We start from the raw sequence: 58313 nt of genomic DNA on the forward strand, positions 1-58313 counted from the left end.
GTAGCTATTTCTTCATGCATACCCAGATGTCAGTGTCTCTCTACCTCTGGTCTGCCTGCACCTGTTTCTCTGTGTTTGCTTGGCACTCACCTCGACGTCCACTCGGCACTCCCTCGAGTTCCCTGGGAGAATCTGGTCACGCACATCAATCCAGCCCGAGGAGGCTTTGCCTGAAGAACTCTCTGGGGCATAGGGGAGGGATTATGTCACACAACCCACCACAAACTACTTGAACAGGCCCCCGCCCCCAGCGTCTGGCAGCTCTTGCCTGGCCGCTCCCTACCTCTCACTTGCTTGGGGAGGGGGAGGGGAGGTCCTTCAAATTCCTCTCTCCTTTTTCACTACACAGAGCAACTCGTCAGATCCCAAACCAGCAGGAGTCCTGAAATACAGACGCCCTTTGCCAAGACGAGCCACCTTGGAAATCTGGGCAAGTGTATCTCTGTAAGCCTCATGTAAGTTTTATGATCTCTAAAACAGAGCTACTGAAATCTACCTCTAGGGTTGGTGTGAATATGGAATAAGAGAAATCGCTCGATAAATATCACTGTTACGGTATTATGTTATATGATATTTTTATTTTTAAAATAAGAGTTGTGAGATTTCTAAAACTTCACCAGAAAAGTATCTGGAAGAATTTACTGGCAACGTGTTCACAGTAGTTATCAGTAGTTCTATTTCCGTTTCTTCCTTGTATCTTTCCAGATTTATTCATTCATTTCACACGTATATATTAAGCACTCACTATGTGCCAGGCCGTGTGCTAAGAGTTAGGAATACAGCAATGTACTAGACAGGTAAGGAACGTTTAGAGGGGATATTAATCAAATAATTACACAAATAATTGCCATAGTCATAAAGTGCCTAATTTTTGCAGGGTAGAAATCGGGGGTTAGAAAAGTAATTTCTGATCAAAGTACTTAAAGTTTGTGCCTAGAGACGCACAAACAACGAGATCGGATCACTACTGATTTTGGAAAGGACTCGAATACCGGAACTAGGCAGTTAGCAGACTGAGAATGGGAAGGTGCGGTGGGCTAGGGGCGGGTTGGCTGCCTCTTCTCAAATTACTCGTTGCGAGGGCGCCCCTTCGCGGGTTGGGGTCAAACCCGCCGGACGCCTTATATTCAACAGGCTGGGGAGCCGCGGACACAGCAAAGCCGGGAGGTCCACGCGGCAGCTGCACGCGCCTTGACGGCCACGGCGGGGCGACCACGTGAGCGTGGCGCCGAGCGCCCTCCGGGCCTCGGCTCCTCCCCTGCCCGCCGGCTCCTGCCCCAGCCCCAGCCCCAGCCCCAGCCCCAGCTCGGCTCGTGTCCGGATCCGCCGCCCGCGCGCCCAGTGCTACAGCTGCCCCAGTCCCGCTGACGGTCGCCTGCGCTCGGGTCCCTGGAACGCGTCCCTCGCGCCTGGGATCGTCCCAGCCGCCCCTTGCGCCCCTTGCGCCCCGGGATCGTTCCGGCGGCCCCCGCTGCCTCCTCCGAGCGCCGGCCCGCGCGCCCCGCTCGCCGCTCCCCGGCACTCTCGGGGGGCCCCCGCCCTGCAACCTGGAGCACCGGTCGGCGAGCCTCTGCCAGCTCCTGTGGATCCTCGCGGCCGTGGGCAGCGGCCGCCCCGCCTGTCCGCCCGAGGCAGGTAGGTGGGCGGCGGTTGGCCAGGGGGGCCCGGGTCCGGCGCCGCAAGCCTGCGCGCCCGGGTGCAGTCTAAGCGTCTGGGGCTTTAAAGTGGGGCTCCCGGCAGAAGGAGAGTGTACTGGTTAAGCTCTTCGGAACTCAGTGTTTGCTTCTGTAAAATGGGGGAGTCGTGCAGACTAACGGCCGTGTTTATTGGGAAAATCCTTGGCACCTGATGGTCTGGGAGAGGCAGCGTGGCAGCCTCCGCCTGGAGCGCCTCGAGGCCCTTAGAGGGTGGGGGCAGCACTGCCATCCTTACTCTGCAGGGCCCAGAGCCACATTCCCCCACCCTGGCCCCTGAACTAGAGGCCCGAATTCCCGGAACCTCGAGGACAGTGTAGACGCGCCCTTGCTGCATTGTTGACCGCGGGAGTTCGGGCGTTGGCAGTCTTCTTGGACGTGTGCGCCAAGGGGCCGGGCATTCATATGTGAGTGGCGGCGCGGGGGCGGGAGCCTCCCCGGTGAGTCCCGGCCTAGATCCGCTGCGAGGGCCTGGGACATTGCTGGGGAACCAGCTCAACTGCATCCCCAGCGAGACAGATGGGCTGGTGGGAGGGGGACTGCTACCTTTGTCTTGGGACGCTCTCTGGGACCCTGACTTTTGGGTCCTCGGCTCTGGACGCAGCCTGCCTTGGGACGACTCAGCCAGGAAATTGTCCACTCCTGTTCTACAGAGGAGGAAACTCAGGCCCCGAGTGGTCTAAGAGTGGACTGAGTGTGGGAATACAGAGCCAGCAGGTGGGAATTGATAATGCCCGCTGTGTGGATGTGAGGGTGGGGCGGGGGTGGCCTGAGGGTTTTGGGGGAAGGCTTCCTGGAGGAGGTGATGTTTGAGCTGAGCTGCAAAAGATGTTGGTGGAAGGAGGTAGGGTTTAGAGACAGAGGGATGCAGATGTCTTCCTTCTGTGGCTTCCACAGAACCTTACATTTATTCTTTTGTTCACGTATTAATTGAAGAAATACAATATGCTGCCTGGTGATGGTAATTCAGGTATAGCTGGGTCAGGGTTGCAAAACCCCTCCTCTCATCATTTTCTCACAGAGGGGGTGTGTGCTGGGGTCCCAAGTTCTTATCTTTTGCAGGGGGCGGGGAAGCAGGAAGTCATGGCCTGATGATCACTTGAAATGGTCTCAGTTGACACATGATCATTGTGTACATTCTGTGATCTGTAGGTTTTTTCTTTTGTGCTTTTCGTGACAGAACAGTACATTTTGGCTGACTAAGGATGTATCAGTGATATGATTTTAAAACATTTTTAAGGTGTTCTGTGGCAGAGATGGCTACAGATCACCAATACCCACGTCCTTTTCTCCCTAGGGTATCACCTGGGTGGATTTCCCAGGCTCCCTTACAGTTTGGTGGGCCACATGACTGGGCTTTGGCTGACGGAATGCAAGCAGAAATAGTGTGTGACCCTCTCAAGCCTCCATCCTAAAAACCTCCCCTCTTTCCCATTTACCAGCAGAGCAGAGGGGACTCTAGGGCCTAGAGCAGGCAAGCTGGAAGGAGCCTGGGCCCTGGAATGACTGGGGAGCAGAGCCTCCCCTTCCCCCTCTCCCGTGGTCCAAGGCTGTCTGCTGAAGAGAATGGGGCTCCAGTAAGCTCTCGGGAAGGTCTGTGGTTATGAGAAGGGCTTGTTGGCTGTGGCCTTCCCCTCGGGGTGATCTGGCTGGGCTGTTCCACAGGGGAATAATTTAGGCCTTTTTTTCTCATAGTGGTCAGATTCCCCAAAGAAGTCTTGTCCAGTCTTTGGCAGGATTGGCATCCGGTTGCTGGGACACTGAGAGCAGCGTGGAAGAAAGCTGAGGGTCACTAGCAGAAACTTGGGTTTGTTCCAGCTCATTCTCTAGGATTTACTCTTTCTGGTCCGATTCTTAAAGCTGATGCAGAAAAAGTTGATGATCAGGCTAGATTCAAAGTAGTAGTGGTTGGCTGGACAGATTGAAAAATAAAAACTTCTGTGTTAGGGAAACTAGTTGTACTGACCAAGAAGCTGCAGATGGTTACCCACAGTGAACTGAAAATGCTCTGGAAGAAAGTGGGCAAAGTGACTCGGGCCTTGAAGTGTTTCTAAATTAAACTCTTGCAGCCAAGGCTGATGGGCACAAACAAGAAAGCTTCAAACAAAGGAGGGAAGGAGTCACTAAAAGGCTGATGATAAAGTAGATGACAGTGCCTGGGTCCCCAAAGTCCCGGGGCTGTGGGACATCCAGAGAAGCACTTCAATGACTGGAAAGTCAGAGGGTGGACAGGGTTCAGTTCTCCAGCGGTGATGCTTTCTAGACCTGGGAAGGACTCCACAGGGAGTGACTGAAAGGCAGGTGGCTCAGCTGCAGAACATCTCTTGGCCGGTGCTTCTTGAGCTTCAGTGCACATGAGCGTCACCTGGAAGGCTTGCTGGGCCCACCCCCAGAGTTTACTTTAACAGGACTGGACAAGGGCCCCAGAATTTGCACATTTGACAAGTTCCCGGGTGAGGCTGCCGCTGCTGCTAGTGGCCCCAGGATCACACTTTTAGAAGTGGGTTTTTGAGTGATGGCTGAGCGAAAGCTCTGGATGGACCTGCACTGACTTCAAACCCACTTCCCCTACTTCTAGCCTTGTGATCTGTTTCTCAGTTTCCTCATCTGTGCTATGAAGCTAATGGTGCCTACCTCGTGGGATTCTGGGGAGGCTTCCTGGAGGAGGTGACATCTAAGCTGAGACCTGAGGGGTGGCAGAGTTGGCCAGGGGGTGGGTAGGGAGAGCAGGCTAGGGTATGTGCCAAACAGAGGGCACAGCGTGTGTGAGCCAAGGGAGGGGGGAGCCCTTGTCTTCCAGGGTGCTGAGAGGAGTTCTGGAGCAACAGCTTTGTAAGTGATATTGAAATGCTGTGAATCTGTTCTGAGCTACGTGTCTCAGGGCAGGATTGCAGCGAAGGGAAGTCCGACCGGGGCATGGAAAATGGGCCTCCAAATGCGATGGGTCCCGTAGCAGCTCGACTTACTTCTGTCCACATTCCATTGGGTCAAATGTAGTCTCATGCCCCACTGAGACCCAAAAGGATTTGGGCAGGGGAGCACAGATCCATGGTGGAGAACTGCTTGTGCCCCAAACCAGCTCTCTCACCTCTTCTCCACCTTGCTCATGCTGCTCCATTTTGGTGGATGAATTTTACAGATGAGGAAGCTAAGGTTCAGAGAGGTGAGGTAATTTGCCCAACATCACTCAGCTAGTAGTGGCAGAGCTGGGACTTGAACCCATGTCTATTTGTCCCAAAAGCCAAGTTGGGCCAGATCTTGGTCTTGGCTGCTTTTTGAGGGCCTCCCCATGACTCAGGCTTCCCCAGTCAAGACCTCAGCTGTATTTTGGCTTAGTAACCCCTATATGTCTGGTAATTATGACTTGATAGTCCCCCCATTCCTCCATGCCTGCAGTACCCATTATGTCTGCAGAAATTGGCAGCTTTTCTCCAGTTATTCATTTATGCAGGCTGCATTTATGGGGGACCTTGTGTGTGCCAGGCATTGTGCTCTGGACTGGGAGCTAGAGCGGACTCAGACACGGCCACTTTTGTTCCAGATGCTCACATGGTCTGGCCACCGAGAGGCTATGTAAACACAGAGTTCCCTGAGAAGTGAGACATGCCGTCTCTCTGGTCTGACCCTCCAGGAGTACAGAGTGTCCTGGGTACATGAGAAGGATGCCCAGCAAACGAACAGAAATTAAAACTTAAGCCCTCTTGTGTATTTTAAAAATCGAAGCTAGAATTACAGTATCAGTATCATGCTTTGTATTCTAAAAAGTATTTTAAACAAATTTAAAAAATTTAAAATGATTTTAAAACAATAAAGTAGCTTTTGCACCATAACAGTTTTATATGGACGAAGCATAGTGAACTGCAATGATATTTTTATGAGCCTTAGAGAAGTGAGTGTCTTCCTGGGTTCAGCTGCGGGTGGCTGTTCTCACTGATGAGTAAGCTAATTTGTCTGTCCCTTTCTGGTGTGCATGAAGGTGTCTTTTTACATACGCGGGGGAAGTCTCCTTGGAATTCCCCCAGAATCATTCTAGAGCAGGATTTCTCAGCCTCAGCGCTATTGACAGTTCGGCCGGACAGTCCTTTGTTGTGAGGAGGGTCCTGTGTACTGTAGGAGGCTTGGCAGCATCCCTGGCCTCTGCCCACCAGATGCCACTTGCATTCCCGGAGTCGTGACAACCAGAGATATCTCCAGACATTGCCAAGTGTCCCCTGAGGGGCCAGATTTGCCCCAGGTTGAGACTTGCTCTTCTAGACTATATTTGTTTCCTGTTGCTATTGTAACAAAATACCGCAGACTCAGTGGTTTAAAGTGACACAGGTTTCTTTTTCTTATGGTTCTGGAGGTCAGAAATTCAAAAGCCAAGGTTGGGGGAGGATATAGCTCAATGGTAGAGTGTGTGCTTAGCATGCACGAGGTCCTGGGTTCAATCGCCAGTATCTCCATTAAATAAAGAAACCTAGTTACCTCCACCACTAAAAAAAATAATAATAATAATAAAAAAAAAAAAGCCAGGGTGTCAGCAGGGCTGTGTTCCTTCTGGAGGCTGTAGAAAAAATCTGCTCCCTTGCCTTTTCCAACTTCTGCAAGCCTCCTGCATTCCTTGACTTGTGGCCCCTTCCTTTGTCTTCAAGGCCAGCTGCATAGCATCTTCAAATCTTTCTCTATGGCCCCTCCTTCCACTGTCATACCTCTTCCTCTGACCCTCCTGCCTCCTTTTTATAAGGATCTTTGTGATTACATTGGGCTCATCGAATAATCCAGGGTAATCTCCCCATCTCAAGATCCTTAACTTAATCATACCTGCAAAGTCGCCACACCAGGGAACATATTCATAGGTTTCGGGAATTAGGATGTGGACATCTTTGTCCATTATTCTGCCCACCGCATGGACTGTTGCGTCTCTGGGTATAATGGAAATGCTTGTTGAGGACCTGGGAGGAAGGATGTGACCTAGGGGTCTTAGGGGTTGGGGGAGTCGGGTATGGTCAGGGCATAATAGCAGCGGGTACTTCTGAGGGCCAGTTCTCTGCCAGGCATCACATGCTTGATGTCACTGACTTCTCAGAACTCCTGGGGAAAGTGGCATTACTTGTCCCCTGTTTTACAGAAAGGAAACCACCCAAGGAGGGCTGTCTGGAGGGGGTAAACATTTGAGCTGGGTTTTGAAGGGAACAGAGGGGTTTGGCAGCAGGAGGGAGGCATTCCAGAAAGAGGGTCCTTTGGGTGCAAGGGCAGGGTGGTGAGGGCTTGGTCGTGGATGGTGACTGGTTCTTACTGGGGACATCTGTAAGTCAGTCCTTTTATTCTGACATGAACTGTATCATCTCTTGAAACATTTTTTTTAATTCTTATTTTTTAATGAAGTGTAGTCGATTTACAGTTTCAGTTATACAGTAAAGCAGTTCAGTTTTACATATACATACATATATATCATATTTTCAGATTCTTTTCCATTACAGCTTCATTACAAGAAATTGAATATAATTCCCTGTGCTGTATAGTAGGTCCTTGTCTTTCAAAATAGTTTTAATAAATGTTTATTCGTGAGCATCTACAACATGCTGGGGTACAGATATTAATAAGACATTGACCTGAACTCTTAGCTCCATGCTTGACTTAGTAACTCCTGATGCGGCACATTTGTCACCACCCCTAACCCCAGTAAATAAATGAAACTCAGCCTAGAAAGTTACTTGATAAGCACTTGTTGAGCTCTGCTCAATGCCAGGCACTGTGGGGGTACAGACTCCAGAAAGTCCCGTGAAATGTGTTGTTTAGGGTCCTGATGGGGAAGTCAGGATTCAAACCTAGCCCTGCAGCCGCAGAGCACGGGTTCTCAGCCACTATATTGGGCGTTGGCTTTCTTTCTTTTTTTAAAAATTGAAGTATAGTTGATTATAGTATTATATTAGTTTCAGGTGTACGCCTAGTGATTCAGTATTTTTATAGATTATACTCCATTAAAAGTTATTACAAGATAGTGACTATAATCCCCTGTGCTATACAATGTATCCTTCTTGCTTATTTATTTTATACATACTAGTTTGTATCTCAGTCCCAAACCCCTAACTTGCCCCTTCCCCCTTCCCTCTCCCCACTGGTAACCACTAGTTAGTTTTCTGCATCTGTGAGTCTGTTTCTATTTTGCTATATACATTCATTTGTTTTTAGATTCCACATATAAGTGGTATCATATGGTATTTGTCTTCCTCTGTCTTATTTCACTCAGCATAATACCCTCTAAGTCCATCCATGTTGTTGCAGATGGCAGAATTTTATTCTTTTTCATGGCTGAGTAGTATTCCATTGTACATATATGTGTATATATATATCAATCACATCTTCTTTCCATCCATCTGTTGATAGGTTGTTTTCATATCTTGGCTGTTGTAAATAATGCTGCTATGAACATTGGGGTGCATGTATGTTTTTGAATTAGTGGTTTCATTTTTTCCAGATATAGACCCAGGAGTGGAATTTCTGGATCATATGGTAGTTCTATTTCTAGTTTTTTGAGGAACTTCCATACTGTTTTCCATAGTGGGGCACCAATTTACATTCCCACCAATAGTATACAAGGGTTCTCTTTTCTCCACATCCTCTCCAGCATTTATTTGTAGGCTTTTTGATGATAGCCATCCTGACAAGTGTGAAGTGATATCTCATTTTTGTTTTAATTTGCATTTCTTCAATAATTAGTGATGTTAGACATCTTCTCATGTTCTCTTTTACCAGCTTTATTGAGGTGTAATTGACAAAAAGTGTCTATATTTAAGATGTACAATGTGGTGAATACATATATTTTCTGACACATTCATCCCCTCACATAGTTACCATTTATATATGTGTTTGAGAATAATTAAGATTTACTCTACTGGCAAATTCAAGGACACAATGCAGTATTATTAACTATAGTCACATGCTGTGTGTGAGATCTCCAGGGCTTACTCATCTTGCATAACTGAAACTTTGTACCGTTTGACCATTATCTCCCCACTTCTTCCACCTCCCAGCCCCTGGCAACGACCATTCTACTCTCTGCTTCTATGAGTTTGACTTTTTTTAGATTCCACATATAAGCGAGATCATAAAATATCTGTCTTTCTCTGTCTGGCTTATTTCACATATCATAATGTTCTCCAGGTTCATCCATGTTGTTGCAAATGACAGGATTTCCTTTTTAAGGCTAAATAATATTCCATTGTATATATACACCACATTTCCTTTTTCCATTCATCAGACATTTAGGTTGTTTCCACACCTTGGGTATTGTGAATGATTCTGCAGTGACCATGGGAGTGCAGATATGTTTCTGTTTCTTGTTTGAAGGAAGCTGAGGACTCAAGCTAGAGCTCAGGACATCCTTAGAGCAAGCCAGGTGCAGCCAAGGGCAGCCTGGCTCTGCTCAGTTTCCCTCCCCAAGTTGGCCCTATCGGAGGTGGGCGGCCGCTCCACTCCCTGGCAGCTCTTGTCATTGCCAGAAGAGAGAGTTCACGCTAAGTGCTTAGCTTGGTGCCTGGGACACAGTAAAATGTCCACATGTGTTATTTGTCTGTCTTAGTTCAGTAAAAATTATGCATTTTTGCAGAACAAAGCTCTCTTCTGCTTTCTTATCACTTATTTGCAGCACAAAAGCCATCTCTTTCCTTCCCTCTTAGGTGAGACGAAGTCCTGAGAAACCCATAGCTCCTTCTGTCTGGTGAAATAAGACAGAGGGTTCTTGGCATGGTATCTTAAAGAAACAGGAGAAGACCTACTAGTCTGGGGGTGGAGGAGTGGGAGGGGAAGGGAAGCCACAGTCGCATTTATCACACGAGGAAATCAATAGATCAGGACCGAAATAGATAAATTAAGAAATAGCAGAGAAAGCACATTACTTAGAGAAATGGTGATATCTGCCAGGAGTAACATTTAGAATAATTGGGAGTGGTTCTCACCTCCAGGACAGGAACCAGGGCTGCCCATGTACCGTTGCAAAGGTTGTTCACAAGAGTTGAGCAGCACCTGACCTGTGTGGTCATACACTGTGGGATGGGGTGTTATTTTTAACCCTGTGTTTTAATAAAAGTTTTTTTTTATTATATAGAAATAACACACAGTGGCCCTAAGTCCTGGCTGGGTTTTGGACTTTTTATATTGCAGGTGACATAATACCTATGTGTAACCAGCCAAGTCAGCCCCCCTCCTCCAAAAAGGCAAGGGTTTATTGTGTCCTATAATTCAGAAATCCAGGTGGGTACTTTGGCTTCAGACACATTTGGATTCAGGGTCTCAAATGGTGTCCTCACTATTCATTATGTCTTCGTCTCTTGTTCTGCTGTTCACCAAACGTCAGCTTTGTTCTCTGGTGGCCTCAGCTCCTATCTCAGATTCAGATGGTGCAGAAAGGGATTGATTTTTCTCTTCCTGTTGCTCAAGCTGAAGCCCCAGGCTTACCTGGAATGGGGCCATAATGGTTTGACTTGAGTCACAGCCCGTCTCTGAGTCAGTCACTGTGGCCAGTGTGATTGGCTTAACAGGATCACGTAACATACCCCATTACCTGGAGATCCCCAGCCCAAACACATGACCTGAGAGTGTGGGAGAGGCAGCTCCTCAAACAGAGGCAGGTGCGTGACGCAAGGTGGCCCCTAAGTCACCGTATCCACTGTGGTTGCAGTTGAAGACTGGTGGATTCTGCCGTGCTGGGCACATACTAGCATGTGCACTGGTGGCTCAGTGCATCCCATGCTGACTCTGGGGTGCTGCAGGAGTGGCAAGTGGGAAATTCCAGCTCATTTCTTCAGCAGGAAGGCAGCTCCTAGGGGTGAGGGGAGCCCCAAGGAGGACCAGTGGTCACTGTGGCTTGGCCCACAGGCCTTGACCTAGGCATTGCAAACATCATTTCCTGCCCCAGTGGCTGCCAGAGAAGCCCTTTACAGCAAGACCCAGTGAAAGCAGTGGTTCGGTGGCCAGAGCCTAAGATAGCCTGTCTCCTGAGGGCTCCTGAAGATGCTTGGCTTGGCTGCTAACCCGGCATCCAGGTCACCAGCCTGGCCAGAGCTCAGCCCCCTTTACTGATGATAGTAAAAATGATGATGGTAATTATAGCTACTGTGTCTTAGTGTTTACCCAGTGCTAACAGTGTCAAATTAATGGGGTGGGTACAACTACATCCCAGATTATAGTGAGGAACCCAAGGCCAAGAGGTATAGCCACATGGCTAGTTAAGTGGCAGAGCTGGGGCTTGAACTCGGTGCAGCTGCCTGTCCATAAAAATATTTTCCCAGGATATGTCAGGGACTGGGAGGGGAAGACGTGGATGTCTGAGTGAGGGCAGAGGAAAACTTCTGGGGAATCTCGATGTCCTGGGAACTAGGGTCCTACACCTGGTCTCAGGTTCTCTGCTCAACAGGAGCAGACTCCTTTGTGGGCTGAGCAAAGCTCAGGTTAGTTGGAGTTGCCTAGGAGGCTGGATGCCCTGGCTGGTGCTGGAATAGGCATCATGGGGCTGAGTTATGGGCCAATCAGGGGTCCTTGCCTGTCTGGGGAATCCAACATCCTCCTGGGGTCCAGTCCCCATGGGCAGATGTGGAAGCAGCTACCAAGTTAGGGCTCTGGATTGAGACCAGTTTTCTCAGGCTGACCCTGCCCAGGCATCAACTTGTTGTAAGAAATATGATGTGACTTTTGATAGCATAGGAGAGAAGGGGCTACTGGACCAGACAGAATGAGCAAGGATAAGGAAAAAAATGTATAGTACAGTATAAAAGTTTGGATAGCAAACTCTGAATATTGTGAGTCCAGGCCTATTATGCTGCCCCATGATACTGAGATTATGCTGCCCCAGGCTCCCTGTTTCATGGCTCTTCCATCTTCAGCACATGGCTTCCTCCTCATGGATAAATTTAGCTGCTTGAGCTCCAGCCATCACACCTGCATTCCAGCCAGCAGGAAGGAGAGAGAAAGCAGAAAGTTATACCCTCTCCCTTTAAAAAAAAAAACCCTTCCTAAAGGTGCATACAACACTTCTGCTCACATCCCCTTGGCCAGAACTTGGTTACATAGTCATACCTAATTGCAAGGAATCTGGGAAATGTAGACCTTATTCTTTGTGGCCACATGCTTAGCTAAAAGCAGTGGTTCTGTTATTAAGAAACAGAAAACAACTGTTGGGGGACGCTGCCACAGCTGCCTGAAGAGCAAATTTATGGCAACTGAAAACCCATGAAACAGATCCCACTCACTCAGTTCTGGAATACTTATCAGGTGCCTGCCGAGTACAAGGCACTATGCCAGGCAGGGTCACAGCTGCTCCTATTGTTTCCCAGGCCCGGGGAAAGTGTCAGGTGTGTGGGGGAATGTGGCCAAGGGCCGGGGTTCTGATCATAATTCCCCTATGAACTAGCTGTGGAACCTCAGGCCACTTTCCCACTCAGCTCCCCTGACAAATGGGGGAGTTGGCAAGATGAAGGCATCGAGGTCACCAGCAGCACAGCTGGGATGTGCACCCTTGGCAGCCTGGCTCCTGAATTCGGGCTTTTCACTGCTGGGCTACCCTGCCTCGAGGTGCGCAGCCGAAGCTGTGGTTCTGGCCCCTCCCCTGGCACCAGCCCAGCCCCCAGAGGCCCAGCGACCAGGCTGGGCTGCTGGCAGCTCTAGGCAAGCACGTCTCTTGGTCAGCAGGGATTCTGGCCAAGGGCTGACCAGGGCAGAGTAGGCGTTAGGGCCGGGAGCAGCCAAAAGTGGGGAGAAGTGGGCACAGGACCCGGGGAAGATTTTGGTGACAAGCAGGATCAGGTGGCTCAGGCCTGGGATCCAGGCAGTGACTGTGTCTTGCCCGAGGGGTCAGAAACAAACTCAGTTGACACTCAGAATAGCAATTTTCAAACTGAACTGAGAAATCAGTGTGGGTGGTGCATTAAGGATAAAGAATAAAAAGAAAGAAAAACAAGTAGAATAGAAAATAGCAGAGTGCGTGGTACGAAGTAACTTAGATTTTGTAGGTGTGCACTGTGTTAGGATGTAAATGTATTTCCCATCGTGATAACGGTCAAGACAATGTGCTGGAGACTCCCTGCTGATGGAAAGAGCTGTTAATTATTGCCTTGATCTAAAACATTTTCTAATTTTTTTCACTTACTGTTTTATACTGAAAGCAACCTAGCTTTGTAAAAAGTTAAAACAGTAAAGAAGTGTACACAAATGTTAAAAACTTCCCTCTGCCTCCAGCTCCCAGTCCCACTGCCCATCTTGTGTGTCCTTCAGGGAAGTTTTAATGCATCTACAAATGTACCTTTTCTTTAGCACAAATAGGATCACCACCATGTAACTGCTCTTCCGCAACTTGCTTTTAAAACTTAACCGTTTTTCTTGTCTTTAAAAAAAAAGCTTTAGCTTTATTGAAATAGAATTCACAAACCTACCAATCCACCTATTTAAAGTGTCAAATTAACTGCTTTTTAGTATATTCACAGTGTCATACAACCAACACCACAGTTGGTTTTAGAATATTTTCATCAGTTCAAAAGAAAGCCTTTGGCAGTTGTTCCCCCATTTCTCCCCAGCTGTCCCCTTCACCATCCTTAGGCAATCACTTACGTACTCTCTTACAGATTTGCCCTCTTTGGACATTTCATATAAATAGAATTATTCAGTATATGGTCTTCTGTGACTCTCTTCTAAAAATTTGTATTGAAGTATAGTTGATTTACAATGTTGTATTCATTTCAAGTGTACAGCAAAGTGATTGAGTTGTACATATATATATGCTTTTTCAGACTTTTTTCCATTATAGGTTATTACAAGATACTATAGTTCCCTGTGCTATACAATAGGTCCTTGTTGTTTATCTATTTTATATATAGTAGTGTGTATATGTTAATCTCAAACTCCTAATTTATCCCTCCCTCCCCACCCTGTCCCCTTTGGTAACCATAGTTTATTTTCTATGCCTGTGAGTCTATTTCCAATTTGTGGGTAAGTTCATTTGTATCATTTTTTTTTCAGATTCCACATATAAGTGGTATCGTAATATTTGTCTTTCTCTGTCTGACTTACTTCACTTACTATGATAATTTCTGGGTCCATTCATGTTGCTGCAAATGGCATTTCATTCTTTTTTGTGGCTGAATAATATTCCATTGTGTATATATACCACACCTTCTTTATTTAGTCATCTGTCAATGGACATTTAGGTTACTTCCATGCTTTGGCTATTGTAAATAGTGCTGCTCTGAACATTGGGGTGCATGTATCTTTTCAGGTTAGAATTTTCTCTAGATATATGCCCAGGTGTGGGATTGCTGGATCACATGATAAGACTATTTTTAGCTTTTTAAGGAACTTCCATACTGTTTTCCATAACGACTGCACCAATTTACATCCTCACCAACAGTGTACAAGGGTTCCTTCTTCTCCATACCCTCTCCAGCATTTATTATTTGTAGACTTTTCAATGACGGCCATTTTGACCCGTGTGAAGTGATAACCTCATTCTAGTTTTGATTTGCATTTCTCTAATAATTAGCGAGATTGAGCATCTTTTCATATGCCTGTTGACCATCTGTATGTCTTCTTTGGATTGATGTCTGTTTAGGTCTTCTGCCCATTTTTTGATTGGGTTGTTTGCTTTTTTGATATTAAGCTGTATGAGCTGTTTGTATATTTTGGGAATTAATCCCTATCTGTCTCATCATTTGCAAGTATTTTCTCCCATTCCGTAGGTTGTCTTTTCATTTTGTTGATGGTTTCCTGTGCTGTGCAAGAGCTTTTAAGTTTGACTAGGTCCCATTTGCTTGTTTTTGCTTTTATTTCCATTATCCCAGGGGACAGATCAAAAAAAATACTGCTGCGATTTATGTTACAGACTGTTCTGCCTATGTTTTCTTTTAGGAGTTTTATAGTATCTGGTCTTGCATTTAGGAATTTAATCCATTTTGAGTTTATTTTTGTATACAGTGTTAGAGAATGTTCTGATTTCATTCTTTTACATGAAGCTGTCCAGTTTTCCCCAGAACCATTTATTGAAGAGACTGTCTCTTCTCTGTTGTCTTTTCTGCATTGGATATGCTTGCCTCCATTGTCGATGGCTGTCTTCGCTCACTTAGCATCAGTACTTCATTCCCTTTTTTGACTGAACAGCATTCCATTGTATGGCTAAACCACATTTTGCTTATCCATTCATCAGTTAATGGAAATTTGGATTGTTTCCCCATTTGGCTATTATGAATCATACTACTATGAATGTAAGTCACAAGTTTTTGCTGTGGACATGTTTTCATTTCTTTTGGATATACACCTAGAAATACAGTTGCTGGATCCTATGATAATTCTATGTTTAACTTTTGGAGAAACTACCAGGCTGTTTTCCAAAGCGACTGCACCATTTTACATTCCCACTGACAGTGTGTGAGGGTTTCAGTTTCTCCACATCCTCACCCACACTTGTCATTTTCCATTTTTAAAAGTATATCCATCCTAGTGGATGTGGCTTTGATTTGTAACTCCCTAATGGCTACTGATGTTGAGCATCTTTCATGTGTTTATTGGCCATGTGCATATCTTTAGAGAAATGTCTATTCAAATCCTTTGCCCATATTAAAATTTGGGTTGTCTTTTTATTGTTAAGCAACATGGGTCCTTACATAGTCCCTTATCAGACATAGGATTTGCAAATATTTTCTCCCTTTCTGTGGGCTGTCTCTCTACTCTCTCGGTGGTGCCCTTTGAAGCACAAAAGTTTTTAATTTTGATGATGTCCAGTCTATTCTTCGGTTGCTTGTGCTTTGGTGTCCTAGCTAAGGCTTTGCCTAATTCAGCGTGACAAAGATTTTCTCCTCTATTTTATTCTGAGAGTGTCAGAGTTTTAGCGCTTATAGTTAAGCCTTTGAAGGGGTTCACCTTCATTTTTTTGCATATGTGCATTCACTTGTCCTGGCATCATTTGTTGAAAAGATTATTCTTTCCCCATTGAATTGTCTTGGTTCCCTTATCAAAAATCAGTTAGCTATCAATGTAAGGGTTCATTCCTGGACTCTCAGGTCTTTTCCATTGATCCCTGTGTCTGTCCTCATGCCAACTGTCTTGATTACTGGAGCTTTGTAGTAAGTTTTGAATTCAGGAAGTGTGACTCCTCCAACTTTGTCCTTCTTTTTTGTAAAGTTCTTTTGGCTATTTTGGGTGCCTCGAATTTACATATGAACTTTAGGACCAGTTTGGTCATTTCTTCAATGAAGCCACTGGATTTTTGATAATGACTGGGTTGAATTTGAAGATCAGTTTGGGGAGTACTACCATCCTAACTGTGTTCAGTCTTCTGGTGTGTGAACATAGGATATCTTTTCACTTATTTAGGTCTTTTTAAATTTCTTTTGACAGTTTGTTTTTCAGTGTGCAAGTCATGCATTTTTGTTAACCAAATATTTTATTCTTTTTGATGCTATTATAGATGGAATTGTTTTCTTGGTTTCATTTTTAAAATTTTTCCTTGCTGGTGTATAGAAATACTACTGATTTTTGTACCCTACAGCCTTGCTGAACTGTGTCTTGACTATCTTTGCATGTCTTTGTCTTTTTTAATAACAGTCACATAGTATTTCATGGTATAGGAAAACGTTTATATAACAGGCCTCCATTGATGGGCACTGTGGGCGCTTAACCCTCCTTTAACTGACAGTGCTGCTGAGAATGCTCTTCCGGCCCCTCATACATTCCGGGGATGTACTGAGTGCCCACTCTGTGCCAGGCGCTCTTTAAGACACTGGGGCTACAGACAATATGCTTTCTGTTTGAGAACATCTCCATGAAGAAAATAAAACAGGCTGATGTGCTAGGGAGTGAACTGGGTGTGCGTTTGAGAGGGGTTCTTTGAATTGAGGAGTCAGAGAAGATATCTCTAGAGAGGTGATGTTTGAGCTGAGATCCAAATGATGAGAAAGACCCATTGTTGGGCAATGGGGAAGGTTGTTCCAGGCGTAGGGAACAACAAGTACAAAGGCCCTGGGGTGGGAATAGGCGCCCCGTGTTCACAGAACAGAAAGAGAGCCCAGGGGCCTGGACAGCCGCCAAGGCCGGAGGAGAGGTGGACAGGGGCCAGACCGAGGCGGGCCTTGTAGCCTTAAAAGGGGTTTGGATTGTGTTAAGAATGTGAAGAGAAGCTCCCGGAGGGTGTTAAGCAGAGACATGATTTTACCTAATTTATGTTCCGAAAAAGATCAGTCTCCTGGTTTAAGCATTTATCTCCTGTTTCAAGCGCTGAATTCTTCCAAGTGGAATTCCTGGGTGGAGGGGTTGGTACATTGGAAATGCTCCTGAATGCTGCCTGCCAAGTGTCTGGTAGCTGGAGTTTCACCTCTGAGGTGCCGGCTCTTTTTGTCACCAGTGGCATTCGGGGCGAGGTGCCCAGCGAGCTCCCCGGCCCTGGGCCCCAGCACCCACCCTCTTGCTTCCCTTGCAGGACCCTCGCCGCTGCGCTTGCCCGGTAACTCTGGCTGTGCCGCCCGGCCCTTGGGTAAGACGGGCGCGCCGGGAACATGGCAGACGAAGACCTCATCTTCCGCCTGGAAGGCGTGGATGGCGGCCCCACCTCCCGGGCTGCCCACGACGGTGATTCGGGCGCAGACAGCGACGACGAGGAAGGTTACTTCATCTGCCCCATCACCGATGACCCCAGGGCACACCACAGTGTCAATTCCAAGGTTAATAACTACCACAGCAACCTAAGGAAAAGTGAGCCCTATGGATCCAGCGGGTCCCCGGCAGGTTCCTTCCATTTTAAGGTAAGTGGACCGCCGGGCCCTCCCACCCCCACCCTCCATCCTCTCCACCCCCAGCCCCCCATCCCCCACCCCCGGCCCTGCTCACCTGCCGCAGCGGGTGGAGCCTTGTGCTTGCTGCTTGAGGTCTTCCCTGTGTTTCCTAAGCCTGGCCACTGCTATAAATTCTCCATCTAGTTTATGCCTGTTAAGCTGGGAGGATATTGTTGGTTTAATACAAGTTTCATTACTTTGGAGCAGTGTTTTGCAAATAGCTGTTGGGGAACCCTCCCCCCACTGACTGGGGTGTATGTAGAAGGAAACCTTGACCAATATTTAAGACCTGGAACAGAACAGAGTAGCCTAGAAAATACTGGAAAGGGAGAGAGGGAGGGAAAAAAATATCAGAGAGCACTGCAAATTGTAAAGATCTTACTCGGGGGACGCATGTCCATGTGGTCACACACTTACATATGGTGACCAAATTGGCTGTTAATGACCAGACTCTCACGGTGCACCAGTTGTTAAGCATTTTTGTTTCACTGCATGTGTGTGTCTGTGGGTCCCGGGCCATGATGTAAAATGTAGTTTTTCATGTTGGTTTTGGTCAAAAGAGCCCCTGCTCAAGTTTGGGCATCCTTCTGGATTGAGGACAAGGGTACTTATGTTGATAGGGATTTGTGTTCATACCATGGCAAAGCTGGTGCAGAGAGGGGAGAGAAAGGCGAATGTTATTGGACTTCTGTATGCCGACTGATGGTGAAAAAAATAAAAAATGCAATGCTGTTAATCCGTATTTAATTTCATCCTCACAAACAGTATCTGTTCGTATTGTGAGCAAAACGCCTCTTAACCACTTTGGGATTTGAAATTGAAGTCATTTCTTCTCTAGCTGAAGAATTAATCTGTTTTTAGAAAACTAATAATTCTAGTTCTTGGACGGTTCGCTGTTTTTTCCTTTCAGGCCAGAGTTCTAGCTTCAGTGTCTCTGGGGCAGACAGCACCAGAAATAGGCCTGTAGGTCCCCTCTGAGGATGGGGGGGCCCTGAAGGGTCAGGTTGTGGCTTGCCCTGCTTTCCTGTCCTAAGGCAGCTTCTGGAACGTTCAGGCCTGTGGAAGGCAGCGTGGGAAGCTGGGGAGAGCAGCCTGGCACTCCTGTCTGTTCATGTGCGTCAGGAAGGCTCGAGGAAACAGTGGTCCCTGCAGCCTCGTGTACTGCGTGTGAGGAAATCCAGGTGCCAGAAGGGGCTGGAGGGATCAGGGCTTGTGAAACAGACAACAACTCACACCTGCTCACTGTACAAAAAAAAAAAAAAAAAAGAAGAGGAATTTATTCTGACAGTCCAGAAGTGTTTCTTGGGACCCAGGGGCAGAAGCGATGTCTGGCTTTCAGGGAACACATCCAGGAAGCTGTAAGGCCACAGGACCGCCTCCCTCTGTCTCGTCCCTCAGTCTCTCTTTGTCTGTTCTTTGTTCTTCTCTGCCCCTCAGTCTACACAGGGTGAAAATGAACCCTCACAGCCTCAGGATCCCCTTGTTGCAGATGGAGCCATGTGCAAGGACCAATTTGACCCTCTCCAGCCCAGCTGTGGGAGGAGGAAATCTGATTGGCCCAGACTGAGTCAGACATCCTCTGTCTCTGATCCAGTCACCTCTGGCCAGGGCACAGGGTGGATGGTGGGTGGGTGGGTCACAGGGGAGGGGCTGCTTCCAGGGAAGGAGGATCCTGTGTCCTCCTAGTGGGGCAGACCCCTCAGAAGGGCTCCACCCACAGCTGCCTGTTCACAGGAACTGTGAGCCCAGTCTGGGCTTTTTGGCAAACACTGAGTGGGCCCAGGAGCTAAAGGCTCTCAGACAGGGATGGACATAGTCTCGGACCACAAAACGCAGTGTGGCAAATCCCTTAAAGGAAACACAGACGAAGTGATGCAGAGAAGGGAGGTTTGTCCGTAGGTCTGGCTTTAGGATGTGAGCTTCATGAAGGCAGGACTCTGGGGCCTGTTCATCACATCCCCAGTGCCTAGAGCCATGCCGTGCACACAGTAGGTGTTTTCATTTAGAATCGCCGCGGGGATGGATAAATGCTGAACTCACCTCACTGAAGGTGCTATCTCGCTTAAACGACAGGTAGACAGTTTTTACGTTAAACATAAACCACTGTGGGCCACTTGACAGTAGTTACTAAAGTAAAAAATATTTATACCTCAGAGTTGCAGTGAACATATAATATGATACTACTTTCAAGTGGGGACAATTCTTTATTGAGTGAGTCTGTCCCTTACATTGTAGGACACTCAGCATGTCTGACCCCTGCTCACTAAGTGTCACATCTCCCCCCAAATTCATTATGACAACCCAGAATGCTCCCCACCAGATATTTGCAAAGCCCGCTTGAGAGGGGGTGTTGCCCTCGGTTGGGAGCCAGTACAGAAATATCTGTGCAAGTGTTCAGCTTACAGAGTCAAAGATGTACTTTGCAGTATTGTTTGTAATAAAGGAAATAACGGAAGCAGCTCAAATGTGCCGTGAAGAGGGGCCCGTTTGATTATAGACCGTGGTCCTAACAGAATGCTGTGTTCACGTTAAAACCAAGATGCTGATTCTGTGTGATTTGACTTGAAAAGAGTGCCAAGATACACACATGTTTTTTGGGGGGGTAGGGGGCCAAAATCCATGAGAAGCTCTTGGGACAGTGCTGGTCCATAATAAGGACAAAAAATGTTAACTATTTTTATTTTTATATGCTGTTAAGTAAAAAAGCAAGTTGAAATACAGTATGATCCCGCTTGTATCAAAAAGCATAAGTACACGTGTGTTAGTATTTGAATAGCAAAAACATAATGTTTAAAGTCAATAAAAATATAAGTATAAAAAGTTACTAACAAGGAAAAAAAAAGGAGTTCGTATCCAACAGTAAATGGTGATTCTCTCTAGGGGAGAGGGTTCCCTTAAGGGGGACTTTGATTATCTACATTGTATATATTTTTAAACACTTGGGACTTTTAAAACTACATGTATGTTTTACTTGTGTGCACAGAAAGATGTTTTTAGAAGAAGAAAAATAAAGCAACACAGCCAGGTAACCACCCGTTCCCCAAACAAAACAGGTTGGTAATTGGCCATCCTTAAAACTCAGCCCTGGTGCAGGTCAGAATCCTCGCTGAGGACGGGAGCTCATGTGGTCCCCAGGGTCCCTGCAGGGCTCTGTTCACCCGCACCTCTCCCTGCTGCTGAAACAGTCTTCACTTTTCACGCCTCTGCCTGAAACCTCTTCCGGCTGATGTCTGGGTCTGTTAAAATGCTCGTTTGGGTTCCCTAATCCCTAGACGCCCTGCCCTGGCTATCTCGTCTGCATCCCCTGTGGCTCGTAGTAGCAGCCCTTTCTGTGCATCTGTCATTCTCTAAAGCCATTCTGTTTGTGAGTCAGCCCCTGCCCACAAGGCTAGTCTGTGTCCCATTGCAGTCCCACTCCCCGTACGTGAGGGACTGTACGTCAGGGACTGGCCGTTTAAGGACGAGCTGTAGCTCCTGGTTGCCCACTGTCCTGGGTGGTCGAAGGCAGGCTTTGTGGGGCTCCTGTTCCAGTGGTGACTTCAGAGGAAGACAGCAGCTCAGTTCTCCAAATCTCACTCTCCCTGGCACTTTTCATTTACTGTCGACCCGGCAACCTGGGTTGTTTAACCTAGATGACCACCTGGCCTTCCTCCAAGGCAGTGCAGTCCTGGCAGGTACTGGCTGTGTATTGTACACTGTTGAGTTTGTCACTGTCACAGCCAGGGCGTTTTTTCTGAGTTCCCTGGGGGATGATGACAAAATCGTTCAGGGGGCCTCCCCCTGGATAGAGTATCAGGCAGCCAAACAAAGGATGTTTATAGAGTTTATCATAATGTGGGAAAGTGCTTCCACTCTGGATAAATTTAAAGAGCGGAATATAGAGTGTGATTATAGCTCTGTACACACACATGCACGCATGCACACGCATGCACACATGCACAAGACAAGCCTAGAAGGAAGTACATCAACATGCCAACAGTGTGTGTCTTTGAATAGGACCGTTCCTTTACTACTTCTCTGTCATTTCTATGTTTTCTAGAATAAGCACATGTAGCAAATATATGGTTTCAATTTTTTAATAAAGTTGAACACTTCATTTAAAAGAGTTGTTTTGCTGGTTTGGAAATATCTTTGGGATCATCCCACATCAGCACATATATAGTTGTATTTTATCACATGATGTACGTGGATCTATTATCCAGTCCCCCTCTTGGGGGGCACTTGGGTTCTTTCCTATTACAAAGAGTGCTGCAATACATCCTATACATATTATCTCCTATACGTATTATCTCCGCAAACTTCAGAATATATGTATTTTATAATATGTGAATAAATTTGGTAAACAGAATTCAACCTGTACAAATGGTAAACAGTAAGCCTCCCCTCTGATCCCTGTTTTCCTGGGGGATGTCCTTCCAGAAATGTCCTTTGGGAACATACGCATACGTATATGTATGAGTCTCCTCCTTTTCTTTTTTGCAGAAATGTTGATTTACCAGTTTTGCACTCCTGTGGCTGCCTTCCCATATGGGCACGTAGGAGCTGACATCAGCTAGGACTTATGTAACTGGCATCGTGGGTCAGGCAGGCCCTACATTGCATGCTTTACTCATATCAACTCATTTATGTCTGTGAGTCTGTTACATAAATAAGTTCCTTCATGTCATTTTTTTCTTTTTGTTTGTTTTGTTTGTTTGTTTGTTTTGGGGGGTAATTAAATTTATTTATTTATTCTTGGAGGAGGTACTGGGGATTGAACCCAGAACCCTGTGCATGCTAAGCATGCACTCTACCATTTGAGCTAAACCCTCCCACCTTCATAGCAGCTCATTTAATCTACACAGTGTGAGGATTGGTGTTTTGACAGATGGTAAACCTGAGACTCTGAGATCTTAGGCCCTTCATGCTTTTCATGAGTGCAGTATGTTGTCTTGCTTGTTTTGTTGTTTTGTTTTTCTGGTGGCTAAATATCATGGCATTATCTGGCAACATGATAATATACTTAGCCAGTCCCTCATGGATGGGTTTGAAGGTTGTTTCCAGTCTTTTGCTTCCACAAAGCATCCATAAGCATCTTTGTGCCTACATGTGTCCTGGTACCCACGCGGGGGTGTGCCTGCCAGGTAAATCCCCAGAGGTGGAACAGCTGGAGTAAAATGTCTGTGGGTTTAAAACTTGGCTGAACGTTGCCAGTTACCCTTCAAAGAGGTTGCAATGGCATTGGTGCCCCCATGATACATGGGCACGCCTGCTTCCCATGCCCTTCTTGGCAGACTTTGGTGATTAACTCAAACTTTCAACCCACCCAGGGTTGCTCTAACAGCTTGGTCAAAGGACAGTGATTGCCCTGGACTGAGATGGAGGAGCCAGCATCTGATGACTCACCGGGAAGAGAGACATCCCTGCCCACCCAAGCCCCAGGAGGCCCCAGCCTGGCAGCTTTGGGCCTTTGCCCCTGCCCACTGGCCACAGGAAACTGCACACCCAGGGATGGTGACCATTTTGGTGCTCTGTCCACTGCCCTGGGAATGCAGAATTGGAGAGGAAGCTTAGGTGTCCAGGGTCCAGAAGGCTTTGGACATCCAGCAAAATAAGAGCCTGCTGGGCAGATGAAGGAGAAAGAGATTGCTTCTGGCATTGGGCAGGAAGCCACCTTGTGACCTGTGGTGTCTGGAAAGCAGGAGGAGGCTGAAGAGATTTGAGCCCGGCTGGAGGGACTTAATCTTTATGAAGCAGGTGCACGTGGCTGAGATGCTTATATCCTTTGTGGAAATGTGCTGGCTCTTCGTTAACAGAGGTCCCCCTGCTTTCATTTTATTTTGTAAATGTTTTTTAGTAACTCTATTGAAATATAATTCACATACCACACAATTTACCCACTTAAAATGTACAATTGAATGGCTTTTAGTGTATTCATAAAATTATACATCCACGTCACCATGACCAAATAGCTCATTTTCCTAAAAGGAACCCCATACCTCCCTAGAATCCCATCCCACCCAGACCCTCCAACCACTAATCTGCTTGCAGTCTCTATGGATTTGCCTCTTCCAGACATTTCACGTGAATAGAATGATACAGCATGTGGCCTTTTGTGTCTGAACATCATGTTTTCAAGGCTTATCCCTGTTGACGAATACTACTCCATTGTATGGATATACCAGTTTTGTTTATTCATTCATCAGTTGATGCATATTTGGGTGGTTTTTCTCTTTTGGCTGTTGTGATTAATGCTGTACAAGTCTTTGTGTGGACATGTTTTCCTTTCTCTTAGGTAGGTACTTAGGAGTAGAATTGCTGAGTTGCATAGTAACTCCCTATTTGGCCCACATTCTTGCAGCCTGATAGGCTTGGGTTTGAGTCCTGGGTCTGCCACTTCGTGATTGCTGCAGGTCTGTAGGCAAGTCACCGCCTCACTCTCTGAGCCTGGGGAACCTCATCAGTGGACGGAGGAACTATCCTACCTGCCTGTCCATCCTTAGCAAGGTTGCCGTGAGGTGCCAGCCAGGATGCTGTCAGGGGAAGGGCTTCCAGGAGGCAAGGCCATTATGTCATCCCAGGGAATGTTACTGCTTTGCTGGTTATTATTCCCCTTCTGCCTCCTTTAGCCATGGCTCTGAATCTCACCAGTCAGAGGAGATCAGCCACAGCTGCTGGTTTCAACAGAGAGATTTCTTGAGGATTTTTAGCTTTGTCTCTTTTACAGTTACTTGTTTTATTGCTTATAGAAGTAATCCATGTTCCTTGCAGAAAACAAAGTGCAGACACAATTGCTTTTAAGATCTTAGTGTATATTTCGGTATAAATACAGACACAATTAAATAAATGGATTTTTTATTACAGTAACAGGATTTTGCTGTCTAATAAACCAATTTTTCTTCAGCAAACAAGCATATCCTTCTATATCGGTTAAAGTGGATCTAGTCCATCATTTTTTTAATGGCCTGGTGGGAGCCCATCCTATGGATGTGCTAGTTTTTTTTTCCCCCTCCCCTTAATGGAGGCACTGGGGCTTGAACCCAGGACCTCGTGCATGCAAGCATGTGCTCTACCACTGAGCTATACTCCCCACCCCGTGCCAGTTCAAGTATTTCCTTTTGTGGGACCCTTACGCAGTTTCCAGGTTTTTGCTGCTACATTCTGCACTGGGTTCCATGGAAACTGTATGAAACCTCTAAATGTGTGTGGCTCAGAGTGGGTTAGCCACATAGCACTGTTGGCCTCTTGCCATCCCAGGGGGTGACTGTGCGTCCCACTTCTTCCTGCTGCTTTTATTTGTCCTTGGGTGTTATTTAAGCCCTTTACTGTTGTTCAGGAGGGGCAAGTAGGGCTGACTTGGGGCTATAGTTCTTGAGAGTCTGTGGAAGTGATGATTGGGGAAAAACATGTTTTATAACATCCGTGTAGTGAAGGTAGCAGTTGGTGTTTCAACAGGGAAGCTTCAGGGAGCTGCTGGGTGCTTCCTCATGTACGATCTGGGGGCCTCAACTGCTTTGATAGTGGTAATGAGAACAGTGACATAAATAACTTTTAATGAAAAAGAATATGAAAACAAATATATGTATATATATATGCATGACTGGGACATTGTGCTGTACACCAGAAACTGACACATTGTAACTGACTATACTTCAATTAAAAAAATAATAGTGACATAAACATAGCAACAATAGCTGGTAACATCATATGTGCCAAAGAGATTGCAAACACATTACTCACATATCTGGCCTCAGTCCTGCGATATCCCAGGAACTCTATTATAATTTTTTAATAAATTTTTATTTATTTATGTTTGTTTTGTACTCTCAGGCTTTGAGGAGCCAAAACCTTTCTGTTCTCTTCCCAGAATTATGTTTTCCTCTTTATGAAACTCCCTGAGCCCCCTGTTTTAAGTAAGAGTGATTAGTGCACACAACTGACTTTTAGAATCATTAGAGCTAGAGACTATTAGAGCTGGCAGGGCCTTAACGTCATCTAATTCAGTGATCTTTGTTTATGAACTTTGATTTGCATGTGCAATGCCTGAAGACATTCTCGTAGTTAAAAGAAAATGCAAACAATGTAGATGAAACTGAAGTCACCTCATCAACCTCTTATCCTCTTGTGTTCTCAGAGATAACCCTGGTGCCAGTTTAGTGTAAATTACTTTTCAGACCTTTTCAAGTTTATTTATTTGTTTATTTATTCATTCATTCATTCATTCATTTATGTTGAAGTATAATTGATTTACTGTATTATATTAGTTTCAAGTGTCTAACAGTGATTTAGTATTTTTATAGATAATACTCCATTTATGTCATTATAAAATATTGGCTATATTACCGGTGCTGTATAATTTTCAGACCTTTTAAAATGCATTTATATATAAATGTACATTTATGCATGTATCTGCAGACACACATATCCTTAGAAATCCGTAGTATTGATTTGTAGGTTTCCTCACCAGTAAATGGTGTTATATTGTTTGCATTGTTCAGCACCTTGCTTTTTCCCTCTAAACAGTAAGTCTTAGAGATTGCCCGTGTCAGCACCTTCATCTTTTTCATGGCTGCATATGAGTCCGCCAAATGTACAGGATCATCCCCATGTGGATGGGCAGGTTGTTTGCAGGGCTTGCCTGTTACACAGCATGAGTACCGACCATCTTTGGGCTGGCTCACCTGGGCACACCTGGGTAGGTGATTGGAATGGCTGGGTTAGAAGTCAGAGAAGAAGGTTCATAACCACTGGCTAAACCCTCATGCATAATCAGATGGCCCTCGAAGGTGTACCTGCCTCCACTGTTCTCAGTGTCTGAGAGCACTCACTTCCCAGGCCTCGGTCAGCACCAGCTCTTCCTAACCTGATGGGTGAAATAGTACCAGTGATTTCCTCAGAGGAGGCTGTTCCCCTGTAATGAGCACTGTGGCCTCAGTGACCCACTGTTTCTAGTGGGAGCATCTCTAATCCAGGTACAGGGACAGAAAAGAGTCCACTGGTAGTCAAAACATTCTTCACTGCCTTCTGTAAACAAGGAAATGGAGTTTCCCACAGTTGGTCAGCGGTGGGCCAGAAGCAGAGTTGAGGGAACTGAATCTTTGTACAGGACTTTTTATACTGTGCTTAAAAAAAAGTCAGTTGCCCATGCACAGGGTTATGCAGGGGTGGCATAGCTCAAGATAGCTCAAGTGGTAGAGCACATGTTCAGCGTGCATGAGGTCCTGGTTCAACCTCCATTTAAAAAAATAATTAAATAAATAAACCCAATTACCTACCCCCCACCCAAATCAACAAGCAAAAAAGTCAGTTGCATTAAACCTGCCTGTTGCCAGTAAGGTGTGGCTTGATTCCTCTCTGGGTTTTGGAAAAAAAGGTAATTTTGACGCTGTGAAATTACACGCCCTCTAATTCTGAAATAGTTTTTTCCTTGACTGTTTTTTTGGTTGATGCCACAGCATCCAACTGGGAGGTAATTTCTGTTAATAATCCTCGTCGAATGAGAGGCCCTGTCTTTGGTGGCATATGGAGCGGCTTAGTCACTGGCTGATGGAGGTGCAGTTAGAAAGCTGTGTGTCTCAGGCAGAGGACTGGACACCTGTACAAACACGTTCAGAAGGGCTGCCTGCTAATTGTTCAGAACTCTGCTGGCTCCTTGACAGATGGGAGATCAGACAGCCGCCATTTACAGCAGCTGAAGTTTAAGAGGGGACTGTGGCATTTTTTTGAAATCCAGAAATCCAGACTGTTTTACTTGTAAACATGTCTGCTGCCGGGTTATTTATAACAAGGAAAAATCAGTGACAAGCTCAAAGTCTCGCTGTGGAGAACACAGGTGAACGGTTAAGTCAATAGTGATAAACCCATGCAGTGGGTTATTACACAGCTGTTACAGCTAACTTGTAAATTCATGATGGAATGTTTGTGTCAGAAAATTTAAGTGATCTATTCTCTGTTTCTTGGAGTGTAACCTAGGGGGTTCTTTTTGGAGGTGAACTCCAAATTTCTTAATTTTAAATGTAATCCAGCAGTTACATTTCCAAGAAATATGTCCTGCTGAGATGTTGCACAAGCGCACAGAGATTTAGATACAAGGATGTTCCCTTCAGCACTGTTTATACTAGGAATCATTGGAGAGAAGCCAAATAGCCATCCCCTGAGGTCTGAGAAACACCTTAAGGCGCATTCATACAATTATATATCCTGCAGTGATGGAAGGAAGGGAAATGAGGTCAACCCAGCCTATCTGTGCGTGTGACATGAAAAGACTGGGTCCAAGATCCCGTATTAAGTGGAGAAAAGTAAGATACAGAACAGAACGTGCAGTCCTGTCCCAGTGCTCTTAAATCTGTGTGTGTGTTGGCAAATGCGTAGGAGAGAACTTGCAGAATATCTGTATCAACTGTCAGCTGTGGTTTTCAGAGGAATGGGGGTTAGAAAGGACTTCGGCTTTCTAATTCCGAATTCTGTGTTGCTTGTATTTTTCTTATAATAAACAGATCAGACATTTGGAATCAGGGGTAAAAATCAAGATCCCTAAATAAAGAACCAAGTCCCATTGACCGACTCTCCTGGAAGTCTGTGAATGATATTTGCAGTGTGATTCCGGTTTTATTTAAAAGTGCACGTTAAGGATCTGGAAAAGAACTGGTCCCTAAAGCATCGATGATAGTTGCTCTGGGTGGACAGCATGTGGTGGATTTTAATCTTCTTTGTCTTCTGTATTTGCCAAGCATTTTCATTAAGCATGAATTAGCTTCCAAATAGGAAGGAAAAAAATTACAGGCTTCAGTTTTAGACTTTGCAGAGGTTAGAAAGCCCCAGCAAGGGAGCCCCGGGCTGTGTGTGTGTGTGTGTGTGTGTGTGTTTCTCGGAAGGCTCAGCTCCTCTGCCTTGTCTCCTCTGAGTGGGATCCCAGTGACAGGGCTCAGGCAGTGCGGCCTGGACGGGGGGCTGTCCTGTTTGGACTCAAGTCCGAGGTAGAGCTCCTGAGAGCTGGTCCTTGAGGCTGAGAGATGCTGTCGAGAGGTGAGGTCCGGACATCGTCCAGCCCACCTTCCAGCCCCATGGCTCAGGATTCTGGTCTGGAAGGGAGTTTTAATCTCATCGATTTTTAAAGGCTCCCAGGTGAAGGTTCAAGCTCTTCAGGAAAAGATCAGGAGGCGATTGCTACCCAGTATGAATGTCAAGGTATTTGTTTGGAGGGGAAAGAGACAGAATTTACCTTGGGATTATAAAAGCAATAAAATGAGCTCTTTAAAACAAAAAACAGGGTCATACAATGAAGCTGTTGAGAATCAGCGTATTCTCTTCATAATATATCTTGGTCATCTTTCTCAGTACCCAAAAAGCTCTGTTCTCAACAGGGTTTGAAAGTCTCGGGGGATGCTTTGAGCATCACAGCAGTGGAAGGCACCTCAGGCAGCAAGTGGGTGAAGGGCAGCGATGCTGAACCCTGAAATGGGCAGAGCACTTCTGCACAAGGAGTTGTCCCGCACCCACAGGACCTGGGAGCGTCTTGTGGGAATCTGTTCACAACTAACCGGGCCCAGAGCTTAGCACTCTGTTCGTGTAAAGGCAACGTATCTTTTGCATGGTTTGATATACTTTGAGTTTAGGAAAGTTACATTGTCCATGAATTTCATTTAGGGCAGTAAAATGGGGTCTATTTATGATTTGTACAATATTTTTAAAAAGATGACATTGGACCAGACAGGGTCCAGAATTCCCATCATAGAATAAGTGCAGTCTTGGAAGGGCTGTTTAGCATTTTTAATGGAGATAATCAAAATATATTAACCAACCTCCGCAGAGAGATATTTGGGTTGAATTCAGTTCTGCACAAAAATGCCTCTTGTACACTTACGCTTGTCTTGCTGTAGGGTCCATTCCTAGATGTAGAATTGCTGGATCAAAATAAAGGAAGGCATTTTTTTCATTTTAGTACGTGGCCAGATTGCCCTTAGAAGAGGTTTATACCCACTGACAGTATGTGAGAACACCCGTTTGCCCACATCCTGCTCAGAACTTGTGATTACCAGCTGTTCAAATGCTTACCAATCTGAACAAGGGAGTGGGTAGGGGAATAATACCTTATTTTCATCCTCAACTTTATGATAACCAGTGAAGTGGTATGTGTTTTTCTATATATATTATGTTTCTTCTTCAGTTTTGTAGTTAAGGCAGGTCTTTTCTGGCCATGGGAAGACTGTGCCCATGTGAGGTCTCTTGGGGACTGAAATACGGGCGTATTTCTCTCTGATTGATGCTGTCTGCCTCCCCCAGAGGTTGTAGACACCTGGGAAATCACAGGGTGGGAGGAGCTGGCCTACACTGTCCCAGAAGCCCCTGGTCTGGACCTAACACTCCCTTTTGCTTTTGCAGGAAGCCTGGAAGCATGCAATTGAGAAGGCCAAGCACATGCCCGACCCTTGGGCCGAGTTCCACTTGGAGGACATTGCCACGGAATGTGCCACACGTCACAGGTCAGCCCCTTGTCTGCAGGTGCTGTATGACCTCAGTCCTTAAGGAGTCCTTGGGGATTAGGTCCTGCACTGCTTATAATCAGTGAGGCTTAAATAGCCTTATGGATCAAGGAAAAGGGAATATAATAATAATAGCAGCCAATATTTGAGTATTTATGTGTGCTTAAGACATGATACATTATCTCATTTAATCCTTACAGTGGTCCTATAAGGTGTGTATTTGACAGGCTAGGCTGAGTTATGCTGCAGTAACAAATACCCCGGGGCTTAATGCAACAAAAGTGCATTTCTTGCTCATACGAAGTTGAGTGAGAGTTAACTCTTCAGGGCAGCTCAGGGATCCAGGCTACTTTCATCTTGTGGCTCCATCATCTCAACATGTGACCCCTACAATTGCTATCAAAGGGACAGCAGACCAGCTTTTCAGTGCCTTGGCCCCAGGAAGATTCACAAAGTCAAGCCAAGAGGGTCCAGACTTCCTATTTGGAAAAGTAGAGGGAGGGAAGAGCATTTTCATGGGATTTCAGGAAGAATGAAAAACAACAAAACCCAGAAAACACCACCACCAATATAGTGACAAGGATGAGTGTGATGCTGCTGCTGAAGGCCCTTATTTATTGAATCTTCCATCTGCCAGGCACTGCTTAAGTACTCTATATGTATTTATTCATGTAAAAAAAAGGCCTGAAGTAGGAGTTGTGTCAAAGCATGTGGGACTTCTTTGAGAATTTGATGAGGCCATCTCAGAAAGTTGCACACATACGTCTAATTTGCTCATAATTTTAGAGGACTCATGGATCCACGGTGGAGCCTGCCCTGTGTCCTGTGACCTCTGTAGACCCCTCAGTTCTGACTCATCCAGGTCAATCCAGTCAGTGCCCTCAATTGCCCCAGGGGAGAGAGGTTTGAGCAGGGTCACTCAGATAGTTAAACTAACTTTCTGACTCTCAGTCCAGTGTCTTAGAATTAGTTAGGGCTCTGTTTCAAATGCAAGTGAAAGAAACCCAATTCACAGTGGCTTAAGCATAAAAAGGAATGATCAACTCATCTATGTGGGCTTCAGGTATGGCTACTTCCAGATGCTCCAAGGATGCTTTTGGCTTTGACCCCAGATGGACTTTCTTTTATCAGTAGCACAGATGACCCCTAGGGGCTGCATATTTTATCTACCCAATGGAAAAGTGTCTTCTCTTTTTCAAACTTTTTAAAACAAAAATTCCATATTTGAATCTTATTGGCCTGACTTTGGTTATATGCTCATCACTGAACCAGTCATTGTACCAGGAGCTTTGCTCTGATTGGACAGGTCTAGATTATATACTACGAGCCAGAAGGTGCTGGGGGATCAGCTCTACCCAGTCCGTATGTTCTGAGAATGGAGGATGGTGGCTCCCCAAGGAAAATTGGGGTGCTGTTCCCAGAAGAAGGGAGAGTGGATGCTAGGCAGGCAGAAACAGTGAGGTTAGCATTGTGGGGGCCCCTGCAGGCCAGGGTGTGGGCTCTATTCCTTCCTACCTGTAAGGGCAGTGTGGTGGCTGATTGGTGACAGGTGGCCTCCAGGCTGAGGACACTGGGTCACAGAGGGAGGCCCCTGGGAAAGCAGGACCCACATGCTGGGCTGGCTCTGTGTGTCCCAGAGCTCCATGGGGGCCAGGAGCCATGGGCCAGGCCAAAGTGTGTGTATTTCCTAACCAAAGTGGTTGACTTCACTTGTCCTGGCTGCTGGTAGACGGTGGTCAGGCGTTGATGGCCAGAAACTCTAGAGATTTCTAAATCGGAGGCTTCCTCTTCCATTCCTGGTTTTTAAAGAGCTCTGCTGTAAGCTGGCCCTTTATCGGGGCAGATTTCCTGTTCATGTGTATTGTACCCAGGCTGGTTAAGAGCAAGGTTTTGGTTGAAACCTACCTGGGTTTGAATCTTGGCTCTCGAAGTTTATTTCATCTCTCTGAACCTCAGTTTCCCTGTCTGGAAAGTGGGCACAATATTTGTACCGATGTCATAGGGCTGAGCAAAGGTTGATAGAGGAGTTCCATGTAAGTGCCCAGCATGCAGTGAATGCTCAGTGAACTTGGTGCAGCTCTGTCCTTTACAACGTGACTGGCTGTGAGGACAAAAAAGTTTCTTCCAATATCACAAGTCTCTACCCTCCCCAACTTCTGGGCACCTCTCAGCTTTCAGTCTCTTTTGGAAGTGAAGCAAGATGATTCCTTTACCTCGGCCTCTACATAGTAATAATCATAATGATTGCTACTATTTATTGAGTACAGTGCTTGCCATGGCTGATTGCCAGCAAGTGTGTGGCTCTGGCGAACTTTCCTCTCCGCCCTCCTCGCCCCACCCCGGCCTGGGGCAGGTTACCTGCCAGGCCGCTGCTTGTTTTCCCTCGTAGAGACTTCAGGCTCTGAGAAGGCTATGCTCATGAACTAGGAGGTTCTGGAGTCTGTCCACACTGAGGATGAGCCAGGGAGGCATCTGTTAGAATTAAGAACACCTCAGCCCTGGGGGAGATTTTAAATTTGAGAGATTTCCTGAGCTGAGGAGCTTTCTACCAGGCAAACCTGTTTCAGGCCCAGCCAGGCCCAGGGGCAGATTTGCGCTGGGAGAGAGGATTCCTGGGAAAGGAGAGGTGGAAATGTTCTGGAACCCTCTCCATCCCTCTCTGCCTTGGGTTTGTATCCAGTAACTCCTTTCCTGGCTGGACTCAGAGGCAGGACCCTCCTCCACCCCTGCCTGCACTGGGACAGTCTTTAGGAGACACCCAGCTTCCTGGGCTGGGCTCCCACTGGCAAGACCAAGGGTACTGCCACCTCCCATCCTGGGACACGCCATTCATTATGTAGACCAGTTATATAAGGATATTTATTTCTCCAGTTGTTCATCCAGCAAGTACTTAGTAAGCTTCCATAGTAGCAAGCCCTGCAGTGAACAAGACAGACGTGGCTTGTCTTTGTGGAATTACCGTCCAGTGGGGGAGCCAGATAGGGGACAAGCCTACCCACAACGCAGCAGTACGTGCTGGGGGACATGGTGGAGAGGGAACACCTGGCTTTGAGGAAGGGAACGGAGGCCAGTGTGGCAGGAGGGCCTGGGAGGGAGGGAGTGTGTCCACAAACCCAACCCTGGAGGTCAGCAGGGCCTGTGGGTAGACAGTGGACTTGACCCTGAGGGCAGCAGGGAGCCCAGAAAAGTCTTTTGCCTTTAGCCAGTGAGTGACAGGATCAGGTAATGGACAGTGTGCCCTGGGGTGGGTTCTGGTCTCTGCAGGTACAATGCTGTCACCGGGGAGTGGCTGCAAGATGAAGTTCTGATCAAGATGGCGTCTCAGGTGAGCAGAGCCTCGAGCCCAGGGCTGAGAGGGGATTTCTCTAGAAAGCACTTCAACAACTTCAGTGCCTGCTCCCTTTCCTCCACACCCACTTTATTTTATTTTTTAACTTTGGAGGAGTCTTTGTAGTATCGTCTACTTATTTTATTTTTTATAACAGTTTTATTGGGATATAATTCACACACCATACCACCTACACATTTAACGTGTACAGTTCAGTGTTTTTTAGTGTAGTCAGAGTTGTGCGAACATCACCACGATTGATTCCAGAACATTTTCACCATGTCTAGAAGAAATTGTCTACATACCCATTAGCAGTCAGTAGCCAGTTCCCTCATCTGCCCCAAGCCCTAGGCAACCACTAATTTGCCTTCTGTCTCTATAGATTTGCCTGTTCTGGATGTTTTGTATATTCATCGTATATCAAAAGATTCTTCTTGGCACTCTTGTCAAAAATCAGTGAACCATAAATGTGTGTATCAGTTTTTAAAAATTGCAGGTTAGCACCTATTACTGAATTGTTAAATGAACTCAGTGGGTTGCAAGCAGCTTCTGAAAAAAAGGTATTGACTAGAAAATAGAGCACGTCCTGCAGAGTAAGGGGAAGGAACGATTTGTGAAGCTTTTTTTTAGTGTATCACACACACAGAAAAGTGTACAGCTTGGTGAGTTTCACCAAGTGAGCACACCATGTAACCAGCATCCAGGTCAAGACACAGGACACAACTAGCACCCCGAGAAGTCCCTCTCAGCCGCAGTCACTACTCCTTAACCCCCAGGGGTAAGCGCCACCCTGAATTCTATTCTACCCAAGGTCAATTTTGCCTTTTTTTGTGTTCGATATAAATGAAGCCACACAGTATAAATTCAAGTATGGCTTCTTTTGCTCAATGTTTTGTCGATGAGATTTGCACATGTTTTTTGCTAGAACTCGAATTTGTTCATTTATCATTGCTGTATAGTATTTCATCAAGTGAATAGACCTAACTGATTGATCCATTCTACTCTTGATGGACATTTAGGTCATTTTGCTTTTTTTCTACGGACACTGCCCCCCACACACACACATCAACCCTGTCATATCTTCACCCCCTGGGGGTTCTTCCCCTCAGCGAGGGTTGGGGATGGAGTGATCCCATCAGTCCTGCAGCCTCCAGGCTGGAAGTTCGACGAGGCCTTGGTGCTGGAGAATATGAGGGGAGGCCCAAGGATTTTAGGGTTGAGATGAGATCCAGGGCATCCATTTGGTGGGTGACGTCCAAGGGGAAAATCTCCTGGCTCAGGGTAGCTTCTGGCTGGGTATGGGACTGATAACCTGCTGTGTGATGTCTTTCAGCCCTTTGGCCGAGGAGCAATGAGAGAGTGCTTCAGGACGTAAGTGACTCAGCCTGGCTTTGGGGCCCTGCCAAGACTCCTCAAGCTCCTGAGAGGAGGGACATTGTAACATTTCTGGTCTAGAAATGGAGACGGTGGCTTCTTTTCTTACAGCCCAAGGTCTTTTCCATCTGGTCTCCCTGGGAGCACACATTGGGCCCAGCTGTGGGGATGAGCTCAGGAAGAACAGGGAGTATGTCCCTTAAGCCCCCTTCCCGGCCCATTTGAAAGGTGCCGTCGGGTGGTGAAGCCCCTCCCACCTCTTGCATTTTGTTCCTGGCTCCAGCTAGCCACATCAGGCAGGGTCTCCCCATCCTGAGGACCAGGACTGGATCCCTGGCGAGCCCCAGGGCACCCAGGCAGACCCCCTGACCCCTCTCCCCCCAGGAAGAAGCTCTCCAACTTCCTGCACACCCAGCAGTGGAAGGGGGCCTCCAACTACGTGGCAAAGCGCTACATCGAGTCCGTGGACAGAGACGTGTACTTTGAGGACGTGCGTCTGCAGATGGAGGCCAAGCTCTGGGGAGAGGAGTATAATCGGCACAAGCCCCCCAAACAGGTGTGTGGGACCCCTGCCTGCCGCCCTCCCACACGGGGCATCGGGGACGTGCCTGGAGGTGAGGGCGGCGATGGTGATGCTCACGGGCTCCCTTCTTCACTGTCTGTGCAGCAGCTCTTAACAACCATCGTTTACTGAGCCCGATAACTCAAGTTTGCTTATTCCTAAAAACAGCTCTGAGCTTGTTTGATGTTGGAGTGTTTTTTATTCCATTTACAGATGGGATCTATTAGTTAGGATTTTTCTTTGTGAATGACAGAGACCCACTTAAATGAGCTTAATCCAAAAAGGGAATTTATTGCCTCCTGTAACTGAGAAACAGAGCTGGCTACAAGCACAGCGGGATCCAGGGCCAGACTGAGGCTGTTGGGGATCTTCCTCCAGCTCTAGCCTCAACGTTCTTCTGTGCCGGCATCACTCTCGGGCAGCTTTTCGACTAGCAGTGAAATGTCCGCCCCAGGAGCTGCAGGCTTGCTTTCTGTTTCTCAGCAACCCTAATGGAATGACACTTGTTTTCCTTCAAGTTCCAATAAAGGTCCCAAAACTGGGTTTCATTGGCTCTGATGAGGTCAGGTGCCTGTCACTGAGCCAGTCATGATGATCACGGGGCAGGAATGTATAGATTGGGCAGACTTGAGCCTTGTACTCACCCTTTAGAACCAGGAGTATGGGTCCTTCCACCCGGACTACGTGGGCTGAGATTGGTGGCTCCCAAGAAAAAGCAGGAGAGGGGATGGGAAATGGAAACCTAATCTACCCCTGGGGAATCCAGGGCACAGAGGGGTTAAGTGTCTTGCACGAATTGGCAGGGTAGAGCCGGGGTCAAATCCAGACTTTCCCAGCCCCTGCTTTTGGCACCTTCACTTGAGCCCCCAGGGTAATGGTGACCTGAGGCCAAGCAGAATCTCCTGATACCTGCGGGCATTTGAGGAAATGGCACTGTGGGCCTCTACCCTAGCTAAATTCACAGCTCAGCTTTCCTTCTGTTTTGCCCCTGCTAGATATATGACACCATCCCCTGAGTGCCTTGGGAGAGCCACACTTCCAGGCAATCAGCAGAATTTATTGAGTGCCTGCTGTTTGCAGGGCCCTTGACATGGGCACCAGAAACCACATGCCTGCGCTTGGGAGTGTGTCTTCCTTAGATCACTACACTCCAGCCTGGCCACCTTTCCCTTCCTCCCTAACCTTGTTTCTGCCTCAGGACCTTTGCACTGGCTGTGCCCCCCAGGCTGCCTCATTCTCCTCCTCAGTCCTTCTCACAGTTCAGGTCTCAGCTTTGTCACCTCCTCAGCTAGGCTGTACCAGACCATCCTAAATCAAGCAGCCCTTTCACTGCCACGCCCTCTGTAGTGTCAGTCTGTTTGTTCTGGTTTCTTTTTTCAGAGCACTTGGCACTGTCTGAAAGGGTCTTATTCATGTAGTTATATTTCAGTTGCCTCTCTCCCCTGAGGGCAAGGATTTTATCTGTCTTGTTCACTCTATCCCAGTACCTAGGTGCTCAGTAAATAATAGTGTGGTTGAATGGATGAAGGGAGAGGAATGTGGTTGTTTGAGGAGGAGCTGGCTGCCCCTTGAGGATGTGTCCTTGCTACTGACCCTCACCCATTAGCCTTCTAGCCAAGCGGGTGGCCCTGTAGCAGGTTTCCTTAAAAGGATGAAGCCAGCTTTTGGAGTAGGAATCCTCTGGGAACCAGCAGCTCCCTCCCCTCTGGCTGGGTTCTTAGAACTTGGGCCACATAGAGGGAGATTCTCAGCTCTTAGCTCTGGGCTCCTTTGTTCTCTGCAGCTATCGTCTGCCTGTCTGGTGACTCAGCCAAGCAGTTCCCAGGGTGGTCATTTCCTTGGGAAACCCAGACCTGGCTCCTGTTGTAGGTGGCGTGGAAGGGGGCAGGTGCCATGGGTGTGACCCTGTGTAACAGATCACAAGTTAGAGTTGCAGGTCTTCTCTGCCCTACTTTACAAGCCATACACAGTACTTACACATTTTCTTCTGAGTGCAAGATTAAACAGACACTTGGTGCACAATGTAGTGAGGAATGTCTGAGTTCCCTGTAATTCCCCTTTGCAGGGAGAGAACCGCTGTTACGGTTTGGTATATATCACTCTAGAACTGTGTCTGCTAGTAATAATGACATCACAAATGTTGACAGATTCTTCCGTGCACCAGCAGATTTCATCCTTTTACTAAGTCTGAGATCCCCATTCCACAGGTGAGGAAACTGAGGCACAGACTGGTGAAATAACTTGCCCAAATTCACAGTATTAGTGTCCGGCATAGACTGAGTTGCTTAGCAGACAGACCCACAATTGTGTGCTAACTCTAAGTGGTTTCCTTTTCTCTCATCTAACAGTCCTGCTCTCTTGGGGGCTCAGGGTGGGCTGGTGCTTCACCTCCTTAAGTCATCCAGAGGCCTAGTTCCTTCTGTCTTCTTCTGCCATCTGCCGGGAGTCACCCTGGACCATGTGGTCAGCTCTGGCTCACTGGCAGATGTCCACCTTATAGACTCAGGAGGGCAGGTTGGAGTTGCATCATCACTGCTGCTTGCTTCCTATTGGCTGGGCTTAGTCACGTGGCCACACCTAGCTGCAAGGGAAGCCAAGCAGTGTCCTTCCTAGGGTGGCTGTGCATCCTGTCAAAACTTAGAAATGTGGCTTGTCTTGGTCCATTCGGGCTGCCATAACAAAACACTATGGACTGGATAACTCATAAACAGCAGAAATTTTTGCTTGTGGTTCTGGAGGCTGGCAAGTCCAAGATCAAGGTGCCAGCAGGGTCACATTCTGGTGAGGGCTCTCTCCCTGTTCCACAGCTGCAGCTCCTTGCTGTGTCCTCACATGGTGGACAGAGTCAGGGAGCTCTTGTGGGGCTTCTTTTATAAGGACATCAATCCCACTCATGGGGGCTCCTCCCCCTGACTCAATCATCTCCCAAGGATCCTACCTCCTATACCGTCACCTTTGAGAGTTAGGATTTCAACATGAGAAATTTGTAGGGGATACATTCAGGTTTTCACTCTCAGAGGAAAGGAGGAATAGATTCTGGGGACAACCAGCAGTTCCTGCCCCAGACTGCTGGTCAGTGATGGAGCCAGGATCAGAGCCCAGGCAGGCTGGCTCCATTCAATCCTCTGCTCCCACCTTTCATCAGAGGAGGGTGCCTCCTGGGCCCTGCTCTTCCCTTGACCCCGCACCCACTCCCGCAGGTGGACATCATGCAGATGTGCGTCATAGAGCTGAAGGAGAGACCGGGCCAGCCTCTCTTCCACCTGGAGCACTATATTGAGGGCAAGTACATCAAGTACAACTCCAACTCGGGCTTCGTCCGCGATGACAACGTGCGCCTGACGCCGCAGGTGAGGCACCTGCAGAGGCATCTCGGCAGACTCAGGTCCCTGCCCCACGAAACAGGGCTTCTGCCTTCATCTTTGCCTCTATACAACTCCTCCCTGCAGAGAAAGGCCCCCAGCAGGGGCAGAGCTGGATTGTCGCAGCCCCTCAGAGCGGTGCCTGCCAGTGTCCTTGCAGCCCACAGCCTGGTCTCTTGTGTTCACCCTTTTTCTTCCCGTCGCCCCACAGGCCTTCAGCCACTTCACGTTTGAGCGGTCCGGCCACCAGCTGATTGTGGTGGACATCCAGGGTGTGGGTGACCTCTACACCGACCCGCAGATCCACACCGAGAGGGGCACTGACTTTGGAGATGGCAACCTAGGTAGGCAGGGAAAGCCAGTGTGTCCACAGAGACCACGCTCCCCGCAAAATCTCCGACTCTTTGTTCACCTGAGAAAGCTGGCCGAGGTGGTGTATGGGCCTCCCCAACATAATGGAGCCAGGAGCCTGGGGCACCTGGCTCCTGCCAGTTCAGCGCATTTGACAACTGCTCCTGCTATGTCAGGGTGTCATCCCCGCCCTGCCCCTGCCCCAAGGCGAAGCAGTGCTCCAGACCCCGGCTTTGTCTGCAGGTGTCCGTGGGATGGCTCTCTTCTTCCACTCTCACGCCTGCAACCGGATTTGCAAGAGCATGGGCCTCGCTCCATTCGACCTCTCCCCGAAAGAGAGAGATGCCGTGAACCAGAACACCAAGCTGCTGGTGGGTACCCAGTGGGAGCCTGCTGGGACGGGCGGGGCCTTTCTGCTGCCAGGACCAGCAAGCTGTGCTGCCTCTGCGACAGTGGCCCGGGCTCTGCGATGCTTCATTGAAGAGTATCAGGGCCAGAAGAATCTTGGTCCCATCTGTGTCCCTCGCCTCCCTCCCCAAACCAGTGCACAGCTCTCCTGAATGTCCCCATTAATAGGGCAGCTGGGGTCTGCTTGATCTGGCCCATTTGTGACCAGAGTGAGAGGACGAGGTGTGTAGAGGTAGTGAGTGTGTGGAGTGTGTATTTGTGTGGTGTTGACACATGGCTAGGCTAGATTTGGACCTGGCTCTCTGGGCATCTCTCTGTGTCTGGAATGTGCCGCCATCCCTACCCTACTGCATGGACCAGATATGAGACAATGCTGGCAAAGACCAGCTTGGGATTCTGGATATATAGTGGCATGTGTCTCCCTGCTCAGAGCTGTGAAGTGAGGGAATGCTGTTCCTCTGAGCGCCTATCCCGGATGCCCCTTCTTAGTGGTCTTCAGGTTAATCCCCACTGATTATTTTTAGATTTTCTGCTAGTCCCTAAACAGGCACAGATGGGCGTTGTGGCTAAAAGGGCCTCAGGTTTGCAGGGGACCAACAGGCAACAGGAAGAGCTCCTTTTCCCCAGAGGGTGCCTGTGTGATGTGCATATCCCTGTTAATTCTCCAGCAATCAGCCAAAACCATTTTGAGGGGGACAGAGGAAAAGTGCGGGAGCCCCCGGGTGAGGACCCTCTCTGGCAGCCGGCCCCCCCTGCTCCTTCGCCTCTCAGAGAACTCTGGGGACGAGAACATGAGTGACATGACCTCCGACTCACTCCCTTCCTCGCCGTCCTCGGCCACGCCGCACAGCCAGAAACTGGACGCCCTCCGTGAGTGATGGTTTGGTCCTTGGTCACTGTGATTGGAGGGGACGAGCACCAGGTAGACAGGGCTGGGTTTGCTTTCACTTACCTTAGAAGATCTGCCATGCCAACCAAAAAGGTGGTTGGCCCAGATGGTTTTACAGGTGAGTTCTTTAATAAACGTTCAAGATGCAGGTCATCCAAATGCTGTAAAAACAACCTCTATTATAGAAAACAAGGTAACAGTTTTCAGGGCATTTTATGAAATCAGCAAAAAACTTGTATACCAAAATTTGACAAAACACCAAAAAAGAAAACTATATCCCAACCTCACTTATAAATATACAAGGCAAAAATTCTAAGTAAAGTATTAACAAATCAAGACTAGTGTCTTAAAAGAACAGTCTGTCATAGCCCAATAGGGTTCTTGCATGAATCCAGAGGTGGTTCCGTGGTGGAAACCGATTAACATCATATGAATAGATCAAAGGGGAAAAGCGGAATCGTTATTTCTGAAGTTGATGGGACAGAGTTTGCTGATGATGTGGACGTGGGATCTGCAGAAAAGGGGGGAGGCAAGGCTGATTCCAGGGTTTTGATCTGAACAACAGAAAGGATGGTGTGGCCAATAATTCAGCTGGAGGAGGCGGCAGGGGAGCAGGAGAGGAGGATTTTCGTGTCAGATGTTAAAGAAGCCTGTGAGACATCACCACTGGAAAGCCTTGGGAATAGTCTGGAGCAGGAGTTGACAGGTTTTTCTTAAAAGGCCAGAGAGTAAATATTTTAGACTTTGTGGGCCATGTGGTCTCAGCCTTTGCAACATAAACACGGCCATAGACAATACCTGAAACAAGGTGTGGCTGTGTTCCCAGTAAAACTCTATGGACATTGAATTTTAAATCTCATTTAATTTTCACATATCACAAGATACTCTTCTTTTGATTTTTTTTTCCCCAACCACTAAAAAATGTAAAAAGGAGGGGGAGGGTATATAGCTCAAGTGGTAGAGTGAATGCTTGTGATGCACAAGGTCCTGGGTTCAATCCCCAGTACCTCCTTTAAAAATAAATAAACCTAATTACCCACCCCCCAAAACGAACAAAAATGTAAAAAGAATTCTTAAAAACCAGACAAGACCAGGAGACAAGCCAGGTTTGGCTAGTGGGAGCTTAGGACAGAGGGTGAAAACTGGGAACCACCAGGAAATGGCTGGTTCTCAACCATCTGAGCTGCTCCCACTTGACTCTACCCATTGGGCCCCAAATGTACAAATGGCTTTTCTTCCTTCACGACTGCACCTCCTTGAGGGCCGGGCATGACCCCGGCACATGAGTTCACAAACACATTACACAAGGGGGCTTGGCATTAGGACAACCCCAAGGAGGCACAGTGCTTAGGCTCCCACACCTGGCAAGTGTCAGGCTCTAAGTGCTCCAGGAGGAACTGCTGCCCCCTCCAGGTGCTCACAACATTCTTCTCCCATCTTTGTAAATTTAAAATTAAAAAAGGGTTGGTGGCAGCTGTAGGCTGTGGGTGGGTCTTGTGAACCGTTCCAGCGATGGAGCTGGTGTCTGACTCTTGTTTCCTCCCTGCCCAGACTGGCCTGTGTTCAGTGACCTTGATAATGCGGCTCCCCGAGACCACGACCATCTGGACAACCACCGGGTGAGTGGAGGGGGATGGAGGAGCAGCTCGGGGAGGAGTGGGCTCCCTCCCTCAGGAACAGAGATGTGAGTCCTCAAGGAAGAGGTGGGCAGCCCAGGTCTGCTCTGGGCGCTGGCAGGAGGGCACAGGCAGGCGGAGGGGAATCTCAGCCTCCTGCCCAGGGCAGGGTTTCCTCTGGGAAGAGCTGGGCCTGTGCGGGTTCCTGGAGACAGAGTAGAGAGAATCCAAAACAGCAACAGTGTGACCTTTTGGTAAATGCCAGGCTGGGCCCTGGGTTTGGTTTGGCCCCGTGTACAGACAGCTGTCTTAGGGGAGAAGGGGTTAGGCTGGGTCTCCAGTGTATAACTTAGAGCACAGGCAGCTAGGATGCTCACAGGACAGAGACACAAAACGGCTTTCTTGCAACTTCTAGATGACTCAGCAGGAAGAAGCTGTAGCTGACATATTTGCATGCAGATGAACATACAGTATGGTGTCAAATTAGATGTGTAACTTACAGCGCAGGCAGCTGAGGTGCTCACAGGCTGGATACACAGAACAGGTGTCCTGCCGCCTCTAGATGACTCAGCAGTAGGAAGCTGCAGATGACATATTTGCATTCAGACGGACATATATTAGGGGGTCACATTAAAAATTCACTGGAATTTTTTACACAGACTTGGTAGAACTGTCACACTTGCACAGGCCACAGGCACCTGAAGCTGCACCCTCAGCCTGCTGCAAAGGTTCCAGTTCACTCCTGACTGCTGTTCAGAGTTCTCGAGTGGAAGAAAAAAAAGTAAGAATAGCTGACATGGAGGGAATGTCTCTATGGGCAGAAACTGTTTCAAGAGCTTGGTAGATAATTCTCGTTTAATCCCCACAGCAACTTAGGAGGTAGAGAGTATTTTGTATTCCTTTTAGAGTAGGTCTTATTCTGGAGTTAGGATGAAGTTTAGAATTTCAGAGTAGGTGGGAAAGGAAAAGGTACAAAAAGTTAGCATGGTGAAGAGTCTTCTTGTAGGAACCTATAATGAAAAAGAATATGAAAGCGAGCATATGCATGCATATGTGTGACTGAAACAGTATGCTGCACACCAGAAATTGATACAACATTGTAAACTGACTGTACTTCAGTTTTAAAAAAAAGTCTTCCTGCCACCTGTCCCCTCGGCCACCTGCTTACCCTCAGCGTTCGCAGCTGCTTGAGCAGTGTTCTCATCATCCCTGATTGACAGATGGGGACACACGGAGGCACAGACATGTTAGCCGCTTGCTCACAGTCACCCAGGGATGGAGTTAGGATTCAAACCCACCCTCTGCCCTGCGGTCCTTTACTTCTGTTCTCCATTTCTCAGATGAGTGGTATTCCCCCATTTCTCAGATGAGGACACTTGAGGTTTGGAGAAGTGGGCGGCCTCGCCCAGGATCCCAGAGCTGGGAGGTACAGAGCTGGGGTTTGAGTGGGGCTCTCTGTTGTCTGGCTCAGGAGTGATTTCCAAGGGTAGGACACGGGGCCCAGGGTCATGCAGGAAGTGGGTACAAGGAGGGGGCTTCCCAGGCTTCTGGGTCTGGCCTGTGATCCGTTTTCAAAGATAGTCTTTCACTCAGCACACTAAACACTTCAGTTTGATTGTCTGTAAATTGTGCCTCAATATTAACAATGGAAATAGTTATAAAAAAAAAATCAGAACAGCTGTTTGGCTCACACAGAGCAAAAGCCTAGGGGAGGGGAGGTAGGAAGCCTGTGGTGCTTCTAGAAACCAGGGCTGGGGCCTTTGAGGATAACACAGCTCCTTGGGGAGGAGTGGGTCCTGGCCAGACCAGAGGCCAGGGATTCCGTTGTGTATGTTCCATGGCTCCCATCTGCCTAGGAGACTGAGCCAGGTTTTACATTTATGGTAGTGATTCTTTTAAAAATAAATTGACTTAAGTAAATAAGATGATTTATTTAAAGAAAAATAATAGAAATATGAATTCATGAATGGGGTTTTATCTGGAGGAGGAAGAGAATGGGATGGGGAGGAACTCATAAGAGGTCTAAGTTTTAACAGCAGTACAGGAGTTCACATTAGGATTCTCTGTTCTTATTTATGTGTTTGAAATATTTCTTAGGAGAATAAAGAAGGAAAAAAATTAAAATTATCGGCTGAATAGTGACATGGGGATATGCCAGAACTCAATGTTGGTAGACAAATGACTGAAGTTCTAGAGATTCTAAATCATACTAGATTCCTTTTCACAACAGAACTCAGACCTTGAAGAATAAAAAAATATACCCAGTGACCTGTGCAGTTTTGGCAGAGGGCTTAGCTGTGGTGAAATAATTCTTCCCAACACTACATCTTTATCCAGGGGTCATATCCTTTCAACCAGCCTTTGTTTTTCTGCCTGAGAATTGGGTGAGCCACTCTTAATAATAGCACTCAATTACGATCCCCACCCTGAGTGTGACACCTTGTTTTATCTTCAGAGCCCTTTGATGTAGGGGCTGTAATGAAGGAAACCAAAGTTCAGAGAGGCTAAGCGACTGCCCAAGGCCACAGCTGGCGAGTCACAAAGCTCGGACTTGAGCCTGGGCAGTCTGGCCCCAGAGTCCAAGCTCTTTGCCACTGCTTCCCACCCTTTCCTTGTTACTCGACCAACAAGGGTTGGAGGGAGAGAGTGTTAAGTGAGGTGACAGGACAAAGGAGAGAAAGAAAATGGCTGGAATTCCAGATATGACCACCACTAGGTACTCAGAGGACCACTGAGACCCTAGGGTCATCTTCTCTCCACAGGACTCTGAGAACAGTGGGGACAGCGGATACCCCAGTGAGAAGCGGGGTGAGCTGGATGACCCAGAGCCCCGAGAACATGTAAGGAACCCCCAGAAAATGAGAACAGAGTCCCCTGTTACCTGGTTGTCCAGGAGGATAGAGAGCTGGGGGGAAGGGGAGTGGGTCATAAGCGCATAACAAGCAAATAAATCATTTCAGATAAAAACACATGCAGAGCAGAAGACAAAACAGGGTAGTGTTGACCAGTAAGTTTAGTGAGGGGACAAGCATGGGGGATTAGACACAAGGTTGAAAATGGCAGACACTTCTTACAGTGAAGCTGGGACCTCTGGTAGCTAAGCAGAGGGGATGGTGGGTAGCAGACCAGAAGGGTGTTGGTGCAGGTGGGAGGGCCCAGCTCCAAGGCACAGGATTGTAGCAGTCCCTCCGGAGGGACCCCGACAATGGTTTCCTAAAGCATCTTCCCAGCAGCATCCTGGGGAGGGTGGTCTTGGGCAGTGTCAGCCATGTAGAGGTTTTGCCAAGTGCCCAAATTAAACCTGAGCATCATGGCCAGTCTCGCGGGTGGCCTCTTGTCTCGCTTTATTACTGCAAAATTGTAATCAGGCGATGGGAGCTTTGGCTGGGGGGAGGACTTGGCCCAGTTTTCTTGGTGCCTGACTGCTGGGATCCTGTGCCTTGGAGTCCGTTCCATCTGTGCACACGGTGAGAGCGAGTGGAAGGCTGTGGCCTCCCCAGCACACCGGTCCTGCCTGTTACCCTGCTTCTCTCTGCTGGACAGACAGGTGCCAGGTCCGGGATGGGTAGGGGATGAACCAGTTCCCTGAGGAGGGTCCCCTGGGAGGGCTGGACCAGTTCCCCCAGAGGAGGTTCTTGCAGGGGAAGGGCTGCTCTTTGGATCACTCTGACCTCTGAACTCCCTCAGGGCCACTCAAACGGTAACCGGAGGTACGAGTCGGATGAAGACAGCCTGGGCAGCTGCGGACGGGTAAAGCACCCCGGGAGTCCTTGTCATGTTTGTGCGCTTGCCTTTTCCAGCCTCGGTTTCTGCTTCTCCCCCTTCACGTCACGTCACTTCTGCCTGCCCAGGGCGCCTCACACATCTCCTCAGGGAATATTTTGCAAAGGACCCAATCCCCTCGGCAAATACTTTTTGAGCTCCTGCCCTGGGTGGGCCGCTGGAGGATCAGTGGGGAAGGTTGGGGAAGATTCGAGTGGCCGGTTCTGGAGGCCACAGCTCACGTGTTCAGGTTCTGCCCATGTAGGTGCCTTCCAGTGTAAATCAATTCACTTCTTGGTTTCAGTGTTATTCACCCTCTTTTTACATGTAAGAAAAAGGGGCTCTTAAGTGACTTTCCCCAGGTTACCTGGCTAGGAGATCTAAGAAGCGTCTCAGGTGATCGATATCCTCAGGTAACTGTGGGAAGGACAAGCCTCCACGATGCTCTTCTCCAGCTGACTCTGAACCATATTTGGACCTCTCACTCTCCAGCCTTTGCGAAGTCGAGTCTATTTCCCACCTGCAAGATCCTTCCTCCCGCTGTGGTCACATCTCCTTCTCCTCTCTCCTCCTGTCTGCTCTCCCAGGCTGGATCCCAGTGGCACCTCCTCCAGGAGCCTTCCCTGATCACCAGGGCAGGCTGGACTCTTGCTGCTTCCGGAACACAGATTAGTTGCCATGTTGTATTTACTTACCACACTGTATTTCCCAGTCGGGTCAAGGCTGCAGTGTGGCGTGGAGCAGGGTCATTCAACCAAAACCCCAGTGACATTCTGGGCTGGGTCACTCTTTGTTGCGGGGGCCGCCCTGTGCGTTGTAGGATGGTCAGTGCACACATACACGTGCGCACACGTCGCGGCCTGGCTCTGTCCTGTGAGAACTTGGGGAGAGGGTGCTTTTAGCTGGGAGACATGGTGTGTTTTCTAAGCCCGGCCCCCGAAGCAGCCTGGGACGCACAGAGGAGAGCACAGTGGATTTGTCTCCGGGTCTGAAGTCAGGCACTTCTGGTGCCTCATGTGGGGAGCTGTCAAAGGAGCAGCTCAGGGTCTAACCTCCCCAACCCAACTCAGGTTGGTAAGTGAGGGGACACGTCTCTGAACTGTCTGGTGTGCTAGCCTTTGTGTCCTGTTGCTGCCACATCCCCTCAGCGCCCACAGGTGACTGGAAGTGGAGCCATGTTTGTGCAAGAAAACTTGACACCACACGTTTCCCCTCCCCTCAACTTGCCAGACTGGCTTTCGTAGCCGGGAGGGTGCGTCCAGCCCCAGCCCCTCACCCCTCTGGCCTGTAAATGCCTGGTCCTCCCTACAGGTTTGTGTGGAGAAATGGAATCTCGTCAACTCCTCCCGCCTCCACCTGCCCAGGCCTTCGGCCGTGGCCTTGGAGGTGCAGAGGCTCAACGCTCTGGACCTTGAGAAGAAGATCGGGAAGTCCATTCTGGGGAAGGTACAGCGATGCCCTCCCTGCGCTAGGCCGGCGCGTCCTCTGCCAGTCACTCCCTCCCGCAGGCTGGCTGGGGGCCCTCGGCTGCGGCTTCGGCCTCACCCGTGTGTGGTCCGTGTGGCAGGTCCACCTGGCCATGGTGCGCTACCACGAGGGCGGGCGCTTCTGCGACAAGGACGAGGAGTGGGACCGGGAGTCGGCGGTCTTCCACCTGGAGCACGCGGCCGACCTGGGTGAGCTGGAGGCCATCGTGGGCCTGGGGCTCATGTACTCACAGCTGCCCCACCACATCCTGTCCGACGTCTCTCTGGAGGTGAGGGGGGCAGGGACCCAGCTGGAGGGGGGTCTCAGTCAACCCATCACCCTCCCCCTCCCTGGAGGTTTGTGCCCTAGAAATTCCCTGAGCATCCGTCTGGGGCCAGGCACTGCCGTGTTGGCTGAAACTGGTAGAACTGGCCTCTGCTCTTGGGAAATGGGTGGAAGGTGGCAGTCCCATTCCCAGGCATTTGTGACATGTTGCAATGGGAGAAACAGAAGGTACTGATGCACACAAACAGGAAGGGCCTTACCTGGGGGTCTCGAGGGGTCAGCCCAGGCTCCCTGCTCGTCAGCCCCAGCTGTGTCCCTAGTGGCGAGGACAGACCTGGCACACGTTAGATGTTCAGCATTCATTTATGAGACGAATGAATAAAGCGATGCCTAAGTTAGGCCTGAAAGCTGATGGAGCCAGCCAGGCAGAGTGTGGGAGGGGCAGTGTGGGCAGAGGGAGCCGCGTGAGCCCAGGCCCAGAGCAGACAGACAAGGCGGGGTCAGAGGACAGGCAGTGATCAGTGCGGCTCAGCGTGGGCGTGAGGAGATAGTGCAGGAGATGAGGCTGGAGAGTGGGCCCCGGCAGGACCTGGGTGTGACTGGAGATCCGTGAGGATGTCTCCTCTCTCTGCACTTCCCTGGTCTATGGGCACAGGGAACAGGACCTGACAGGGCCTAGGGAGTGCGATCTTTTCCTTGGAGAAGTTGAGAGGCCCTCGGTGTGCATATGCTCCCAGCATATCTGTCCCATCCTTCCTGTCACGTGGGCCAGGGTTGTGGCTGGATGAGGCTGGGCCTGGTGTGGACACAGGGGACCAGCCCTCCTCTGTGGGCCATGTCCATGGCCCAGCAGGTCAGGGATCTCAGACTGGAGGAGGGTGTGGGAAGGCACCTGAAAGTGCTTTACTTATTTAATTTTTAGAGCAGTTTTGGAGAGGGTGTAGCTCAATGTTTGAGTGCATGCCTAGCAAGGACAAGGTCCTGGGTTCAATCCCCAGTCCCTCCACTTAAATAAATAAATGCAACCTAACTACCTCCCCCTCCCCACCAGAAAGGTATCCAGTGCTGTATGTCAATTACATCTCAAAGAAGAAAAAAATTTATTTTTTATTTTTTAATAAAATAAAATGGGTACTACATTCACATGATTTAAAAAAAATTTTTTTTGACTTTATTATATTTGGGGGTGGGTAATTAGGTTTATTTATTTATTTAACTTTTTTAACAGAGGTACTGGGGATTGAACCCAAAACCTCATGTATGCTAAGCGTGTGGCTCTACCACTGAGCTATACCCTCACCCCTAATTTTTTAATTATGAAAAGATTTATAGTGAAAAATCTCCCTCCCACCTTCCCCTCCATCTTCTCATTCTCCCCATAACAAGTGACCATTATTATTAATTTCTTACATATAATTCCAGAGTGTGTTTGTTTCTTAGGACTGCCGTGAGAAGTCACCACAAACTGGGTGGCATAAAACAACAGAAATTTATTCTCGCACAGTTCCAGAGGCTAGAAGTCCAAAATCAAGGTGTCAGCAGCGCTGTGCTTTTGTGGCTTCTGGTGGTTATGGGCAGTATTGGGGGCTCCTGGCTCATGGGTACATCACTCCAACCTCTGTTTCCATCTTCACATGGCCTCCCCTCTCTGTGTCTGTGTCTCTGTGTCTCTTCTCTTAAAAAGACACCATTCTATGGGATTGAGGGCCCCTCTACTCCAGTATGACCTCATCTTACCTAATGACATCTACAAAGGTCACAATGTGAGGTTCTGAGTGGACATAAGTTTGGGGAGGACACTATTCAACCCAGTGCACAGAGTTTCCTTATGCCAATGCAGAGTATAGGTTCTTTTTTTTTTTCCATCTTTTTATTGTTTATTTCCAATTTTAACACAGAGTATAGGTTCTTATGTTCACCCTCTTTTTTTTGCCCAAAGTTAGCATGTCACACACACTCATGGGAACCTTGCTTTTCTCACTTGACCGCCTCCTGCTGCCCTTTTCCCTCAGTGGTGTAGAGGCAGCTTCCTCTTTCTTTTCAGCAGCTGTGTAATGTTCCATTGCACGTGTACAACACACTTTATTTAACCTGTGCCCTATCAATGGACACTCGGATTGGTTTCTGTCTTTTGATATCTCAAAACTTGCTGCAGTGGCTAGACTTGTGCATATTTTTGTAGGTCACGAAAGGTAGAATGTTGGCAGTTCCGTACAGCTCAGTCAAATGCATCGTTTGGCATGTGGTCAGGGCTGACAGCCATTCTTATTTCATGTTTCAGATGGTGAAGGGCAGGCTTGGTCAGGGGAGGGGATTTTGACAGGCTGATGATTTCTTGCTGTTTCTCTAGTCTCCATGCACTTTGAGGGCTGGACCAAATATATCTCTTGTAGCCAGTGATGTGCTGGGAAATTCTTAACAACGGGTTCTTGTGGATGGGGAGGGAATGCATACACATATATGTATGTAAGTTTATTATCCATTTCCTGACCTAAGGAATGCAGAGAATAGTTTACAAACAACAATAAAAATACTCTCTGTTGTGAATTCCATATACTCAGTTCATCCTCTTGGAATTCTTTCCCTAATTTTTGTGGAACTCCTGTCTAGAGCTCACCCCTGGTTATAACTGATAGAAGAGTGAAGTTGACACAAATACTGGTTGAGGCTTTGACTTTAGTGAGTTAAGACGCAAGTGAGATAAGCAAGACCTTTGTCAGAGACAGAACTTCATTTATTTGCCGCTCATGAGAGCAGCAGCTTTGCTGAATTAGATAATAGTTTTAAACACTGAAGAATGTTTCTCCAGGTTCCTGTGCTGGTCACAATGGCTATGGACACGACATACTTTTAAATCAATCTGCATTACTAATATTTTCGCCATCTCTTTTTTTCAGCTAAGACATTCAAAAAGACAATCCATCAAACCTTGATCGGTAGCATTTTTCACTTTCTGTGGTGTATGTGGCCAGTGTCCGGGTACGGATGTGAACGTGGAGGGTGGGAGGAGACATACAGAAGCACCAGTAAAAGGCATTTCCACCATGCGGATTCCATAGACCAGTGGTTCTCAGCCAGTCATTTTGCCCCCTCCTTCTCTAGGGGACACTTGGCAATGTCTGGAGACACTTCTGGTTGTTACAACTCTGGGAGTGCAACTGGCATGTGGTGGCTAGAGGCCAAGGATTCTGCCAAACCTCCTACAACGCACAGGACGCCCCGCAGGGTCATCTGCTCTACAGTGTCAGTAGCACCGAGGTCGAGAAGCCCTGTTAATGGATACAAATAACCTTAAGAGCATAGATAACAGTAAAACACAGGAAAGTAATTTAGAAAGTGATGAGCTTTGGGTGTTTGTTACCTTTCATTTAATTAATTGTAAGTTTACATCATTTAATTTTTAGTAATGGCTGTGTTTTACAGCCTGCTTGCCAGATTCCTAAAAACGTGACAGTCAGTTTTCACAAGCCCATAGAGCTGGCTCCAGCATCCCCAACCGCATGCGGCCTGTTCCCCCAGCATCGGCCACAGAGCCTGGCACAGAGGGGACACGCAGAAGGGTCTGAGGCCTGAATAAAGGATTGCTGGGCCCAGGGTGAGTGGTGAAGGGCCAGGACTAGGGCAGGTCCCTTGCCTCTGAGACTCCCTGGTAACACTCCTTGTGATCTCAGGCCATTTACACCAGCCACACCCTAGCACCTTTGTACAGGGATTGAGAAGCTTTTTCAGTTTCCTCATCTGCAGGCATCCCAAAGGCTTTTCTCTCCAGGACGGACTTTGGCAGCAAGGAAAACCATGGCCACATGTCCTGAGAGGCCTCTGGCCCATCTCGCACTTTCCCCAAAGCCTGCCATTCTTTGGGCGTTTTTCTGCTATGTTGCGAAGACATTCATTCATCCAGCACACGCACTCTGGGCTCTGTTCTAGGTTCTTATTCACGATAGCAAACTTTTCAGGCAGGGAAAGACATAATACAGCTAATAATTAACAAATGAAAATATTTTCAACAGAAGGAAAAATAACTAACCATGTTTATTGAGCACTTCCTGTGCCAAGCATTGTTCTAAAGTGCTGGGTGGAAGACATGACAGGGAGTGAGATCGAGAGTGACTGGCTAGGCCTCTTGTTATTAGAACAGCTTCCGGCTGCAAGGGAGGCTGGGAAGTGTAGTTTTCAGCTGATCAGCCATGTGCCAGCAAAAATGGATGGCGGGGTGGGGAGAATGGATATGGGGGACAACTGGTAGTCCCGGCCACAATTCTTGAAGCGTGGAGGGTGGGAGACTGATGCGAGCGCTTTGGACTTGTCTCCGAGTGATACAGGAAGTCTTGGAGCAACTTTGAGAGAGTAATGTGGCCTGACTTGGGCTTTAAAAGCATCTCTCTGGGTGGATCTCAGGGAAGCAGAATGGAAGCAGGTGGGAATGTGTAGTGATGCAGCCGCCATGAGAAACAGCCTCTCAAAAGGCTAAACATAGGGCTACATATGATCCAGCAATTCCACTCCTAGATGTATGTACCCAAGAGAATAAAAACATACATCCACAGAAAACCTTGTACACAGATGTTCACTGCAGTATTGTTCATGAAAGCCCAAAAGCGGAAGCAACCCAAATGACATCCCCTGAGAGTGATGAACACATAAATAAAATGTGCATCTATTTTGTACATCCATGCAAGGAAGGGTTATTTGGCCACAGAAGGAATGAAACACTGATAGGTCCTATAACATGAATGAACCATGTGAAATGATGCTATGTGAAAAAAGCCGGTCACAATAGGCCACATGTTGTATGGTTACATTTACATGAAGTGTCCAGAATAGGGAAATCTCTAGAAACAGAAGATAGATTAATGGTTGCCTAAGGCTGGATGGGATGGAGCGATTGGGAGATAATAGTTAACAGTGTTTTGGTTACTTTTTGGCTTGATGAGAATATTCTGAAATCGGTTGTGGTGGTGGTTGCACAATCTGTGAACATATAAAAACTGGAACTGTATACTTTAAATGGGCGAATGGTATGGGATGTGAATTATATCTCAATAGAGCTGTTAGAACTTTTAAAGAGACTGGGAGCAGGGAGCCCCGTTGGAGGTGAGAGATGATGTGGCCTCTGGAGGAATCAGCAGGTAGAGGAGACTGAGCAGGAGTGAGCTAAGCTTCCTTTTCTCCCTGCCTGATGGGAAGCCTGGAGGAGCTCTGTAAGCCCTGCTCTCTCAAGGTGTGCAGTTCTACAGCAGCCCTAGCCCTGAGCTCTCAGAAGAATTCAAGAAACTGGGGAAAGGTTGATAGTGAGGTTCTGGCAGCCCCTCCCGTGTAAGCCTCATTTCCTTTTCTTTCCCCCTTTTTGGTTTGTATTCACAGGAGACGGAAGAGAATAAAACCAAAGGATTTGATTACTTACTAAAAGCAGCTGAAGCTGGGGACAGACAGTCCATGATCCTGGTGGCACGAGCTTTTGACACCGGCCAGAACCTCAGTCCAGAGAGGTACTGTGGCTGTCGCTCAGGTGGAGCTGGGCGGAACCTGGGCTGCGGGCGGGAGCTGACCCTCCACTGTCAGTACAAACCTGGGTCCCAGGTGTGGCTCCCCTGGGGATTAGTCCAGTGACCAGAGGCAGGTAGTTTTACCTCCCTGGCCTCAGTTTCTTCCCTGTGTAAAATGGGAATAATTATAGAACCTGCATCCTAGGGTAGTTGTGTGAGAGTTGAATGAGATGATGCATGTGATCCTCACTGTGTCAGGCTCATAAAGCCTGAGATAAATGGCATCTTAGTCATTTTATGTAAAGATTTGCCTGAGAAAGAGTCTGAAAGGATATGCAGCATCAGGTCCAGGGTGGTTTCCCTACAGGTAAGGGTTCGGGGTGATTTTAATTGACTCTCTCTAGTTTGTTTGTTTGTTTGTTTGTTTGTTCATTTGTTGGGGAGGGTAGGTAATTAAGTCTACCCATTTATTATTTTTTTATTTAATGGAGGTACTGGGGATCGAACCTGTGACCTTGTGCATGCTAAGCATGTGCTCTGAGCTATACCCACCCCAACTCTTCCTACTTTATACTTTCACTATTTTCCATTTCCCTCCTCTGTAGGTCAAGGTTTCATGTCCCTCTCACTGGGTTTAGAAGGAAAGTCAGGACCATGGCTCTGTCATAGCAAACTCTCAGGGTCTCAAACGCGTAGATACATGGCATCCTGCCTGTATTCTGTATCGTGCAAACATTTATCAGATACCTGCTGTGTAACAACAATGCTCCCTTCAATTTGGATGACACTTTCATATCTGTGATTTTATTTCAGTGAGAACAAGAATCACGTCTCCTGAATCTCCTTAGTCCCAGTGCTCTCCACAGGGCCTGGCTCAGTAATTGTTTGAATGAATGAACCAACATGTGTCTTTGATACAAACAGGGCAGGTATTTTGGGGCTCATTTTAGGGACGAGTAAACTGTAGTTCTGAGAAGTGAAGGGGCTTGTCCATATTCAAGTAGCCAGTAAGTGGCAGAGCCAAAACTTAAGACTTTTCACTTCTCCTCCAGTGGACTCAGAACTACACTGGCAAAAAATTTTAAAAATTAAAAAAAAGAAGGATGAGTATAGAAAACAAAAAAGAACTATACTGTCAGGGGGGCAGGGTATAGGGCATGCACGAGGTCCTGGGTTCACTCCCCCATACCTCCATTTAAATAACTAACTAAATAAATAAGCCTAATTACCTCCCCTATTCTCCTCCCCCACAAAAAAAGAACCTTCCTGGCATGGAGATAAACAAAACAGATATAATATGACCTGTGTCCCATCAAATGCCAACATATATGGTGCCCATGGAGTGCAGTGGGGAAGCACTATGTAGGTAGGGGGAGTTGTAGCAGGGCACCGAATCTGAGACCCTGTAAAAAAATCTTTGCTATATGTGTTTTCTCTCTCTTCAAGTCCTGTGACTTTTTATTTGAGATGATAGGTGTTGGTTGTTATTGATTTGTAAGAACTTTTAATATATTGAGGCTATTAACTCTTAGGCATATGAGTTGGCTTTAAAACATCATTTTTCAGAGATGGCTACCATGGATCTGGGGGGGCCAGGCAATGGCACATGTGCCACACAATGACCATGTTTATTGGGTTTAGGGATGTATGGTTTTTAATATTTGTGTAGTTAAATCTACCAAGATTTTCTTCTATAGCTTCTGCTGTAGTCATTTTCTTATTCTTCTTCCTCATTCCAAGCAGCTCCAGCCCTTTCCATTCAGGGAGCGTTAATTGAAGGTCAGCTATGGGTAAGGCCTAGATTTGCATTTAAGGGGTTTTGACCCCCTTGTAAGTTACCATCTGATAGGAGAAGGAAGTCATTGGAAATTCCAAGGCAGGGTAGACATACTAAGCACTGGCTGTAGGTTTGGGTGGGGGTAGGTGGGGAGAAAGTTGGCCCTTTTACCTTCTTTTCCATTTAATGTTTTGGGGGCAATTCTGCCTTGCCCTTCAAGACTCGGGCAAGCCAGAGCTGAAAAGGGTGAGATCGTCTAGTTTAGTGGCTTCCTGTCCACTGTTAATACCCTAGTTTGTTGGATGTGTCACCAATAATCTTCAAATGACTTCCTGTTTTATAAAATAAAATGGAGTCAAGGTTATCTTCTGGCACCACCCCAACCAGCCACTTCTTTACATTTATTCATTCATCAGACATTTAGAGAGGCCATGCTATCTGCCAGGCCCTGGGAATGTGGCAGTGAATAAAACAAACAAGGTCCCTGCCTTCTTGGGGCTTATGTTCATGTCAGGGAAACCATAATAAACAGATGAAGAAGTAAACAGGAGAATTTCAGGTTGAGGTATTGTAAGAAGTAGGGTGTTTGGGGACAGCATCTCTGAAGAGGTGACATACGAGCTGAGGTTGGAGGGTCTGAGGAACCAGGTATGGGAAGAGTTGGGGGAAGAATGTTCCAAGCAAAGGGAGCAGCAGGTACAAAAGCCAAGGAGCAGACAGGTGCTGGCATATTTGGGGATGAAAAAGTAACCCAGCGAGTCTGGCTTTGGGGCAGGTTAACGGGGACTACGACTCAGCGGTGAAGCCAGGTCATTAGAGCTGTTGCTCCCGGAACATTTCATGAGAACCAGAGACCTTATCTGTGTCTCTCTTTGCTCTTTCCTGATGTACTATAAATAGTTACTCACATGCTTAGTAATATGCAATTAGTACACCGCAAGGAAAAGAACCCACTGCCCTGTTTGCTCTGTATTTTGTGTTGTTCAGACTTGGGTGAAACTTGTGTAATGCCCTTGATGGTTTTGGCCATTTGTGTGCTGCAGTAGGAGCCAGTGTGGGGGGTAGACGGGCAGAGCGGGAAGAGGGAAGTCAGCTGTTCTGGAGTGAGCCTGCATTGTGCTCAGGAGAGCCAGCATGGGCAGAGCATAAGATGGAGCTGAATGACTGCTGTGAGAAGATGCTGGTGGCCTTGGCATAGGGTCCCCCACGTACCTCTTCTCCTACACGAATCATGGGGCAAATTGTCTGGGACGCCAGCCACTGCTAATGCTAGCCCATAGGGTGACTTTGTGCCAACTAGAAAAATGTCCCCCCTTCCTCTAGATGCTCTACTTCCATCCATTGGAAAATTGTTGCAATATTGTACCAGTTTTGTTAGGAAAAGCTACTTGACTGTTGTCATTATAAATATGTAAGTCTACAATGTGAATGACACCATTGGGTACTATGGGCCATGAATCATAGGTGGTGGCCCCACTGGGATGCCTGACTTTCCCTGATGGGCCTCCTCCCTCCTGCCCCATTGCCATGGTAACCTCCCTCTTTTTCTCTGTATCTTCTGGCAAGGTCCCGAAACTGGCCAGAGGCTCTGCACTGGTACAACACTGCCCTGGAGATGACAGACTGTGATGAGGGCGGTGAGTATGATGGGATGCAAGACGAGCCCCGGTACACGCTGCTGGCCAGGGAGGCCGAGATGCTGTTCACAGGCGGCTTCGGGCTGGAGAAGGACCCGCAGAGATCAGGTAGGTCCTGCATACCTGCCCCTGGGGTGGAACCGGGCTGGCTGCACAATGAGGGACATAATTCCTGTCTCACTGGGAATTATGGCAAGACGCAAGACTGAGTCTCTTCTTTCACTGCTGGTTGGGAGAACGATTCATACTGTCCCTATATTTTGCCAGGCCGGATACCCATGTGGTGCTGGCTTAGAAGGGGGCTTTATGGGGCTGGTATGCAGATGAATATTTTTATTTTAATGCTCATATATTAGGTATTTGGGAGGTTTTTTTGCAATTAAAAAAATTGAGCTGACATTTATGTAACATAATATTCACCATTTTAAAACACACAGTTCAGTGAGTTTTAGTACATTCACAATGTTATGCAGCCATCATCACTATCTAATTCCAGAATATTTCCATCACACTGAAAAGAAATCTGGTGCCTATTAGCAACGACTTCCTATTTCCCCCTCCTCTATCCCTGGCAACCACCAAGCCACTAACCTCCTTTCCATCTTTCTGGATTTACCTATTCTGGACATTTCACATAAATGGGATCATACAATATATGACCTTTTGCGTCTGGCTTCTTTCACTTAACATAATATTTTCAAGGTTCATCCATGTTGTAGCGTGTATCAGTATTTCTTTCCTTTTTATTGCCAAATAACATTCCATTGTATAGCTACCACATTTTTATCCATTCATCAGGTGATGCACATGTTCATATATATAGATATATTGATATAGATTTATTTACTTACTTATTTTTATAACATGATAAACATTCTGAACTCCTGATTTCACAGGTATAGGATAAGACTGAGTTCAAAAGTACTTTTTAAGGTTGCATAACAAAATTAAGCAAATAATACTGCAAAATTTAAAATTTCTAAATCCAAAAAGCTCTGAAAAGCAAGTGTTTTTGTATGTTTTGCACAGATTCAATTGGTGGCAAAACCTGTCCAGAACTGACATGAGGTTGTTTGTGATCTTAATTATACTTGCTTTCTTCCACTTTCCTAAATCCAGAATTAGTCCTATAGAAGTCCTCAGCCTGATTCTCACTGACTCAGTTAGGAATTACCCCTAAACCCGTCACTGTGTTTATTGAGATGGCTTCCTCTGATTGGCTGTGCTTCAGTCCAGACCAGTCCCTGAAGCCTGGTGGGGAATGGGGAAGTGCTTTGATTGGCCAGGCTTGAATCACATGCCCGCCCAGAGCCCCGCCCAGGGCATGTGGGAGGAGAGGAGGTAAGGGTAACCTGGGTGCCATTTGCAGGCAGGGGCTGGGGACACGGGGCTGGTGAAAACAACAGGTGCTTCACCTGTTTGTTCCCCACTTTGCTTTCTTTCAGGCGACTTGTACACCCAGGCAGCCGAGGCAGCGATGGAAGCCATGAAGGGCCGGCTGGCCAACCAGTACTACGAGAAGGCAGAAGAGGCCTGGGCCCAGATGGAGGAATAACTTGCGGGGAAAATCACTGCCAGCCAGTCAAAAGCAAAAGGGCTAGGAGGGGGAGAAAAAAAAAAGAAAAAGACTTCTTTACTTATTTACAGTTTGGAAGGGGGGAGGAGTAGGGAGGGCAGGAGGGAGCAGATGTTTTTAGTGTGTTGTAAATCAACTTTTGTATTTTATTTTTTGACTTTTGAAAATGTCTTTGCTACTATCAGAGACACTGCAACTGTCCACTAGGGCAGCATTTTGGGGGAGTGGGGATTGAAAAAATAGCCTAATGTACCAGCATACCTTTTTGAGATTCTTCTGTTGGTTTTTTGGTGTGTGTGTGTGTGTGTGTGTTTTTGTTGTTGTGGGTTTTGTTTTTTGTTTTTTCCCAGTCATGAGATGTAAGAAAATACATCTTTTCTGCCCTGGATGAAAAATACTAAGGTTTTGCTTACCAGCCTTCTTAGGCTGGGCTGAAATCTCAGGTCCAGAGAGCCTGTGTTTCCTGAGTCGGATGGGGAACAGTAGA

At 47.4% G+C, this 58313-nt stretch overlaps 1 protein-coding gene and 2 long non-coding RNA genes across 4 annotated transcripts; 1 reads left to right on the plus strand and 2 right to left on the minus strand.

The window, feature by feature from the left end:
- Nucleotides 1–440: 440 nt before the first annotated feature.
- Nucleotides 441–58086, plus strand: EEF2K (eukaryotic elongation factor 2 kinase). Of its 2 annotated transcripts, none has more exons than XM_072942781.1 (18): nucleotides 441–455; nucleotides 17134–17455; nucleotides 29846–29946; nucleotides 33211–33271; nucleotides 34608–34645; nucleotides 35033–35204; nucleotides 38411–38560; nucleotides 38784–38916; nucleotides 39167–39294; nucleotides 40000–40201; nucleotides 41772–41839; nucleotides 44599–44676; nucleotides 45524–45586; nucleotides 46910–47044; nucleotides 47166–47354; nucleotides 52715–52839; nucleotides 56180–56358; nucleotides 57696–58086. In XM_072942781.1, exons 2-18 carry the CDS (start codon nucleotides 17210–17212, stop codon nucleotides 57803–57805), a joined length of 2178 nt encoding a protein of 725 aa, XP_072798882.1. In that variant the 5' UTR covers nucleotides 441–455; nucleotides 17134–17209; the 3' UTR covers nucleotides 57806–58086. The 2 variants fall into 2 exon arrangements, with proteins under 2 accessions (XP_072798882.1, XP_072798881.1); XM_072942780.1 differs by lacking the exon at nucleotides 441–455 and adding an exon at nucleotides 2395–2411.
- LOC140687090 (uncharacterized) lies at nucleotides 35482–48535 on the minus strand. Its single transcript, XR_012061168.1, has 4 exons — nucleotides 47611–48535; nucleotides 42337–42417; nucleotides 40284–40381; nucleotides 35482–35698 (listed from the first exon to the last, which is right to left on the minus strand). It is a non-coding gene; the product is annotated as an uncharacterized lncRNA (long non-coding RNA).
- LOC140687091 (uncharacterized) lies at nucleotides 48821–51087 on the minus strand. Its single transcript, XR_012061169.1, has 2 exons — nucleotides 50712–51087; nucleotides 48821–50619 (listed from the first exon to the last, which is right to left on the minus strand). It is a non-coding gene; the product is annotated as an uncharacterized lncRNA (long non-coding RNA).
- Nucleotides 58087–58313: the final 227 nt, after the last annotated feature.

This window comes from Vicugna pacos, chromosome 18 (assembly GCF_048564905.1).
Source record: "Vicugna pacos chromosome 18, VicPac4, whole genome shotgun sequence".
In the NCBI taxonomy this organism is placed as follows: domain Eukaryota; kingdom Metazoa; phylum Chordata; class Mammalia; order Artiodactyla; family Camelidae; genus Vicugna; species Vicugna pacos.

What these genes read in the sequence shown, in the direction of transcription:
- EEF2K (XM_072942781.1), top strand. Translation starts at nt 17,210, where the DNA reads ATGGCAGACGAAGACCTCATCTTCCGCCTGGAAGGCGTGGATGGCGGC. An exon ending in ACCATCTGGACAACCACCGG is followed by an intron (nt 41,840 to 44,598) that starts GTGAGTGGAGGG and finishes TTCTCTCCACAG; the next exon opens with GACTCTGAGAACAGTGGGGA. An exon ending in GGAAGTCCATTCTGGGGAAG is followed by an intron (nt 47,045 to 47,165) that starts GTACAGCGATGC and finishes TCCGTGTGGCAG; the next exon opens with GTCCACCTGGCCATGGTGCG.